Raw genomic sequence first — 72089 nt, forward strand, 5'->3', positions numbered from 1 at the left:
TATCCCAAAATTAAGTTGCATCATCCCAACCCGTGCAGACCTATGTTCGAAGAAGGGGTAAGACAATTTCTACTCAATGATAACATTGTTGTTGAGTTTTTTGTAATGATCTAAATACTCATGCTAGTGGAATGGTTTGTGGTTTGATGAACAATCTAAGTTTTTCGTTATTGTTAATAGTTAATACTTTGGAAGTACATGTTCTATTAAGGTGAATGTTGCTATTTTGGATAAGAGAAATGCTAGGGGTACCAAATTTTTTACCAAGAGATGGGTACCAAGATGATGTGGAACTTATTCATTGGAGATGATCAAAACAATTAATAAAAAGAAATGCTACGGGTACCAATGAATAAGCTCCACATTATCTTGGTACCCATCTCTTGGTAAAAGATTGGTACCTCTAGTATTTCTCTTTGGATAAACAATAAATGTATTATGTTGGTGGAATGGACAATATTTTGTGAATGTATTGGAATTATAGCACATATTTAGTATTGTTCTTGTGATGACAATTATGTGATGTATTTATGTTGATGACAAACATATACTGTTTATTGAGTATTTGTTTTAGGAAGCATGTGGTCCTGGAGTTATGTTTATTAGCTTATTGCCCAGGTGTTATGTTGATGACAATTATGTGATGTATTTATGTTGATGACAAATAGATACTAAACCAAATGCACGAAAAAAGTCATTCATTCAAATGCACATTCCACAAAATGGGAGTACCAAATTATATAATGATCCAAATTCACAAAAATGGGAGTCATAGATTCACTCCATCAAACATCCAAAAATGCCAATGCCGATGATACCATTACTAGGGCTGAGCATGGGGCGGAGGGGGGGGGGGGGGATGCCCCTTTTTTGGCATCGCCCCGCACCCCTGCAGGTTGCGAAAATCGCACCCGCAAACCACACAAAATGGAGAGAACCCATGCGGTGGGGGGTGATGCGGGGCGGGGGGTGAGGGTTGTGCGGGGATATGTGGGTTTAATACCTAGATCTAGAAATATGAAAAACCAAACCAAAGCTAGATTTTCTCAGGAGCCAAACAAGAAAATCAGATTCAAACAATACCGGATTCAAACAAAATCAGATTCAAACAAGAAAATCACATTCAAACAAGAAAATCACAAACAAATCACAAAAGCCAGATTCAAACAAATCACAAAAGAGAGATGAGAGACCATTGACCTAAGGATCGGCGACTCGGCGAGGTCTCTTGAAGCGAGCATCAACGATCTTCCCACCATTCCCAGTCTCCTCGTCAACCCTGATCTGGAGCTTCATGACATCCCCACAAAATTGGTGACTCGACGAGGCCTATCAACTTCCATAATTCCACTGGAGCAGACGCAGCACAACGGAAATCGTGAAGAAGAAGAAGAAGAGGCGAAGGGGTGCAGTGCTAGGGTTTAGAAAGAAAAGAAAGGAAAAAATGTGAAGGGTGCAGCACTGCTAGGGTTTTTTGTTTTTGTTTTTTTTTTTAATTGTACCGGGGGGGGGGGGGGGGTCCCCGGCGGTTTTTAAAAACCTCAACCTGCAACCCGCCTCGGCCCGCACGAGTAAATCGTTTTTGGACCCGTACCCGCAAAAAATCAACTAAAACCCGGGATTTTAGGGGCGGGCGGGGCGGAGCATGCGGGTTAGGGCGAGTTCTCGGGTATTTGATCAACCCTAACCATTACATAAATTGTCAATGCATGTGTTGTGCAAATATCTACCTAAATAAATAGGGAAATACTTGTACGTTTTACTCGCAAGTGCACAAGATCAAAACAATAGTATAGCAGGCAAATACGAGATCATTCCCACGATGATTGGTATAAATTGTATTTAAAGAGAAATTCCTAAAAGAGATATGTTGAATAAGACGGGATAAAATATTGAATTTAAAAAAGGTAAGAAGAAAATGTAGAGTTTCAATATCCATCGTTAATCATACTCAAATAAGATTCGCAATGTGCACAATACTACAATCTTAACATGATGCTTAATGTTTACCAGGCACAAGGAAATTGTATCTTCTCTTAAAGCTATTGATTTCCCTAAGCAACGAGTTAGGCATAGTATCCACTCTAACTCTTTTATTCCTTGAAGAATTTAGCATGGTATCTACTAAGTTGTTTTTCAAGAAAGCATAAATCTATGGAAATCGGTAAACACGCTCAAATTGGAACATGGTATCTATTCCAGTTGTCTTCATGTTGATTAATCCAAGAACTTGTGATGGGGTTATTTTGTTACTTTATTATGCCCAGGACTCGTTCATCCAAATTGACATAAATAACAAATCCATACCACATGCATATGATGGCCAAACATAAACATGCGACGAATTCAAGAAACTAGAATTAATCAAGTTAAGCATCAATATATAAATTGTAGCAAAACAAATTGAAAAACTTAAAGAGACATGATTAGGGCTTCAATCGAGCCCTAACTTAAGTATTAGTTACAACTAATATCGACTAAAATTATATACATACAGAAAATAAATAAAAGAAGAAAGAAAAACCAAAATTCTTCTTGAAGTAGCCTCAAATTCTTCCTCAAAGCTTGTGTGTCTTCTCTTCAAAGGTTAGAGGCCTATTTATAGAGATTAAAGAAGCTCTAGAAACCCTAGGAATCCTATAATATCGTAAATAGATCTCTTAGTCCAATAGAATAAGTACAAGTCTTTTCCTTTTCTAAAATTTCAGTCCAAGTAGGAAAAAGATTTCAAATTCGTACAGATTTGCGGTCCTTTATTGCGGGGTGATTTTGACATGGTAAATATATGAATTAAAAAAAAAAAAACCCATTTCTAACATATTTATTTCATTTTGTCTTAGATTTCGAAGGCCACAAATTTCATTGCAATCCAATACTTGAGAGAACAGTTATGATTAAAATACAAAGACATGCTCATTCTGGATTATTTCCAAAAATAACAGATTTTGCCAACTTCTCTTTTCTTAAATTCAAAATTGATTTGGAGTTGAATCCTTCTAAAAGTGAGTTTGCCGACTTCGTTATAATCTTGGAATTTGATGGATTTTCTTCCAAAACCTGTAAAATACAAGAAAACAAAAAAAACAATATAAAACATCATACTATAACAAAATTAAGAGCTTAACATATATAAATTAAAGGGCTTGAATGTGTAACATTCAACACTTATCAGCATGACCTTACACCCCATCAACAATACTCCCACCAAAGCAATAAATACAACTGACAAATACACCAACATTTGAGTAAGTTGCCTCTTCCATGCTCTAAGTTGTATTACCTTTTCCTTCAAGCACTTCAATTCATCACGCAATGGAGGTAGTAATTCCTTTCCATGGGGACATGTCTCTTTGTCAAACCAATGGAAAAAACGACATTGCCCGGCTTTCTAACAAAAAAAAGAAAAGAAAAATGGTTATACATACATTCACATAGGTTTTACTGATTTGGGTATATCATCAAACAGCTAGGGTACGGTTCACTTACCCTTTGTGCATCATACATGGCACACCCAAAGAAGTGCTTCCCAGGACGTGACGGTGATTGTAAACCCTAAACGATCAGATTGGGGAACTTTCATCAAGAAATCCTAACTGAAACTAAGGTGTAGATAACTTACCGATACTCAACCTTATTTGCATGGGTTTGATTAGAGAAGTCTTCAATTCCACCCGCTCCTTCTCCTTCTTCTAACTTTTTTTCTTTTCTAATCATCCTTCCCTAAGAGTTGACGTTCTTCAAGCCTCAGGTTCTTGCTTAAAGAAATTTCGCATGCGTTGGGGCTGATGTGTAAAGCCAACATTAAAAACGGCGTAGTTTTTAACTTGAGGTGTCGATGTCTACGTGGACAAACGGTGACTCACCCTAACAGAAGTTGTGAAAATGGATAGAAAAATTACGGAAGGGCTGATTTCAAATTTGCGAAAAAGTTAAGCAGCGAATGTTGATTTTCGAAAAGTAAGGTATCGATTTCAAATGACGCTCCGACTAAGGGATTTATTAGACATTTACCCTTAATTAGTAGTTGTACAATTAATATGTTTAGTAGTTGTGAGTTATATAATTGGGGTTAATTGTTTATGGGCAATTATTGTTAGTGGGCAGTTGTTTTAGGGGAAGTTAAGTGTTGGTGGGTCTCAACCGTAGATGTTGTCCTATGTTGTGGGTAGTGGGTAATTATTTCCAGCATTCTTGTGAGTAGTTATTTGAATCATTTGTATTTAAATTCAGCATCATCAATAGAATGCGTATCCCGAGTATTATCATTAGAAAACTCATGAGATTATAGCCGTGTGCTAGAGGGGGACTTGACCCTTTGAAGTGTCAAATTGTTACTTTTATTGTCATTTCACTATCAATCCCACCACCGAATATCCAGGCCCATAACAAGTGGTATCAGAGCACCAATCTTGCGAGATGGCAAAAGGTACATGATATTCTGAGTTAGTAGAAGCAATGGTTATGCTCAAAGAAGACAATGCCTTTGACAACCTTGTTAGTGCTCTCATCAATCTTAAACAGACATCAACAATCGATAAGTACCAATCACAGTTTGAGCTACTATTCGAGGTACTATTCATTGGAATCCTTAGAAGTTCGACTGAGGAGTTTTGGTTGTGTATGTTCATCGATGGTCTTAACGAGGAGGTAAGAATTATTGTTGCCATGTTGAAACCAACCTCACTAGGAGCAGCATTTGGGCTGGCCAGATTGCAAGAAGAGAAGATTATAAAAGAAACATTGAGTCCAATGCACAAAGAAATGTTAGAAGTGGAGAGCCAAGAAATTGATGAAGTGCAAGAAGAATAGCCCACACAAGTACAATGGACGATCCTTGCTGGAATGTCTTTTTCCAATTCTAATTCGTCATCATTAATAGTTGTTGTATCCAATACAATCATTGTTCCTAGCAATCAAGGAGATGATCCAACTATTGAAAATGACAAAAAGCTCAAGGATGAAGAGAAGCTTGTCCAACCAACCAGTGATTACAATGAAGTTGATGATGAGCAAGGATCGACTTCTCCAACACTTGCAAGGGCACGTATGGAATGGTTAATAGCTTGGGCTAGGCTGAATTTTGTTGGAATAGGTCTATTTACACTACACCTTGTGGGCAACGTGCTTTGAAGGGGTGGAGTTTGTTATAGGTCAAATCATGGTTAATGTATTTAATTAGTAGTTGTAGGATTAATATGTTTAGTAGTTGTAAGTTATGTAATTGGGGTTAATTGTTTATGGGCAATTATTGTAGTGGGCAGTTGTTTTAGGGGAAGTTAAGTGTTGGTGGGTCTCAACCGTAGATGTTGTCCTATGTTGTGGTTAGTGGGTAATTATTTCCTGCATTCTTGTGAGTAGTTATTTGAATCATTTGTATTTAAATTCAGCATCATCAATAGAATGGGTATCCCGAACATTATCATTAGAAAACTCATGAGGTTATAGCCATGTGCTAGAGGAGGACTTGGCCCCTTGAAGTGTCAAATTGTTACTTTTATTGTCATTTCACTATCAATCCTACCACCAAATATCCAGGCCCATAACAATTTTCTTTTTAAAAAAGAATTTACTATTCACATTCAATGATAAATTTGTACATTTTTTTTTTACGAAAATAGACAATAAATATATATAAAAAAAAATGAAACCAATAATTTCTCACATAGGACAGTATATGTTTGCCTACTCAACCTCATGGATTTGGATTACCTCATATTTTTAAAAATATGAGATTCTCATATTTTAAAATCTGAGCCCTCTATTACATCTAATGAACCACACAAGTGTACAAATTTATCATCAAATGTCAATAGTAAATTTACCCCACATAGACGTTTACACCTGTGTTAAAAAATCTTAATCAAAAAGTGGAATTAGATAAAAGTATTAGACTCGATAACCAATTTCCATATCTAATATTTGCTCAAGAAAAAATATTAGATTTCACACTTGCTCAAAAAAAAAAAAAGAAAAAAAAAAGAAGAAAAAAGAGTTATTAGAGTTCACAGTAAGGATGCACACAAGGAAATGGAAAATGTCCAGGTACTTTAGAAGTTCGTTACATTTAGATTTCAAAGTAAGGATGCACACAAGATTCATACAATATATATGAGAAATGCTGCATGTACTTCAACTTTTACAAATGGAGCCTTACTAATTGATGTGGAGTTTGTTCATTGGAAATGATCAAAACAATTAATAAAAATAAATGCTACGAATACTAATGAATAAGCTCCACATCATCTTAGTAAGGCTCTTTTTGTAAAAGTTTAAGTACATATAGCATTTCTATATATAGATAGAGAGAGAGAGAGAGAGAGAGAGAGAGATTATTAGAGTACAAAGGCAAGTTCCTCAATCATAATCGGTCTGTTCTCATCCTTCTCAATCGGCTCATAGGTAAGCCTTTCATGTTGTTCCCAACTCTCCATTCCTTCTAGTTGATGCATACTTATGGCAGCTGCACAAAATTCTTCAAAATCCAATTTTATGTATTGAATAGTATCAATATGCAACATGCATGAGTAGAGAATTAGCTGCCACTCTTAAATTTTCTATGTTCATTGCACACTCTTATAACTCTTTTGTGGCTAGCCAAAAATCTAGTCAAGTTGTAAGGAACATTTACAGAAACTTCATATAACTAAAACTAACTCAAATAATAGCATCTATAGAAACTTCATATAAGTAAAACAATATTGTATCTTAGTCAAGCATTTTGTCAAACATCTTACCTACGAATCAAGAACACAACCAGCTAGTGTAGCCACCATGGCAACTTCGTCACTTTCCTCACCCAACCATTCTCTCTCTTCATGTGCTGCTACAACCACCCAATTCCAGGCACTAGCTAGGAAACTACAAAGCTTAAGTGCATTGATCCAAGCCTAAAACTCTCACATCCCTTCTTCTATCTAACAAAAAATTAGGGGAACTATCTTTGGAAGCATATTACTTACAAGTCAGTAACTCACGGCAGTGAAATATAAAACCCTTTCTCCAAAATTTAGATTGGTGTACATGCTCACAAACGGCTAGCAATCTCTACTAAATTAAAAGTGTTCAACGCAGATAACGCTTGAAATGTTGTCACTTGAGCTAGTTCAGTTCCACACCTCTCCTCCCATGGCTAAATCTGTCATAAGAAACATATTCTCTCTCTCTCTCTCTCTCTCTCTCTCTCTCTCTCTCTCTCTCTCTCTCTCTGTGACATGGCATCCTCGATAACAAACGTATTTTTAGGGTTTGGTGGATAGGTTTAAAATTTGAAATAGGTGGCTTGAAAACGAAAAATTACTTTCATCGGTAACACACAAACAGCTGGCATTTGTGTAGTCCGTTAGATGTAATGGAGGACTCATATGAGAATTTTAGATTTTAAAATCCCAGCCCTTCGTTACATCTAACGACCACACGAATGTATAAATTTATCATTGAATGTCAATAGTGAATTTACCCCATCACAAATGTTCGCATCTGTGTTAGGAAATCTTAATAAAAAAATTGGAATTAGACAAAAGCATTAGACTCAATAGCCAATTTCCATATCTAATATTTGCTCAAGAAAAAAAAAAAAAAAAAAAAGAGTTCATAGTAAGGACGCACACAAAGAAATGGGTAATGTCCATTACTTTATAAATTTGTTACATTTAGATTTCACAATAAGGATGCACCAAAAGAAATAATAGAAAAAAAAAAAAAAAAAAAAAAAAAAAAAAAAAACTTAGATTTCATAGTTAGGATGCACGCAATATGCACACAAAAAAAATATTAGAGTAAAAAGGCAAGTTCCTCTATCATAATCAGTCTGTTCCCATCCTTCTCAAATAGCTCATAAGCAAGCTTGCATATTGTTCCTAACTCTCCATTCCTTCGAGTTGATGCACACTTACGACAGCCACACAAAATTCTTCAAAATCCAATTTTTTTGTATTGAATAGTATTAATATGCAACATGCATGAGTAGAGAATCAACTGCCACTCTTAAATTTTCTGTGTTCATTGCACACTCTTATAACCCATTTGTCGCCAACCAGAATCGAGTCAAGTTGTAAGGAACATTTAGAAAAACTTCATATAACTAAAATTAATTCAAATAATAGCATCTACAGAAACTTCATATAAGTAAACAATATTGTATCTCAATCAGGCATTTGTCAAACATCTTACCTACGAATCCAGAACACAACCAACCAATTCAGCCACCATAGCAACTTCGTCACTTTCTTTACCCAACCATTCCCTCTCTTCATGCACTGCAACAACAACCCAATTCTTGGCACCAGCCAGGAAACTACAAAGCATAAGTGCATCAATCCAAACCTTAAACTTTCACATCCCTTCTTCTATTTAACAAAAAATCATGGGAACTATCTTTGGAAGCATATTACTCACTTGTCAGTAACTCACGGCTGTGAAATATAAAACCCTTTCTACAAAATTTAGATTGTTGTACAAGCTCACAAACAGCCAGCAATCTTTGGTAAATTAAAATTGTTCAATGAATATAACACTTGAAATGTTGTCGGCTGAGCTGGTTCAATTCCACACTTCTCCTCCCATGGCTAAACCCGTCGTATGGAAAAAATTCTCTCCCTCTATCTCTCTCTCTCTCTCTCTCTCTCAAACGGTGTCCTCGGTAACAAACGTATTTTTAGCGTTTGGTGGCTAGGTTTAAAATTTGAAACAGCTAGCTTGAAAATAAATATTACTTTCATCGGTCACACGCAAACATCTGACATTTGTGTGGTCAGTTAGATGTAATGGAGGGATCAGATTTTAAAATCATTAGATTTTAAAATTAACTCATATTTATAAGGACATTTGTCTTTTTTGAGAATTTTTAAGAGTATTTTTGCCTTTTTATGGGACAAAATGGGTACATTGCAATTTTATTGTAATTTATGGGGACATAATTCAATTAAAAAATTTGGAAGACATTTCAATTTGCTTGATAATTCGAGAGAGTATTACATTCAAATTTGATTGTAATTGGTTTCAAATTTTTTATTCTCATCGCCTACCTTTTGGGTAGGCTATTCGGCTAGGGGAGGGAAAAGTGGTTTAGGTTTTCGTCATATTCCTATTTATTTGGGTAGTGGAGAGAACAAAGGAAGAGAGAGAAAGAGTGGTACGGCTATAGTGAGATAGAAGGCTAGGGTTTTGTCTCATTCTCATCTTTTACTTCTAGGGTTTAGATACAATGAGATATATTTTTAATATAGTGAAAATAAAATAAAAATGGTGGATAAAATTCCGTAAATGTAGCTTTTAGAATTTTTCATTTGTCATTTAATTATTCATTTACCAATATTTTGAGAAAAATTAATGTGAATTAAAATTTTGTTTTCTTTAAAAAATTAATCTCCATGACTACTAAAATTACGTAAATCTCCTTAAAGGAAAATTGGGATCGTTACAATAACCCTACAACACTGCAGCCCTAGCGTAACTACATCATCCCAATTAGTGGGGGGATTCAAAACATTACAAGGCTACATAGCATGCTTCCACACTTGGCTACTGAAAGCACAAAAGAAAAATAAATTATCATTGTCTTCAATTCCATAACGACAAAACACACACTTTACCTCACCCTTATATCTCCAAATTAAGAGCTTCCTGCCAGTAGTTAACGCATCCATCATCGCCACCCAAGACACAAATGGCTGTTTTGGGATGGAGAAAGAAAACCAAACTTGTTGAAAAAGTTTTTTGTACGGCTTGATTGGCATTGGATTATCCGCAAAATAATAAGAATGTCAAATGATCTCTGGGCTTGGTTGGAGACACTCTGATGTTGAAATTAGCATGTTTGTTTGGAGTGAAAATATAGCAATGGGTTAAGATTTTTTTAAGAGGAATTGAGTCCCCTTTACCTGATGCATTGTGTCCCCTTTATAGGGTTTTTGGTAGCTGAGTTCTTGTAAAACTCGTTATTCTAGGGAAGATCGAATATCAATAGAATATCTGAGTCCCTCATCTCTTGGGATTTGTATCCCAAATTAAAGGGGATTCTACAATTATTATCCATACAGTCTTTGTATTTGAGTGTGACTCTCTGTATGTATCGTATTAGTTTATGTATGAGTGTATTGTTTCCATAAAGAGAGTATTCTGATTCATCTGCTTCTAAAAACTGGATTATCTTCCATGTGATGTGATTGAATGGAACCCATGATGGGATTTATACCCAACAAATCCAAATCCCACCACTTCACCGGGTTGTGTCTAATACGGATTGCATTCCATGTATCTGAGCAAGAAAACTTACTAGATTTTGAAATACTAAGGAGTATCCTTTCCACCGAGAGAAACCAAACTCATTTGACTTTGAATCTCAACAGGCATATCAGATCGAGCAAGCCTCCACATCCACTGCCCATCCTTGATGATTGAAGAAAGCTGAGCATCAAGTTTGCTTTGAGCATCATAAATCACACGAGGCCCATATTTAGCATGAAGAACCCAATTCAGATGCCAATCATCAAACCAAAAGTGAATCTGAGAGCCATCTCCAACAAAAAACTTAATGAAATGCCGAGATTCAACTCTCAACTTCAACATCTTACGCCCACTCCACTTACAAACTTGGGGAATGCTTACTAGCCAAAACCTTCCCCCTTCAATAAAATTACCTCCACCCAAATGACCCAAAGAGACTCCAAATGTGCCGCATTATGGCTGCACGATTCCACTCCTCAAACTTCTTTATGCCCAACCCACTTTCTATTTTAGGTAAACAAAGGATACTTCACAAAACCTTGGCTCTAGATATCCCTTCATCCCTACCATTCAAAATGAATCTATTGAATTTTTTTTTTTTTCAATAGCTCTAATAATTTTCTTTGGTAAGATGAAAATACTACTCCAATAAACTTGCACACTGTAAAGAACTGAAGAAACAACTTGTAACCTCCCAGCAAAAGAGAGGTGCCGGGAAAGGCAAGAGTTAATCCTACCAGTTATCTTCTCCAATAATATCTCATAGTCAGTAGCACAAAGACTTCAAGAAATTAAAGGAACATCCAAGTATCGAACCGGAAGCTTGCCTTCCTTCATCCCCAAACAATCAACAATATGTGTCTTCAAGCAAGGAGGCACGCCAGAACAAAACAACGTACTTTTCTCAAGATTAGCCTTCAAACCAGAAAGACTTTCAAATTTAGAAAGAACCTGTTGAATAGCTACGTACAATCAACCTCATAGTTGCCTCTGATAAAAATTAAAAGATCATCAGCAAAACATAAGTGAGTCAGGCCAACTCGAGAACAACAATGATGATAAGCAAAATCCCCATGCCCTATGGCCATGTGATAGAAGACACAAAGGTGCTGCTTGAGAGGGTGGAACCGATGGCTATTAAACATGTTAACAAGTCTGGTAATAAGGTAGCTCATTCTTTGTCTCAAACGGCGATCTCCCAGATGGGAGATTTCATTTGGCTTGAGGCAATTCCTCAGTGTAATCATTCTTTTGTGCTTGCTCTACTACTATTTGATTTCAATGAAGGAAGATTTTATCAAAAAAAAAAAAAAAAAATCCCCTTTCCCTCTAACATTCTCAGCTAGCAAGCTAGACAAAACTTCCATGACCAACACAAATAGATATGGCGTTAAAGGATAACCCTATCAAAATCCTCTCATACACTTGTAAATCAGGTTGCAGAGAGAGGTTGGACAAAAATAACCCATTTTAGAAGGATTGGCCTTCTTTGGCACCAATGTGATAATATTGGCATTAGCTGACTTTAAAAGCCTCCAAGAAGAGAGAGAGAGAGAGAGAAAAACTCTTAATGGTAGCAAGCACATCATCCCCAACCATAAACCAAGACTTCTTAAAAAACTCTGAAAACCATCCGGCCCAGGCGTTTTATCATTCTTCATGGAAAAAACTGTAGCTTGGATCTCAGCCTTAGTAATTTCAACTTGCAACAAATAAGATTGAGCGCTAGTAATACGATTAGTTACAAAGATGAAAGACTCTGGAAGCTTTAGCCTCACGAAAGACCAAAGAGTCAGAACCAATAAGCTTTTTGTAGAAATCCATTGCAACAGCCAACATGCTTAATCTGAGCCTCATCTTCTACCTTCACACCATTTTCATCCTATAAATGGGCGATTAAGTCTTCTACCTTCACACCATTTTCATCCTATAAATGGGCGATTAAATTTTGTGAAGCACGAACTTTAATAACCTTATGAAATAAGTGGCCTATATTTGGCCCTTGTGGCCCATCTTAGCCTTTGTTTGTCTTTTTTGATGACCCAGACCCATAGTTGGCCCTATTTTCTAACCATTGTTAGCTCAATTATCGGCCGAAGTTGTTCGGCTTATTTTGTGGCCCATTTTCGACCTAATGTTGTTAAAGGCTCATCTTTGGTTACCGTTACCAGCTGTTACCATCTTCGACCACCGCTGCATGCCCCCACCAACTCTGATGCTTTTCCAGCCATCGTTTCCCGCCGCCAACATCTCCGGTCACTGTCACCGGCAGCCTTCATCTCCTTTCCGGGAAAAAAAAAAAAAAAAACACTCAAGATTCTACAATATTCCACCTTGAGTTTGAGGGGATGTTAGAAAATATGATTAGATTTGATTGTATTCAAAACTTATTGTAATTGATTTCAGATTTCATTGTAATCTCCTTTTTCGGTAAGATTTGATTTGATATTATATCTACCTTTCATACTTAGTTTTAGCTTTACATACCCCAATTCTCTTATAAATTTGTATTGTAAATTTTATCAATAATAAAAGCAAGATGTAGCCTTTCGAGCTCTTCCCTACTGATAGATGTTGGTGTTTAACAGAGCACTACCTCTAAATTCTTTGTTTTTATTTTCTTGATTCTCTTTAAATTTCTTTACCATTATGAATTTCTTTTGTAGTTCATATATATATATATATATATATATAAGATGGAAGCTTCCAGAAATGGGAACAAAGACAGCCCATTTAGTAAGATTGTGGCGTAAAATTTTTTGTTTACGTGGACTACTGATCACCTGTTTAGTTTATAGAGGGCTGATTGGTGCACAACATGAGTCTCACCCAATGTGTCTACAAACTTGCAATTGTGCTAGCATTTCCTTTTGTCTTTTTATGCATATTTTCACATGCAGGGCCAGTAGGAGTATTTCCTTTTTTCTTTTTTTTTTTCTTTTTTTTGCAGCGATTACATGCACACGACAAAAAGAAAATGAAATTAATTGGTTTTACATTCCAAGAATTCAAGTAAATTAAACCACATTCAGTATGTTGACAAAGTCTCTGAATGCCAACTTCAATCACAAGATTATACAGATGAAAAAAGAATAAGTGAAAACAAAACCCTCTTGGAGGAAGTTTCCATCCCTACATATATAGTATTATTTATTCCTCCCCACCCTAAGAAATAAATCAATAAATGAATATTTTGCTCTTTGTACAAGGTAAATTCAATTCCCTCCAGAGAAGCATATATATATATATATATATATATATATATATATATATATATATATATATATATATATATATATATATATATATATATATTGTCATCGAAAAATTACGGGATTTCTCTCTAGAAGTACTCAAAATCTATATAAGAATCATTAGAAAAATTGATGTTTTTGTCAGCTCCAATAATTTCCGCCATCTTCTTCTCTGCAGTGGTTGCCTCTTTGCTAGCATAGTGCGAAAAGTCTACAGGTTCAGGAATGTGGGGAGGCATTGCGCTTCTCACTAGTGCCCAGTTCACTCCCTCGAAAAATGGGTGTTGTTTTATTTCTGTAGCACCCCTTTTGTATGCAATCCGCTTATGTGGTTCCTTCACCAAAAGTCCTCTGATCAGATCACGAGCCACAAAGCTTATCTGTGGAGTCTCAGGAAATCTAAGTGGCTGGCCTACAACATTGAAGAGCGTGGCACGATTTCCTGACCCTTTGAAGGGAGTTGTTCCATGCAGCAGCTCATATAAGAAGATGCCGAATGTCCACCAGTCCACTGCACTGCCATGACCCTCTCCACGGACTATCTCAGGTGCTAGATATTCATGTGTTCCAACGAATGACATTGAGCGCACATTTGTCGGCTCTGCCATCAGTTCAGGAAGGGAGCCTCCAACAAAGAGGCCAAAATCTGACTTCGATTTACGATTCTTTTTACTTGGTAAAATGCGGGGAAGGAAATTCGATGGCTGCATGCAACCATGCACTGCAAGCTCATCATCTAAAAATCCCCCAGCAACACCACCGCCACCATTGCTTACATGGATAGAAGAGGACTTGACAAGTGTAGGACTGACAGAACAACGCAGGGATAAATCGAAATCCGAAAGCATGATATGACCCTCTTCTCTCACTAGCACATTCTCTGGCTTCAAATCCCTGTATACAATGCCTAGCATATGCAGATACTCAATTGCTAACAACACCTCTGATGCATAAAACCTGTTAAAACAACATCTGCTCAAGAAATCTAAAATAGCAGAGAACACCCTGATTTATATTAAAACGACAAGAGAAAAGGGATTGATGGACACTATAGCCAAGTGAGTTATCAATCCCCAAATTAAAGCATCTAGCGGTCATACTTTGTCAGTACCCAAACTTTATAAAATAAAGTAAACATTGATTTCCAATAATAGTCCCTCATGAGGTCTACTTCTTCATCTCTATCTGCTTAAGTTCACATAGTTGTCATAAATTGAGTTTTTAAATAATGCAACTGAACCAGACATGTAAGCTATCAAAATCAATTAGATTCCAAGTGTAACAAAGGTTCCTTCACATGTTCATTGGACAATCAGGGCTCCTTTGCATTCGATATTTGAATCATACATAGATAGCTTGGAAAATAGGAATGTATTTCAATTCGTGAAAGCCATTCTTTTAGCACAGACATGAAAAAAACAAAACCATTAACATTAAAATGAGGACATTAATAATGGAAGGGGATCTGACAAAGTTATAAACTGTTGTTGCCTCCTTTATTCAGGTTGGTGTAATACCATCAGAAAACTATAATCACAGCAGTAAGTACTAAACCAATTCAACAATATTGCTTGTGGAAAGATAAATTTGAATGATAATCAAAGAATATAGAGAAAATGATAAGGCACTTACCGTGCAGCATCCTCAGTAAAATACTTGTTAGGTTGTTTCTGCCGCAGTGAATGAAGATTACCTCCACTACAGAATTCCATGACCAAGCAGTAGAATTTATCAGTCTCAAAATGAGAATATAGAGTCGGCAAGAATGGGTGGTCTAAAAGTCCTAGTATCTCCCTTTCGGTCTGTGCTCGCAGAAGCTTGTTTCTACTGGCAAGAGAGGCCTTGTCCATGACTTTCATGGCAAAGTAGGCCTTAGTTCCTCTAAGTTGGACAAGATAGACACTCCCGATATCTCCATAGCCGATGCGCTTCAGAAGCCGAAAATGGCAAAGATTTAGAGGGGAACCTTTGGAAACCATGTTAATGGCATCCCACCGTACATCACCACCAGTATGCGGCTTAAGTGGTGCGCTGGAGCTCTCTAAACTGTCACTGTGAGAGCTATTTCCACTCCCTTGGCCATTGTTGGTGAAGGAACTGGTAGTCTTTGCACTGTTTGTCTTTGTGTTAGCTGGTGTTAGCCCTGCTGTTCCTGTTGTCATTCCTGATGAAGTTGTTGGGAATTCAGATTTTGGAGACGTCCTTGGGCTTAGGATTAGGCTATAGTTGCTAGTTGAATCAGAAACAATCTTGGCAAATGCGTCCAGTTTCTTGGGACCAGAGGGAGGGTCAATTGTCAAATTCGGCTTCCTTTTGGAGATTGGATCCATATGTCCTGGTTTATATGCTGAATTCTGAGATGAATCAACACAAACTTTTGCTGCTTGATGCAATTTTTCGAGTTCATACAGTGGACCAATGGCTGAATCAGCACCACTATTGGCAACATCATCCGTCTTTTTGGGTCGATATGGTGATTTTTCTGATGAAAAGTAGCTCATCTGCATAACAAATGAATCATTGTCCTATCATGATGAACACATCAAGCTTCACATGTTTAAACAATCAGTCCAGACTAGTTCGTGGTTTTCTTTTTCTTTTCAATCCTTAATTTGAAGAGTAATCCATGTCAAAGGAAAAATATCATACCTATTGTTAGATTTATTAATTCTAGAACGAGTCATACTGCAGGATTGAGAATAGATATGGAAAACTTACCTCAGCTAAGTCTGGCCTCTTGACAGGCTTTGATGACATTTATGGGGGCAAGACAACACCAGCGCTCAACAGGAAATCCTGATTGGTATGAGTATGGATTACTCCTCCCACAATGAAATGCTTAAAGATGACATGATGTGGTCTTCGGCACGTATTTGCGCTCATTAATCACTACAATATTCTCATATAAATCCAACAACATGTATTCATAAACATTATTCATTTATGACCTTAAACTCCTTGTATAAGATGTGAGACATGTATGGCATTTCATATTGAAGAAGAGGATAAACATTAACATGTCAAACAAATAAGTCCCTAGCTTCAAATGTTATACTATTGCCAAACATGTCGTATGCATGTCAGCATATAAGCATCCAAGACCAAGCCAAATCAAAATGGTTAACTACGCGGTTGGCACGTAATGTTTATGTGACAACACCTCATATATATATATATCATAAGGTCAAAGTTAGAATACGCAAGACCAAGCCTTGCCCACCTTTATCATTCGGTGAATCTCAATTCCTTTGGAGAAACCCCGAAACCTCATCGAGCCCTGCTGAGTTTGCTGACACAACATTCACGCAGCACTCATCTTCAGAGTTCAGACAACCCCACGGAGTCCCCCATTTATTTAGAGAGCGAGTGAAGGAAATATCAAAGCCGACAAGCACGAAAATTGCTTTAAAGAATTGTATAGAGGTTTCTTGGGGGTGGGGTCACGTGGGTTGGCCCCATTGAGGTACTCTGGGGATCCATCATGTGGACAACCTTTTCCTACCAACGCATCCATCTTTTCATGTTCCAAAATTGAAGATCCACGCATTCATGTAGCGACAAAATAAATGTAAAATTTACATGTTCTATTCAAAATGCAATTAGATTGGAAGATATACACAATTGAATATGCTTTCATGATTTTTGGGAATCCATATAACAATGTAAATATATATAACTGATATTGATAGAGGAGAAAAAAGAAAAGGGAAAGACCAATGCAAAAGCAAAACTAGCATAGACCCATGTGGAAACATAATGCAGGGAATACAGGACAAACCAGAAATTCAAAAATGGCAGCAATCACAGAAAAAGCTCAAATCTTTTTTTCTCTCCGTCTGTGTTCCTGAAAATTTATTGCATTTTCCTTGAATCCAGGAGCGAGGGAGATGATTTTCTTGGAATTTGGAACAGGGAAATGAGAGACAGAAATTGCAGAGAAAGAGAAAGGAAAGGTGGTTAGAAGAGAAATGGCATCTGGGTATGGAAAATGAGCTGGTTTCCTGATTGAACCACCACCCTTCATCAGGTGGAGTGACAATTCTTGCGAGAAATTTGTGGAACAAAAAAAAGAGGATCATAACAGAACTACAATTAGGAAATCTCATTATTATTATTATTATTATTATTAGAAACAAAGTAAAATAAGATCATGTGTGTGTCACGGAGCGAGAGGGAGAAAGAGCGCGCAAGAGAGAGGAGAAACGGTCATCGCTGTTAGGACGGATGGATGGGCGTTTAATCCTCTCTGTGAAAACTATAGTGGCTTAACTGACTCCCAATCCCCTGTGCCCACCGCTATTCTCCACCCTTTGCAATCCAGTGAGCTCGAATGCTCCCGTCCAATAGTTAACTGCCACGTCACGATTTTCCAACCATTATTCTTTGGGCTTATGCTTTGAATAACGAAAAATGATTCTTACAATTTTTTTTTAGTCACTTTTCTAAATCAAACATTGAACATGTATGACTCACAAAAATCCACATGTGAGTCTTACAAATCCAATATTTAATTTAAAAAAGTGATATACAAAAAATATACACATAAGATGTCTCTTGAATAACATAATAGACAGTTACCTCGAAAGGTTTGATGGCACTTGCTCATTTGTATCCATAGTTTTCTATGTTTCTAGGTGATTTAATGAAACATAAACTCTTCTAAATTTACATTGCAAACCAAATTGCAATGCTTATTTGGATTTTATACAAAGACTATGATTGACAGGACTTTATGGGTGTATTTATTAAATAGGGGCAGAGCCAATAGGTTCTGGAGATCTCTTTTGAATGTCTTAATTGGTAGCCCACCCTCAATCACTCATTTAAGGGTATAGCCATCAATGTAGTCTTGCATGATTATCTGGTTATATACATTGAGAATGGTTTATTCAAGACTATCAGCAACAAAGAAATCATGTAACGATTTCAAAATATGAAAACGTTTTGAGAACAACTGAATAAATTAACGTTAGGCATGACAAACTAAATTATAAGTTACACTTATATGTTTTAAACAATAATTAAATTTTGTTGAATTGTTTATTTATTTCATTAAGTATGTTCTTTAATATTTTTAATACATTTTGTTCACCTTAATTTTTTAATCTTGACCCATTTGAACCAAAATTCTGACACCGCCACTACATTTATAGGCAAGTAGTGTGTTAATAAACTTTGAAAATAGAGTAATGTTATTTTTCACTCCAATCTCACACCGGTTGATGTGACGTATTGTAAATGACCTTTTATGTCAGCCACTTTTTTTTTAAAAAAAAAAAAAAAGAAGAAGAGCGGAATGCCGCTTAAAATGCACTATGTTAATTGGTGTAAAATGTGTATGAAAAATAGCATTACTCTTAAAAATAAGCCAAATTTTCTGGCTCAATTTGAATATAATACACATTTTGCCTAAGTAATCAATTTTATTGTGTGACTAATGAGTGTGTATCCTTCATTCTCCTTTTTCTCCATTATTACAAAATAAAAAATAAAATAAAAATTGAAGAAATATTCGTGGACATTATAAAAATATTTTTGATTAACATGGGATATTAATATCTCTATCTTGCATTTGAAGGTAAATCTCCTAAAATTATAGTTAAATATATTAGCATTTAGTTTACTTTTTATTAATATTGTAAATCCAACAAATCTTTCTTTCATTCCTATATTACGGGGTGATTTTGGCATAGTAAACTTTTGAATTAGGAAAAACCTATTTCATAGATATTTATTTCCTTTTGTATTAGCTTTCCAATGCCACTAATTTCACTACAATCTGATACTTGAACTGAAAGTTATGGTTAAAATACAGAGACATGCTCCTTCTGGAATCTTTCCAAAAATAACAAATTGGGGTAATTACATTTTCCCTCTATGAACTACCAAAAAATGTGCGATGCCCCCATGAACTACCAACTCGACCAAAATAGAGCATTCAACTACCAAAGACAACTATTTTTCCCCCTTTCGTCAATTAGAGGGGTTAAAAGAAATAGTCAACGGGTCATGTGCCGTTTTACATGGGGCCATGTTGGAAGATGGTGGTAGTTCATGGGAAGAAAAGAAGAAGATGGTGGTAGTTCATGGGGGGAAAAGAGGAAGAAAATGAGGGTAAAACGGCGTGTGACGGTTACGTGACCCGTTGACCGTTTATTTTAACCCATTTGACTGACAAAATGGGGGAAAAAGGTTTTCTTTGGTAGTTGAATGCTCTATTTTGGTCGAGTTGATAGTTCATGGGGGCATCGCGCATTTTTTGGTAGTTCATGGGGGGAAAAGGTAATTACTCCTAACAAATTTTTGCCGACTTCTCTTTTCTGCAGCAAACAAATTCAAAATTGATTTGGAGTTTGATCTTTCCAAAAGTGAGTTTGCTGACTTCAATATTCTTGCAGACCTTGTTCTAAGCTTGGAATGTGATGAATTTTGAGTGATTTTCTTCCAAAACCTGCCAAATGCAAGAAAATACAAAAACAACACAAAACACCAAACTATAATAAAACTAAGAAATTAACATATGCGAATTAAAGGGCTTGAATGTATAACATTCAGTACTTATCATCAGTGTCTCGTAATGTAACAAGTGTGGAAGGGTACACTCTAGGGAGTATGTTTTCAGTGTGGCAAAGCTAGCCACTTTAGCAATGACACACGTCTGCCATAAGGAGTCAAGGGTCTCAAGCAAGTAACTATCAGCCTAGGCAGCCTGCTCAAGTAAGGGTGTATTCACTTGCATCGGGCAATGTTGAAGTGGATGTGAATGCCACCGACGTAGTCATGGGTATAGTTCCTTTTGTTCAGAAGTGTTGCTTGCGTCTTGTTGATTCGGGTGCTACCCATTCCTTTGTTTCATCCACTTTTGGGAAGTTATGCCATTTGAGCACTGAACCCTTAGAACAGAATATATGTGTGGCCACTCATGTTGGTGATGCAGTGACTTGTAGAAAATGTGTGGACAATTGTCATATCATCATAGAGGGGAAGACTCTACCAGCTAGGTTAGCGGTGTTTGGTATGCTGGGCTTTGATGTCATTCTGGGAATGAATTGGCTATCAAAGTATGGAGCGAACATAGATTGGCGTAAGAAGGAAGTAACATTCCGACTTCATAGCATAGAAGAGTTTGAATCCTGCAAGTCTTGTGTACAAGCTACACCACCACTTCTCTCTGGCGTTCAAGCAATAAAGAGTGTCAGAGAGGGTGTAAAAGTTTATTTGGCTTATGTTCAAGCCAAGTCTAAAGTCAAGTCAAAGTTGGAAGACATTCCGATAGTACACCACTATTTGGATGTTTTCGCAGAAGCCACGGGATTACCTTCAGATTGGGAAATTGAGTTCACTATTGATTTGGTACCGGGAACTCAACCTATTCAAAAGGCACCGTACCATATGGCCCTTACAGAGTTAAGAGAGCTGAAGGAGCAACTCCAAGTGTTGCTAGACCGAGGTTTCATCAGCCCAAGTGTGTCATCGTGGGGAACCCCTATGTTGTTTGTGAAGAAGAAAAACGGGTCTATGTGGCTATGCATAGATTATCGTGAGTTAAACCAGGTGACAATTAAGAACAAGTATCCCTTACCAAGAATTGACAACTTGTTTGATCAACTCAAGGGAGCTTCGGTATTCTTGAACATTGATCTTCTTTTGGGATACCATCAACTCAAGGAGCAAGAAGAAGACATTTCGAAGACAGCGATCCGAACACGGTATGGCCACTATGAATTTTTGGTGATGCCATTCGAATTGACTAATGCACCGTCGGTATTCATGGATTTGATGAACCGGGTATTCCACAAGTACCTGGACTCGTTTGAGGTTGTATTTATTGATGGCCTATTAGTTTACTCAGCTAATCCTATCGAACACAAAGAGCACTTGAAGACAGTGACGGAAGTGCTTAGAGAAAATAAGCTATTTGTTAAACTCAAGAAATGTGAGTTTTGGTTAGAAGAAGTGTCATTCTTGGTTCATGTTGTGAACAAAAATGGATTTGCAGTCGATCCAGCTAAAGTGAAAGTTGATGTTGAGTGAGAAAGACCAACCAACGTTCAGGAGATCCGAAGTTTCTTGGGTCGAGCAAGTTATTACTAGATATTCATTTTGTGTTCTTCGCATTATCAAGGCTATTAACAGCTCTCACAAGGAAGAATGTGCAATATGAATGGAGTGAAGAATGTGAGGCAAGCTTCCAAGAGTTAAAGCGAAGACTTGTGACTGCACCTATGCTTACACTCCCCATGGAATCTGTTCGGTATGTGGTTTATACAGATGCATCACGAAAAGGGTTGGGATGTGTGCTTATGAAGCAAGGCAAGGTTGTGGCCTATGCCTCAAGGCAACTAAATGATCATGAGAAGAACTATCCTACTCATTATTTGGAATTAGCTGCTGTTGTGTATGCTTTGAAGAATATCAATAATAAAATTACCACTCGTAATAGTACGAATCCTTGTAGGATATGGCTATATTGAAGGTGTCGAACCTCAAGGACTGCGTAAGTGTTGTTATCAAGCTTTTCGAGATTAAATATAACTTAATTTAAAAGATGTTTGATTTGATTTTTGTTTTCTAAAAGTAAATACATAAAAGCAAAAGACATGAATGTAAAAAGACTTGTGATGAGAGAAAGAATAGGGGATTGATTTCACCACTCACCGCATAACAATGGTCAATCATAAATTAACAAGAAAAATTTATACTATGCATGATATAGGGCTTGTCTCACTCGAGTAGTCAATAAATTACCTCTAAAGAATAAATATAATCCATCTTCGGTTGGCACAGATTGTCCACCTAACCATTAAGATGTAGTACTACTCGTCTTCCCTAGGTATAGATTAGCTACGTCTTTAATAGGATATACACAATCAAAGGAATAGTATAACCCATCTTCGTTTAGTACGAACTGTCTACCTAAATTACACTAAACTAGGGTGTAGTACAATCTGTCTTCCCTAGGTATGACCTATCTAACCCTCTTAATCATATGTCAATTAAAACCTTTGTATAACAATCATTCATATAATCACAGAAAATATGAAGGATTGAGTTTAATCAATATAAAAAACTTTCTAAGACAAGATAAGAAATTTATAATGATTGAATATAAACATTAAGATCAATTCTCACAGTTATACAACCATCATGCATATAGAAAATTGTAAATTAAAATACAATTAAACCACTGTTACTTGGAAAGGGCTACATCAACACCCTATTACAAATTTAGCCACTCATCGTGGTGCTGGGATAACCTTGTATCATGTTCTTCTCCTCTTCAACTTATCAAGCCTCCAAGAAGAATTTTCTATTTAAAGCTAAGCACACATTCTCTTAAAGCTTAGGGGTCTATTTATAGAGACTAGAAGAGGCTTAAAAGCCCTAGGAATCCAAGAAAAATTGAAACTTAGTCTCTTAGTCCAAGTAGGAGATTGAAAATTCAATCCAAGTAGGAAAATGATTCCAAATTCGTTCAGATTTGCAGTCTTTTATTGCAATGCAATTTTGGTATAGTAAATGTCTGAATTAGGAAAAAGTTATTTCTAACATATTTGTTTTATTTTTTATTATCTTTCCAATACCACCAATTTCATTGCAATCCAAGACTTGAGAAGAAATTTATGATCAAAATACTGAGACATGTGCAAAATTCAAATTTGAATCCAATTCGATTTTGACTCTTATTGGAGAAATTTCGATTTATTCATTTCCTTGATTTGATTAAACTTAACCACATCTTGTAGGTCTTCTATTATGATTGGTTAAGTTTAACCATATCTTCTAAGTCTTCTCGAAGTGTGCTTTAAGCCAAAAAACAATGTAATTAATTGCATCTTTATATAAAACCTGAAAACAATAAACAACACAAAATCAAACAAATAACAATGCTAAGGAACTAACATATGTAAGTTAAAGAGCTTGAATGCGTAACATTCAACGCTTATCAGAGGCACTACCTCTATCGTGATGAGTGTCAAATATTGTATATTTGGACAATTTAATTTGCATTTGTTAAACCTTTAGGCTTGTTATTTTCTGATGTTTTTGATTAGTTTTGGTATTTTAGTGTTTTGCAGGTCATTGAGATAAAATGACTGTATTTTTTTTTTGTGGAATTGTAAATAAGCTGGAGAGGGCATTTTCGTCTAAACATAAATATGGTCTTCATGTTTTCTATTTGGTGCGTTTGGTGCCCGTCAAGACCTAGGACAAATAAAGGTTCGACTGGACACAATTGTCGCTAAGGCTACGCACATGTACCATTGCCATATTTTGTAGCACAGTTTGCTTGCACTCGTTTTCTTGAGTGGGAGACGCTGCAACAAGTCAGATTTCTTCTTTCCAGACTTGGCAACACCAAGACATGAATTCTTTCAAGAAGAGGACCGCAGCAACCAAGACATGTTGGGAATTTTGATCTGAAAAGAAACTAAGAACAAGAACACAACAAGTTGAATTGAATGACTTAGTTTTATTAACAATAACTTTGGCTTAAATAGCCATTCAATACACAATCTTAACAGAAACGAGAAAGCAGCCCACTTAGCGGAAATAAAGCCAAGTGGTATCAGAAACTTGGAACAATTCAGATACAAGTAGATGTCCCTAAAGACTAGGACTTTCCCTAAAGACTAGGACATTATTCTAACAAACACTGCCGTAAACTCTTCATTCCCTCCCTTAAACTAAATGCTGTGAAGCAATTAGTTTATATCAGAAATATCACATACTCCTAGCAGCTTTCGAAGCTTCTGAAAAACATCAAGCTTCAATGGTTTGGTCATTATGTCCGCCACCTGATCCTGACTCCCACAATGAACTAATTCAATTGTTCCCTTCTTAGTAAGATTCCTTAAGAAATGAAACCTCACATCAATATGCTTGCTGCGACCATGCATAACTGGATTTTTAGACAGCTTGATGGATGAACTGTTGTCACACATCACAGTAGTACAACCTCCATCAGAATGTCCCACCTCCTTTAAAATTCTCTTCATCCAGACTCCTTGACAAGCACAGACTGCAGCTGCCACAAACTCAGCTTCTGTGGTTGATAAAGTCACAATAGGCTGCTTTTTTTAACACCATGAAACAGCACTTGAATTCATAAAAAAAAACGTAACCAGATGTACTCTTCCTGTCGTCCATATCTTCGGCATAGTCGCTATCCGTAAATGCCTACAACTCACCATCTCCTTCTTTCTTATAATGAATTCCATAGTTCACAGTCCCTTTTAAGTACCGAAGTGCTCTCTTAGCTGCCTGTAGATGAATCTCCATTGGTTTTGTCATATATCTACTTATGAGACAAGTAACAAACATCATGTCAGGTCTCGTGGCAGTGAGATACATTAAATTACCCACCAGCTGCTTGTAGTACGTCTCATCAACAAGGTCTCCATTTCCGTCTTTGCTCATTTTGAAACCTGGAACTATTGGACTGCCCACCGAATTACTTTCCATCATACCAAACCTTCTCAAAACCTCCAATGCATATTTCCTTTGACATAAATAATACCATCAGACTTTTGTAGCACCTCAATCCCAAGAAAAAACCCCATCTTCCCCAAGTCAGACATATCAATCTCTCTTAACGTAGAGCTTTTAAATTCAGACATCATAACTTCATCATTACCAGTAAAAATTAAATCATCAAAATAAACACTTACAATGACAATTTTTCCTTCTCTGCTTCTCTTTGTGAATAATGTCTACTCGCTATCGCACCTCCGAAAACCTTCACCAATGAAATGTGCTTCGAGTCGACTAAACCAAGCTCGTGGAGCTTGTTTTAATCCATACAGGGCTTTGTGTAACTTGTAAACTAGATGATCACTGCCCTTTTTTTCATATCCTCTTGGCTGCTCCACAAAAACATCTTCACTCAGCTCACCATGAAGAAAAGCCGATTTGACATCCAGTTGAAAAATCTTCCAATTCTTCTGTGCAACTAGAGCAATAATCATCCTTACTGTATCCATCCTTGCCACTGGTGCAAAAACTTTTGTATAGTCCACTCCATATTTCTGAGAGTACCCTTTAGCAACCAAACGAGCCTTGTACTTATCAATCTTTCCATGCTCATTGTATTTGGTTTTGTAAACCCACTTCACTCCTATTCTTTTGGCCCCAGCTGGCAGCTCAGTGAGTGTCCATGTTTGGTTCTTTTCGATGGATTTGATTTCACTGTTCATGGCCAATCTCCAATTTTCACTCTTCACAGCTTCCTCAAAATACAATGGATCAGTTGACACCACTAATGCCATATGAACTTCATCCTCAAATAGACCTTCACCACTAACATAATCACTCATCCACGTAGGAGGTTGCCTCTCACGAGATTGCCTTAACTCCCTCACTCTCTCTTCACCCTCACAGCACTAAAAAGACCTAGGACCTAGGTATTAGTATATATATTTTTTCACATCTTTGTAAAAAGGTAGAGCGAACTGGTACCGGGTGTGGAGGAGGAGCAGTTCATGCATCTTCTTTGTAAGTAATGCTATTTTTTTATGTTTTCAGTTCAGTTCAAGTTAAGTTTTTTATCTTTAGTCATGAGTGGCTAAATCTTTAACTAAGGTCGAAGATGAAACCTCGTCCTTGATAACGCATGTTCTTCTTCTTTTATTTATACAATCCCAATATTTATCAAAATATTGTTCAAGTCCAATATTCAATTAAGTGATTTATCTTTTGATTGAATGATTATTTATTAAAAGTTGGATATTCAACGTATTTCAACTGATGGATACATTAAATCATTTAATTTGAAAGAGGATATCCATTGTGATTTGTTTATCAGTGGATACAGTGGATGATTTGATTTTAATTGGATATTCATTGTGATTTGTTATTGAGTTTGATTTATTGAATGATTTAATATAATTTTTATGGAACTTTGAACAATAAATAAGGCTTATTTGTTTATCGGGTGTATGAATAAAATATAAGAATGTATTGTTTGATTTGGCGATATGAATTCTAAAACCTTAGTACTTTCTATCTATTGTTTTTAATTTAGTTTAATTTGTTTAGTTTATTATTTTGCATGATAAAATTTCTAGGGGATGCCTATGAGTAAAAAAAACATGAAAATATCAAGAACATCAACGACTTCTCTCTTTTTTCTAGGGAGAGAGGCTCTAACTTCTCTCCAAAAGTAGAGATTTCTCACCTCCTTGTGAGGCCTTTTAAAGGAGGAGGAATGTATTCTTTTCCTCTCCTCCTCCCCTCATTTTCCTCTTCCGTTTATGTTCTTGCTCCATTTTTGTTGTTTTTTGTTATGTTTTTTGCTATTTTTGGCCAGATCAAAAGCTCTAGCCTTCTCCATATATACCGAGTGTTGGGTTTGTAGATCCGGGTTCTCCAAAGCTAGATCTACACTCTTCTATCAATCCACCTCACGCGCCAGTCCACTGTGCTCCCCAACTTCCCAATGCCGCTCGTCTTGCTTTGTTCCCACCACCACGCTCCACCTTTTGTACCCTGGCCGCTGTTGCTGTTTGCTTGTTGTTTTGTTGTGTTTCTGTATTTTCTTTTGTATTTCTATTGGTTTCTGTTTTGGGTTTATGTTTTCCTGTATTTTCTTGGTCAAATCCAGTTGTGAAGACTTTTGATCCGATCTTTGTGTTAGTCATTCTCTCTTCTTTAGTCCCTAATTCGGACTTAGACAATGCATTTGCTGCTTCAGATTCCTTCTGGCGGCTTTTGATGTTTCTATGTTGGAGTTCAAATAAGTTCGCCTTAATCTCTGCTTCTTTTGCTTATTTAATCAATTTGTGATGTCTTTTGAGAGGACCGGGTCACTTTTTTGACTCATTTTCTACCATTTGTATGTATTTTTGTCTTATTTTATTTCGTTTTGGGTCTGTTGTTAGGGAACCACTTCTTTTTTCGGTTTTAAGATCATCCACTCTCTCTTCTTTTTGGATCAGGAGTGAGAATTAGGCTTGGCAATTTTTGACACGACCCGCGAACCCAGCACGGTCACAACACGAAAAAAATCAGGTTTGAGTTTGGGTTTAATATTATCGGGTTCAGGTCATAATTGGGTCAACCCGATTATGACCCGTTTATAATCGTGTCTGGTGCGGGTTGACCCGCCAGACACGATTTATATTAAAAAAAAAAAAAAAAAAAAAAAAAAAATTTCGAGATCCCTAGCCACGACCCACGCAATCACGCACAAGTTCATTTCACTGTCTTCACAAGTTCACAACGCAAACTTTCAAACTCAAACTCAACTCTCAAGTACTCAACTTTTCACTTTCAACGTCTCAGACGTTCACGGGTCACCCGTCGACTGCCGTTCACGCAACTAGCCACGAGTCGTCGAGCCCAGGCCCAACGACGCCTCACACGCACACAGCCAGTCAGCCACGACGCCTCACGGTCTGATCACAACTCTCACCTAGCTTCAGTCTGACGACTTTGGCCCTTCACAGCTTCATAGTTCAGTGACTATGGTCCAAAGACTCCAAATCGTGTGATTTTTTAAGCTCACACACAGCCAAAGTTTCTGGATTTTTGGGTAAGTTCATGTTGTGGGTTTGCATCAAACTGCCTTTTAGTCTGTTGGGTGTTTTGTAAATCCCTCTTGTGGGTTTCATACTATTTTTGGCACTTGGACGGCTAAAAAATTAAACAGGAAAAATATTTGCTTTCAGAGAAGGTGGTAGAACAGTGGGTGCAGGGGTTATCTCAAAGTAATTGGCTGAAATGTTGGTAAACTCCTTGTTCAAAGCCTCAAACAACATTCAAAATTTCAAAAAATCCTTTTAAAAAAATCGGGTCGTGTCGGGTTGACGGGTTACCCGATTATAATCGTGTTTATCGGGTCGTGTTCGGGTTACGCAATTATTAATCAGATCGTGTTCGGGTCACGGGTTCCAACCCGATTAACAATTGGGTCGGGTTCGTGTTGAACCCGTTTCGTAATCGGGTCGGTCGGGTTGGCACGAACCCGACTTGGAAACCCGAATTGCCAAGCCTAGTGAGAATCCTTTATAAATCTTTTTTCCATATTCAATTAGAATATATATATATATATATATATTCAACAATAGCAAAGAAAGAGAAAAATAAAAAAGAAATGTAAAATCAAATGTAAATCCCAAAGGTGGAATCTTGCTCGGGGAGGGTCAAATCATCCTCATTCCTTGTCAAAACGTCGAATGCTTAATTAAAATTAAACATAAATTATCGATAAAATCAAGATTTAGTTCCACACCAAGCCTTTATATCATCTTAAATTATAATTTTGTTGAACGCTAAGCAATTAATTAATATTGCAAGGGGGAGATAACTACAAAGAACGAAGAGAAATAGGCAGGGGCCGACTTTGAGACTCGAAAGCCTGAGCCCTGAAGGATAATCGTGTACGTATTATCCTAAAGGCGGAGAAAATGGACAACCTTCCACAACAATCACAACCATCAGCAGCAGAAGATGTAGTGGCCGTACACCCCGGAATAGAAGGAATATCGTACCTGTTGGGGACGTGGAAAGGCCAAGGAGAGGGTGGCTTTCCCACCATCAATTCCTTCTCTTACGGCGAAGAACTCTGTTTCTCCCACCATTCCAGCAGGCCCGTCATAGCTTACACCCAGAACACTTGGAAGCTCGCCTCCGGGGAGCCTATGCACGCCGAGAGTGGATACTGGCGCCCCAGACCCGATGGTTCCATCGAAGTTGTCATTGCTCAAAGCACTGGTCTTGTTGAAGTCCTGGTACCTTTCTCACTCACTGCCACTCATTTATCACATTTTATGCCTGCCCATCTATTCTTTTCAAGCTACTAATTAACGTCACGCCAAGCCAGTGAAGATTGTTCGAACAATAATAAACATGCCAAAAAACTAAAATACAAACAAAGAACAATTTCAGAAATTTGGAATACTGGCATACTGCAGAACCCATCTCCTTGCTATTGTTGAAATAGAAGTATTGGGAAATAATACCAGCATCTGGGTGTTCCCCTCCTTGCTCCTTTTTAAAGGCAGCAGTTATAATATTAATTAAATTCATTAAATGATTAAATGATTAAATTCACTCTTTTCTGTAATCTTAAGCTTTTGAAACAAGCGATGATTTAACTGTTAATGGGATAACCCAATTTAACTTATGACAGAGGAGGTGACATTTGAATCCAAGATAAACTTGGGGGGAGTTATCAGGAGATAACTCTCTAACAAACCCAATGATCAATCAACAACTTTTGTGTCTATCATTCTTGGTAGTGTGTGCCGCCTGTTTTAGCAAACCAAAACCCTCAATCAATGGAAGTCCAATAAAAGAATATATATATATATATATATATATATATATTCTAATAGAAGGATCAAAGTGGAGCAGTAATTACTTCCCTTCATTCTTGATGCTAGATTCTGTGAATCAAAAAAGCTAGCTATCTATCTAGTCCTTATATATTTGGAATAAGCAAATGGCATGACAAGGATGTTTCTGATAAGCCAGTACATTTGTGACACAGATTTTCTGGATGCCCACTATTGTTGAGTTTGAAATTATGCTCAATTTTAAGCATCCGCCATTTCGTAGTATGTAATTTGTCTTTCCATGAATTGCTTATAAATGTAGTATTTGGGTTGTGAACACTTTACATGGCCAATAGGATGATAATGAATAGCCCCATCTAGTTCTGAGGCCTTTGTAAGGGATGGTTAAAGATTTACAATGATCTGCCAGGCCATGTATATACCACTGTGTTAAGGCTTTTGCTTTGAAAAGCAAATGGCAGTGCATGCTTTGTAAGGCTTACTTAAATTTATGTGGAGTGTAACAGGTGTCCCTCTTCTAAAGCTTTACATTGCATTATATTGTGCTTGATCAACACTAATATTACTAATGTCAGATGAGAGGTTTGTTGCTAATCATTGATAAGGAGACAAAAGTAGCCTTTGCTGACCACTTTTAGTGTTTCGTTTAAGCCTACTTGATCTTGAATTCTAAATTATCATTAATGACAAATTCAAGTTTATGTAAAAGTTCACATGTATTATTCTTGGGGAAACTGCATTTACCTGCCTCAAATAATCACCCTATTTACAATGTCCCGCCAAACTGCCTCCCCCAAACTACCTTGTCCCCCTCCCCCAAACTACCTTGCCCTTTCACTTAGCCCCCACCGTTAGAATTTTCTTTTAACTTGGACGGCAAAACATCATGTGACCCACACATGACGTAAAATGTCTATTATACTCCATATGAGATGTGTGAAAAAACAATTATGCCCTTAGATTAAAAAGAAGAAGAAGAAGAAGAAGTTCCTTACCCTAAACCATGACCTGGCCGTGGGTGGGTCTCTTTTCATGAAGACCCACGGCTGTCAACTTCCATGGGGACCCACAACTCCTCCCATGGCGACCCACGGCTGGCCACGGGTCTCCATACAATTTCCCCATTATTCTTTGATGAATGTGTACACATATCAAATGATAATTCTGCCATTCTTTATATTGTTTTGATATTGAAAGCTTCTATATTGTATTGTTTCTCACAACTAGCTTTTAGATGTTGATTTTGTAGTTAATAGTATTACGTTCTAATTGCTTTTCTTTTCCCATTTATTTTTATCTTCTTATATATGTGTGTATGTGTGAGAGGTATATATGCCTATATACCTGTGTATGCTTTATTTCTTGTTTGTTTGTGGATGAATGTGGTAATGATTCGGTTTATGCTCAAATGCCTTGTAATCCCCATAAGACTCGGTTGGGATTAGATTGTGAAAGATGGTGAAAAGAATTGGAAGGGAAAAGGGCTGAAATGCAAATTGGCTTTTGGAGCTACCGTGTACAATATTTGGAAGCACCGGAATAGCCTTAAATTTTGTAATAATGTGAAATCTGAAGAAGAAATTCTGAAAACTATTTTTTGGGAGATTGGTTCAAGAATCATGGGAAGGGGGAACAGAAAATTCAGTTATGACTTAGTGAATGTCAAGCTTTGTGGAAATTGGGGCATCCCGTTGAGTGTGTTGGCAAAGAATGGATAACAGAGTTTCTATTTCTGTGTTTCCTGTTTTTGTTGATTGTTTGGGAATTCCCTCTATGATGGGGTTGGGCTATGTGCGTGTAGCAGGTAGTTTGGTTTGTATGGTGGTGTATTTTGTTTTCTAGGATCCAGTTTGGTGTTATGAACCTGCTGGAGTGAGTTGTATTCATTGTGTTTTTGTATGAAAAGCTTTATTCATTCAAAATAAAAATTAATGTGGTAATGATATGATCTCCATTCCAGAAAGGGACATATAATGCAGAAAAGAAGGTCATAAAGCTTCAAAGCACAATTGTGGGAAATGCCTCCAAGGTAATTTATGCTAATCCTTGTAGTCTTCTATGATGCAGCATTTTTTTTTTTGGATTTCGAGTAAAAATATCCTACTATTTTATTTTCTTTAATGAGTTCTCTCGAGAACTAATTAACACTTATATGACAACTCTGTTTTGCCATTGTGAAGATGGCGCTCTGGTGCAGAGAAATTTAAGCTCTTCCTCTTGACCTGGAGATAGAAAATAACTCCAAAATATGCATTTGATTTGATTTTTGAATAGTAATATACTCAAGGTTGCTTGCATCCACCACCTATGACCTCTAGTGCGTTTTAGGTTTGAATAGTAAAGGTGATTGTATCCGCCAACCCTTGACGGGTGGACAATGACTCAAAACCGCCCTCCGTTAAGGGCGGATATGGAGGCAAAGATGAGTAAATCACTGCTCGTATAGGGTGGTGTACAGCCCTACAAGTCATGGCATTCTGTGGAAACCATCACGACTGAAAATCAGTTTAAGAGTTTTTTTGAAAGTCGTTCTAAATGGTCCTTTTCTGGTTATTAGGGATGCGTACTTGGCTTTTATGTGTGCTTAAGGTGACGGCCTCGTCAATAACTCCTTCCATTGATGGTGTTGCTGGCCTTATTGGAACCTAGGAAATATTTCCCTTTGTCCTCACGATTCATCTGCACATTTGGACAATTGGGGTTTATGGGATACAGAAGGATGACCTATTTGTTTTAGCAGTACAACAGTGTTATTTTCTTAGTAAATAACTAGAGTGGACGTTTAGAACTGGTAGTTCCTGTTACTGTTAAGTTTTGTGCACTTGCATCCTAGGGTTTTGCCTGTAAGATTACTTTTGCATACTAATCTCTCTACTTTTGCTCCCAAAAGATGTGAGCTTGTGTTTGCAATAACTTTTCCCATTCAAAATCTTAGGACTTGGAAATGGTTTATCATTTTTGTGATCAACTTTTGGTAACCATATTAGCCACCCACTTCCATTCTTTCTTAGTTATAGTCTACCCTCACACATCCTTTTTTATATTCCGCACAGGCAATCAGACTATTTCAACTTAATCGATATTGTATCTCTATTGGGTGAAAATTTTAGCATTTTTTGTATCCCGTGCTTGTTTCAGCATCAGTGATACATAAAGTTATGGGATGGTTTCTTATTCCATAACAATTATAGATAGAAGTCTGGTTAGTGTCAATTTTTTACAAAATGTATATATATAGCAGTGGTGATGACAACTGTCACTAAGATGACCATTGTAAGTGGATGGCTTAAAAATGTGCAAAGAAAACTTTAGATGGGACTGGTAAGTGAAGTGACTTTCTTTGAGATTAAAGGCCTATTTGGGCTGAGGAAATGCGAGCATATGTACGTATTTGGTAAGCAGGATTTGAAATCCTTTTTTTTTACCAGGTGACATTCCGGGTTATGTTGAAGGTCATTTTAAGACTCATATAAAGCTAGTGACCATATTTTCTTAATTTCTTAGTGAGTAAAGTTTCCGCACTTTTGGAAATAGAGAACTGTAAAATCGCATATCTTTTACATTATAAAATTGTATAAGGCATGTATGTCTTTGTGTGTGTCATATGATTAATCTACATCCTTCTAAAACAAAATATTTTCTGACTAGAAATTGCTGATGGTTGTTAATTCATACTCTTAATGAAGTTTTGATGCTTTGGTAAGAAAACTCCTTTTTCCCTCTATAAAAATGTGCTGAGTAATCAATGTTGTCTTTCGTCTTGTTCTGCTCAGGTGAAGGAGATAACCCGGGATTTTCAGTTTATTGGTGGAGATCTATCTTATGTGGTTCAGATGGCTACAAATTCTACTAGTCTTCAACCGCATTTGAGAGCCTCACTCAAGAAACTATGAATCAGATTCAGTTACACCTTTCTTAAACTGCCACTGATGGATTAATAATGTTTTTCCTGATCAAAAGATATTGACATCCAGGTTGGTTGGTATTTTGTGTAGGAACTTTTAGCTTGCATGAAGTCTTTGTCAGAATATGATTTGGAAATTCACTATGTAAATTTACATCAATAGTTTATAAGTTCTCTTTTTTCTACCAGGCTATTGTCCAAGAGTTATTTCATGTATTTTTGAATATTGTTGTTCCTCTGTCAGTGTATGTGTGTCCTTGTATGACTTGATGAAAGCACATGAAGAAGACAATATTAGTCGGTGTGTTGAATTTGCCCTCAAGTATAGCCCATTAGATTCATTGACATTTGGAGTTGTGATTGAACATGAATTTACCATGGGATTTGTTATGAAACTTAAACTCTTTTCTTTATTGTTCTTTCTAAGTCCTCAGTATTTGCAGTGTTGGATATTTCTTTTGTCAAGACAAATAAAATTGAGATTCGAAGTCCTGATGATGTCAGCAGCTGCTTCCTCTCTGGTTCTGGCCAATAAGCAGTCTGTTATCTCTACTTGTTGGGTAAACTCAAGTGTTCTTTGTTCGATATTGTCATTAGAAAATCTTGAAAGGATTGCTGTATGTTTTAGCTCTGAAGCTTCGAAAAAGTGTGGGTGAAGCTTCGAAAAGGTTTGGATTTATTAAGCATCAAAGGAGGATAAAGTTTCCTAGTACCTATAACAGTGTCATTGTGACATCCTCAAAGTTAGTCCCACATTGAAAAGATGAATTACCGACATTGAGTAGATAGATTATAAAAGTGTTTATAGGTGCTAAGTCTTACATTGATTGATACCAATTGCAACATAAAGGTCGGATAAATTTTATTACACAATGCTTGTTCTCAGGGTAACAGGTTGTATTATAACTATTTAGCCAAAGATAATAAGAAAACACAGCTTACAACTTTAACATTTGAAGCACATCCCTACAAAATTGGAAACATTAACTAGTCTTTATGCGAATCTCATTCTTCTTTCTTTTATTGTGAATACATGCTAATAATTCTTATTGCAATTGTTGTAGCAAGTTTCCACATAAGCTTCTACTTTCTCTGCATCTGTCAAATATAAAACACTGTGATAATAGAAAGAAACTTGTAGATATGTGAATTTAGTAGTTTTATATATCATAAATACTGGGAGTAGGATTTTTTTTTTTTTTTTTTTTGGTTTATATTTACCTGAGCCGAAATTGGTGGGCATTGACTGTGAACATCCAAAGGTACAGTTATAAAGGACATCTGGAAGAGATATTCTGCATTTTAGCATACAAAGATCAAAGCAGAGTAGGTATTGCCGACGATTCTTCCTCTTCTTAAAGAAACACTTAACAGCACATATTCCGGCACATCGACGGTCGGATTCATGTGATGGCGGCGGTGGTGGTAGTGAAGGGGGAGGATCATCAGCTTGTACCACAACAAGCTCAAGCATGATTAGCACCATCATCATCATCACTATAATTCTTCTCATCTTAATTCCTTATATCACTCCAAACTCTCTCCCTCTATTGAAACTGTAATGATTTGGAAGTTGAGTAGAACATCATGATTTATAGACTCGGAACACTTTGTCATGAATGAGTGGGCATAAATGAGCTTTCAAGTTTTGGCCATCTATAGAAATTCCATTAATCTACTACACAACTAAATGAGTAAATATCCAATGAAGATGTTGGCGGAATTGTATGAAATAGTAATTATCATCTGTGAGATTCAAAAGCACATTAATTAAAAGAACCTTGGCTTAAATTATCTAATTAAGTTATACTTAATTCTTTGACATAAAAGCAAATTTAGTTGAGCTGTCACCAAAGTTTCTAGAGAAAATTGAGTTGGAGTTGTTTTATGATACATAATAATTTAGGGATGTAAATAAACCGGTCTATTCAACAACCCGCTCGGTTTAGCCCGATCCGAACTCGAGCTCGATATTGTAGAAACTCGCTCGATTAGTAAGTGATACATACCCGATTCGCTCGACAAAACTCGATAGGGGCTCGCGAGCTCAACTCGTTTAAAGCTCGACCGGATAGCTCACCCGGCTCGTTAGTCCGACTTTTTAGTTTGTTCATATCTCTTATATATTACTAAAAATGAGTTATATAAATTTAAGCATGTATATTAGTAATTGAGTAATATATGTTATATATGTTACTTAATATTTATATGTGTGTATTGGTTAACATACTAACTAGTTAGTTCATAGACTAACATATTATTTAGTTTATTAACATATACTAAGTAAATGACTAAATGTAATTAACTATATGTTACTTGATATTTTTTTGTATTATATATATATATATATATATATATATATATATATATATATATATAGTAGTTAACTATAGTCTATAAGTCATTTTTTGATAAAACACACACACACACACACACACTAAATAAGCATATAGTATACTAGCTAAGTAAATATTGTATTACATATTAATTATAATACTTTGATAATAGTATTTAGTATGTTAAACTAACATATTAATTATTAATAGTTAGCATGGAGGTTGTTCACAAATTCGGGCTTAAACTCCGCTTTGATCACACATTGAAAAATTTAATAGCCTACCTCAAGCTCTAGTTGAGCCGAGCTTGTCGAGTAACTCGGCTCAGCTCGGTTCGAATGTCATTCTCAACGAGCTCAAACTCGCTCGAGTTTTAAACGAGCTGAGCTTGAACACGTATTTTATAGCTCCGCTCGAATTCAAACTTGACTATTTAAGCTCAACTCGTAAACGAGCCAATCTTGAAATCTTAAAACTCGATTCAGCTCAGTTCGATTACATCCCTGTAACATATATAAGGGTTAAATTTCGAAAATTTCTACTTGTCTATCAAGTGTCTATAAAAAAAAAAAAAGGTGGTTTTTAAAATTACCATTGGGCGTGTGATTGATCAAATGATGATTTTAAAAGCCACCTCATTTTTTAACGTACACTTGATGAACACTTAATGTACATCTAGAATTACTCTTAAATTTCACATTGGTTTATTACTAAATGATACTTGTATAAGTGATTCTATGTCACTTGAATGATTCTTAAACATGTAACGAGATAGATTGTTAGGTTCTAATGGAACCTAGCCTATAGATTCTAAGGGAACCTAGACCTTTCAAATACAGGGTTTGTGATTAAAATTATGCTTACTTTTAATAAATCACTCTCACACTTACAAATAAGAAAATTACAAAAACATAGAATAAGAGATGAACCCATAGTACAAATAAACTACTCAGAGATAATTCATATGAAACCAAAGATAACTAAAATAGCACTAACTCTACGATTTGGAGATAAAACAAAGATAACTACTACAATATTGACTCCAAAATAGATAACTATTGCATGCTATATCCCTTATAATTTATTATAATAACATTCTAACTCCACTTGTAACTTAATTAGTCTTTTTGGAGTAATAGCGTAGAATGGCTAATTTATTAATTGTAACTTAATTATAATTTATTATAATTGAGGTACTCGGGCCTGAGTCTTTGCTTGTTCTGCTATGCTACACAAGAGAGCAGAGAACATATGTTCTTTCTTTGTAGCTTTAGTTGGAGGATCTAGAAAGCAATTATGGGGGATTGTTCTTTTGATGATGTGTCGACTAGTTGGGACGAGGTTGAAAATTGGGGTCCTAAAGTGCATCGGGGGAAAAGTTTGAAGACCAGTTTGGGTAGGCTTTACTTTGCTGCAGTAGTGTATCACCTATGGAAGCAACACAATGCTCTCTTGCATAAAAGCTCGTAGGTGTGTTTGTGTTTCTGTTGTTCAGCGGGTAAGGTTTTGCCTTGAGGTTTGGTGTTCCAGTTATTCTGGAGTGTTGTAACAATGATGGTGTTGGTAGCGTAGAATGACTAATGCTTTCACTGGGTCGTTACAAATAGTATGAGAGTAACCTGGTAACACCATGTAGCGCTAACGCGCTGCATGACATGGACCCTGATGAGAACGTCAAATACCAGAAAGGTAGTTTCACGTTGAAAATATAGATGTTGATGATGGGGCCCTAGACTAAACGTCCCAATGCCTTCAAGGCATAACATTCTCCGGCCAGTCAGGCCTTAAAGATATATCCACATTGGATGCTAAAGATGTATACAAACCCACAAAAGGACGAATACAAAGAAGAAAGAAGAAACAACCCTAAAATGGTTTCAACAGGGTTTTCAAGTAAGAAGGAATTTTATTTTATTTTATTTTAAGTTGTCTTCACATCAAGCTAGCCCTCTTAAATTTTGATTTCCTCTAAATTTATTGTTTTTGAAAATCCAAGAGAATACCATCCAATATTTTATTAACTGGCCCAACCTTTTTACCACTCAATATGGACTACTTTGGGACCTAACATCATATTTCGAGATGAGAAATGTTATTTTCCATTCTTCAAGCATACTCAGATTACGTGACATATTTAATTCACCCTTAAATTAATTTTATGCCCCGTTTGTTTCGGCGTAAAATGATTTCTGGAAAATGGTTTCGGTATTTTTCGGTGTTTGGTAGGGGCGAAAATAATGGTCAATCGGAAAATGATTTCCGTTTGACAAAAAATGCTTAATAAATTTTGGAAAATGATTTACGCTTTTTAAAAGCGTAAATCATTTTCCGTAAATGGTAGATGCAGTCGATTTTTTTTTAAACAACGCAGTCGACCTTTACGTTCAAGTAGTTGACTATTGCCGAATTTCGACAAGTCAGATTCCGACTCCGGTCGGTGTCGGAATTTGACAAATTAAGCCGGAATCCGGGGGCGTCCGTCAGATGTCGCCGGATTCCGGGGATATCATGCCGGATTCCGGCTATCTCGCCGGATACCGGCCCGGATCCGGCCAGAAAGTCGGAGATCCGGCCATCTGGCCGGAATCCTGGACGGATCCGGCCGTCTGGCTGGGATACTGGCCGGAGAGGCCGGATCCGGCTGTTCTGGCCGAATCTCCGGCCAGTTGGCCGGAAACTGGCCAGGACGGCCGGTTTCCGGCCGTTTTGTGCCGGATTCCGGCAAATTTCCCCGGAATACGGCGGAAATGGCCGGATTCCGGCAACTTTGCCGGAATTTGTATATGGCAAATTTTAAAAAATATTTTAATATTATTTTTTATTAATATTTTTTATTTTGTGAATAAAATTTAATTTTTTTAAATTAATATGATTAAATTAAAATATAAAAAATATTTGTAATTTTCCGTACGCGCCAAACACCGAAAAATGATTTCGACGGAAAATATTTTTCTGAAAAATGACTTCCCCGAAATTATTTTACGACGGAAACCATTTTACGCCGAAACAAACGGGGCATTAATTGAAAAAAAAAAATTAGGTTAAATTGAGCATGCTATGTTATTTGAGTATAATAACCACAATTGCGCACTTGATTTGGAAAATGGGCAAAATAGTTGAATAGTTTTTTTTTTTTTTTTAATAAGGAGAGAGATACAGGAGATTGATGATCATTCTCACTCTTAATCTGAAAGGAAGGAGTGGATGACCCTATAAACGAAAAATTGGGTAAACTCCCAACAATAGATCCAAAACAAACTAAAATAGTGTGAAAATAATTACAAAGGGTGTGAAATGGGTGAAACAAGTGACCCGTCCTCTCAAGGAGCCGCACGAGGTGGGTACATAAGCAAAATGGGTACAGATTAAAGCGAACTTATCCGAACCTCTACTTAGAAACTACAACACCACAGTTTTTTCTAATTATGTTTGGAAACTGAATCACATGCAAATAATATTTCACAACAGTTCAAATATAGAGAAAATATAGATTTGCTAATGGTATGCATGTGCTAAGAAATGGCGTACATTCTACTACTTCAAGTTAGGAGTGAATCTATGAGGAGTAATGCTACTTACTATTTACACTTATTTTATATGTGTTGATGTAATATGTTTTAAATGACTTTTCATATTAAATATTTAAAAATAAAAAAAATAAAAATTTCACTCAAAACAAATCACGTCAACTAGTATAAAACAAATATGATAAATGAGTATGAATAAAATATCATCTTCTCTTCTTCAAGTTTGTATATATTATTATTATCATTATTATTATTATTATTGACATACAGCTCACTCATAAGATTCGCATGCATATATATATATATATATATATATATATATATAGGTTTAAAATATGTACTTTCTCTATCCACATTTCTAGGTGTATTCCACTGATAACTGATTAATATTCAACCAACACATTTTTCAAAGAAATGTTATCTTTTGAATGTTTTTAGTACATATTGAACAAGGGTTATATATATATATATATATATATATATATATATAGATCGTATTTCTTGGACCGTCATTTTCTTTTTCAACGGTTGTAATTGCCAACTATCAGTATAAATAAAATATTCTTATAGTAATCAACTTATGCAAGTTAATGAGCAGAGACAGAGAAGACATCGGGGACCTGAAGAAGTGGCATAATATACGTTGAAAGGCACCAAAGTACCAGCCATCAGGTCATCAAGAGTTAGCAGAATATAAGCCGACATAAATTAGAAAAAACAAAATTAAAAGAAAATTGAAAATTTAAGCTAACTTTTCGAAAAACTTCACTTATAATCCTTGATCTTTCATCATTTTAAAAAAAGATACCCGAACTTTAAAAAGTATCAATCTTTCAATTTTTTTTTTCAATTTCAACCATCCGTTAGAATTTTTCGTTAAATCCTACTAAAATTTTCAAAGTACTTCTGTGTTTACTTTTTAATAAAAAATTATAAAAAATTTCAAAGATTCAGGCATAAATATTTTTGCAAATTCTGTTAAATTTTACCAACACCTAAATCTTAGCAACTTTTTTTTTTTCCTAAAAGAAATTAAGGTTATTTTATGAATTTTGAAAAGATCTAACGGTAAATTCTAACGGGTGGTTAAAATTGAAATATGAATACCCTAAATTGATAATTTTTAAAGTTTAATATGGGCAAAATATTAAAAACACATATCAAAGCTCTGACTAATGAATGCAATGTTTGAATTTTTGCACGGTCTCAAACATGATCATATATATATATATATATAATTGCAACTTTATCATATGTTGAAGTCGAGCACGTGATGCAGATCGAAACGAGTAAAATAACACAACCTTTGATTGTGTGAGATTTTCTGTTTTTCGGTAAATAGACTGAAAGAGCATTTTGATAAAGGAATATTGGAAGAGGTCCATTAATTATCCATATATATATATATATATATATACATAGCTGTTTCAGATTCCTAATTAACTTTGAAAATGACGTTAAACTCGATCTCTTCTTTCTCTCTTGAAAATTGAATGAGCGGTGATTATACAAATACTACTTTTTTTTCTTTAATTTCTTGATTGCATTCACATCCTGTTTGATTGCTTCATACCAAAAATTCATAAAGAGAGTTTAAAATTGAATATGAACCGTTGAAAAAATTATTATATATGTGTTGTAATTTTTTTTTACAGTTCGTAATTAGCCAAATTCGGTATGCAATTGACCATTAATATATTACCTAAGATTGCGCTTAAACCATTGAGATTTTCTTCATGAAAAAAGTTTGAATGATCTTTTTAGAAAAAACTTTATTTTCAAGCTTCTCTTAAAACGGAATTTGTACTTTTTTTAGAGCCGGCTTAGGATTGCGTTAAGGAGCTTCAAAAGTGCTTTTAGTATATAAAAAGTTAGGCCAAGTAAAAATGAATCTGTCTGGTAAAAAACTTAAAAAATGAGACTTTTGTTCTTTCTAACTTTTTCTATAATTAAAAACACTATTTTTTAACACAATTTTGAACAAACTTTTAGAATAAAAAAGTATAAGAAAAAAAATACTCTTTAAATTTTTTTTATTTTTTTTCACTAAACCGACTCGATCATTTTTTCTTGACTCAGTTTATTATATACTAAAAACACTTTTTAAACTTCTTAATATCAATTCTAAACAAGTAATTCTACAATTCATTTAGAAAAACACAAGAAATACTTGTAACCTAACCTTGCTCATTCCAAATATGGTCTTGTACATAGTTAAAAGGCTTAAAGAAGCATCTCAAGGTTGTGATTTTACCCACCATGTGAAATCGCTGACTAATTCCCTAAAGTCATTTCACCATCAATTTCCAAGAAAATAAACTCACTATGTGAAAATAACTGCCTAATTCCGTAAAGTCATTTCACCATCAATTTCAAGAAAGAAACACCATGATTGTCAGTTCTCTATACCCCTATCATTCTATTCATAAAAATAAATAATAATAATAATAATATTAAATCTCTCTACTAAAGTTAATAGCCCATTACATTCCAAGAAAAAAACCCTAGGATTATCGTCACTTTGCTATCTATATATGCTAAGCCAGTCTCATTCCAACTAAGGGTGCATTTGAAAATTGTGATTTTGTACGTAAAATGTGTAATTTTAAATTAAATTACCGGAAATAAATAGATTGTGAATGATATTTTTAAAAAATTTACGATTTGAAAACATAAGAACTTATTTTTTTAAAACGCAGGTAAGGGATTTCTTTTAAAAAAAATTTATAATTGATATTTTTTAAATCGCGCTTTTTGAAATCACAAACAAACTTTTAGGCCTTGTTTGGCAAACAACACAAAAATTTCCCACTTTATTTTTACATTTTCCATTAGCAATCAACATCAAAACATTCCAACTTCTTTTACTTTTTATATCATATCAATAATTTTTTATTAATATTTAAATAAAAAAATTCACTATAATATAAATTTTTTTTACTTTTCAATGCAAATTCTTTTTACTTTATATCACATTTACCACTTTTTATTAACTCTAAAATTAACAATTCACGGCACTTTGCCAAACAAGACATAAGTTAGCGGCGTCTTTGTTTCCAAAGAAAATCCTTATAATGAGGGATACGCGGAAAACTTTTTGCTCCTTCACGCATTCTTACAACTACTGGGTAAGACGCGATTATTATTATTATTTTATTTATATAAGAAGAAAAAAAATGGATAAGATGGAACACGGCGGAACCGACATCAATAGATTTTAATCTGGGCCCTCCATGATTCGACACGCGCTTTAATTTGTTGAATCCGGGGAATCATGGTTCCACTCCGAAACGTGGACAGCCTGTTATATGAAAGTCCAGCATCATTAAGGACCAAGGTAGTCCACTTTCTTTCATTTTTTTGAACGAAGCAACATGTGCTACATCTAAGGCTGAAACAAAGCCATAAAGGCATTATAGAGACAAACGTGAAGTATAAAGAAACCTCAATATCCTAAGCCAGAAAACAAATTTGACTTAAAAGCAGTTGCCTAAACAACACACAAAATTACAAGGACACCATTTTTGAGCCACTCTCTACAAATATAGTCCAATAAAATCGTGCATTACATAGACACTGTGACAACAAAGATACAAGAGAATATACAACCAACAAAAAACCATCACTGCCAGCATCAAAGAAGGAGACCACTGCCTACTGAGGAGGCGCGTGCATAACACGTGCCAACCCCTGAGACTCCCCAAACAGCACAAAACCGCTGCCAACTACCAACCACCACTCGCTATGGCCCGAGAAAAATGGCGTGATCCACACGTGCCTAACCATAGAAAATGAACCCCCACTCGTGCAGACCACGCGCCGGCAAGATCGTACAGCAAGACCACTAGCTTGAGACGGCTGGACCGGTTGACGACAGTGAACACAATTGGGAAGCGCGTATCATAATAGTCCCAGTAGAATATAACAGATCTAACCCACAAAGAAACACAACTGTTGAGCACGACTAGAAATCCACCGGAGACACGACGAAGAGTGGCCGATCCTCCAAAACCAACGCTGTATGAAGGCCTTTCAGTCAAAAAAAGAGAAAACAAGAAAAGAAAACACAAACTCCTCAACCCATAAGGGTTAGGAGAACAAAACCTCCACCGGAACAAGTCCGGGAGGAACAAAACTCCTGCCCTAACGGCAAGGAGCAACCTGACCTCCAATGGAACTAGCCATGGAGGAAACAAAAAATTCCTAGGGACTAGGAGAACCAAAGACCGGGAGGAGGGAGGAGCCTCCCACTTTCATTGTTGAGTCCAGATTGTTTATATTGTCTGACAAATAAATTTGTACTTGATCCTTGAGCACCTTAATTTAAATAATTCACCAATTCAACAAGATATATATATATATATATATATATCTTGTTGAATTGGTGTATATATATATATAAATTAATAATAATAATTCACCAACTCAATTCAATTTGTGCAATTTGTGCAATTTGTGCAATTCATGTTTTTTAATACGAGCCTAATTCTCTAAAGTGTCACAATCTCTTATATTCAAAATTAATGTTGTTTTTTTTTTTTCGTCAGGGTTCTCACCATGCAGTGCCTTGCAGTTTAGGGCTGTACAAACGGGGTGGTGATAACCGCTAACTGCACAACCATATAACTGCTTTTGAAGACGAATATAAATAACCGCTAACTACCTATGGCGGAGCGGTTAGTGATTTTAGGAGTAGGGGTCGGCGGTTAATAACCGCTAACCACTTACCCTTATATATAAATTATAAAAAAAATTATATTATATAGGTAAAATAAAAAAATAAATAACTTCGATACAAAAAGTGATGTATTTAATTTTATTGACAAAAAGAAAAATCTTACATCCGCTCTAAAATTTTTATTCTCTTTGATAACAAGCAAAGATTATACTTGGGATCACAATTTATTATCAATATCTTAAAATCTGCAAAAAGTTCATATCACTACCTTTGAGGCTTTAAATCTAAGATTCCGGTGCCTTATTTAATTTTCTCCAAAGTCTTACAGTTCATCTTTAAGGTAACAAATAAAGAGGGTTTGAAAGAAATCTCATCGACCAAATGAGGTATTTGAATTGGTAAACTTGTTATGCAACTTCTACCATTTTCTTTTTTCTAGTTCATTTATGTATATGAGTATATAATTCTTTACACTTTTCTTAGTATGTATTGTTTAATTTAACAGTACTTTTGTCAATGGATACAACATGAATTCTATCGATTACTTATTTGATAAACCCTTAATTTTTAATAAAAATTCAAAAAAGCCCAAAAACCGGCCCAAAAGTCCATATATAAAAAGTGATTATTAACCACCGGTTGTAGGATTTAATAACTACTAACCGCTAACCGCTTAAGCAGAGTGGTTGCGGTTGTTAAAATTCAATTACTGCCTTAGGTAGTTATCGTTAGCAATTATTGGTCGTAACCGCTTGTACAGCTAGCAGTACTTTAGCACTACATGGTATTATTAGATTACTTTGATACTATTTGTTACGAATTCAAAAAAAAAAAAAAAACGCTAATCACATTAGCAAATATATTGCAGAGTGGTAGTTGGAGGGGGGGAAGTATATATCACAACATTCGTCAGTAGTTAGCGCTCGCCTTACAGTATCTTAGTACCACATGGTATTACTAAATTACTTTGATATCACTTGTAATGACTTTAAAAAAAGAAAAAAGAAAAAAGAAAACACTAGCCACATCTGTAAATATATAACGGAGTGGTAGTTAAAGGGGAAAGTATCACAGTAGACAACTTTCGTCATTAGTTATGTTGGTAACATAGCCACTCTCCAACAGGATCAGATCTTTTCTAGTTCAAGGAATTGATTCCTTAAAAAAGATGGGCAAAATTGTTATTTTACTTTCTTTAGAACTATTCTTTTTACCGAAACGGTTCATCTCCGGTTCATTTGAAGAGGAGAGTATCCAATTTCCTCTCCAACCAGCTAATATTGAAAGATGATGAAAAATAACAGCTACTTATCAAATTACTAGGATATTAGTTCAATAAAATAAACTCGAGAGGATCCAATTCCATCTCTAACCAGCTAATATTGGAAGATGATAAAAAAGGACTGTAACTCACTAGGCTATCAGTTCAATAATTTTCTAATTTATTTATAATTGAACTGTCTTACCTCTAAACAAACCAGTCCTAAATCCTCAAAAGATAACAGTTTTCAAAAGATCTAGGGTGTGAATCCTTAAATCAAGCCAATTAATGGACGTTGGTGAGTCCATTGAATGTAACATGTGTTATGTACACTCAACTACTACCAATAGAAATTAATAAGCATCCACCAATTTAACTAACTTACTAAATTGAAGAATAGATTGTTGTGAGACATAAATTCATATTATTGGAACTGAGAAGAATATTGACAAATATAGGTGTTTGTTTTTGTTAGGTAGAGTATCGAACCAGAGAATATAGCCAAATAGAAAGGCATAAAAGAGAGAGATTTGTAGAAATGGAGAGACATACAACATACACAAAATTGACATCATGGTGAAACCAAAATCGACATTACCATATATGTCTCACTATTTGTCCTCAATAACCTTTTACGAACCAACGAAAACCACCGCCGAATCCCCAAGTGTAGCGGTTGATGACCGTCTTCTTCGTCCAGAAGCATACGGGTTGTCGTGAAAATAGATGCGACGGTAAATATATCGATCGTTCGAGAGCGCAACAACGATGGGTTAGGCGTGAAAATAAACCTTCAATTTGACAATACGTTATGTGTGATTTGTTTCCGGCGACGTGGTAGGGCGGATGTGAAACTCCGAGACCAAATAGGCAAATAGAGAATTGATTTGACGGAATTTATTGATAGGATAATGTTTATTTGGAGTAATCGGATCGGTTGACTTTTTAAAATTATCAAAATTTTAGACTAGAAAATTATTTGTTAACGACAGAAACCCAAGATACTAATTTCTTATTTTTCTCATACGAGTATTTTAATTGGCGGTGCATCAGATTATTGCAATGCACAAAAGACCTCAGCAACTTCAGCAGTACTTGACTGGAGAATGGATACCACCAAGGAAAAAACACAAAGGGACGCACCTTTAATGTATATACTACAATCAGTAGACTTTTGACATTCATAAGACGACAAGAACGACAGCTAAGCTATAGGCAACTCAATATTTTGAATTGCTTACAAAAGCAGTTATGCAGTTAGCGATTATTAGCGAGTATGCAGTTAGCGATTATTAGCGAGTAGTCGTTATTAGGCAGTTAAATCAGTGGCCGACCCAGTCTTGTAAATATGTTGGGGGGGGGGGGGGGGGGGGAGAAATTGAAAGAAAACAAATTTGGGGGTAAAACTAAAAAAATAAACAAAATTAAGGGTAAAATTTATTATTTTTTTTTTTTGGGGAAAATTTTGTGGTGGCCCCCCCCCCCCCCCCCCCCCCCCCCCCCCCCATATAGGTCTGCCTTTGCAGTTAATAACTGTCCACTTGTACATCCTTAAAAGAGTAATACTATTATTTACACTCATTTATCACACCAATTGACTTGGCGTGTTTTAAGTAGGTTTTTTATTTTATTATTATTATTTTTTTAAAGTCAGTGATATGAAAAAAATCACGTAATTCTACTTGTACATCCAGTGTTAAAAACAAAGGAGGTGGCTTTTGAAATCACCATTGGACGTGTGCTTGATCAAATAATGATTTTAAAAGCCACCTTATTTTTTGATGGACACTTAATGTATATGTAGAATTACTCGAAAAAATCACTTAAACCACACAAAGTAATTCTATTAGTATATTAAGTGTCCATTAAAAAATGATGTGGCTTTTAAGATCACCATTTGATCAAAATTATTATTTGATCAAATGGTAATTTTAAAAGTCATATCATTTTAAGATGGACACTTGATGGATACTTAATATACTAATAGAATTACTCAACCACACAATATGAGCGTAAAAATCACTTAAGCCACCCCTAGGGACTGGGAGAGCCGCGCGGCCACCCTCGGCCCTAGGCAGCCACCCCCAAACCCCTTTCTTTTTTTTTTTTTTTTTTTTTTAAATAAAATAAAATTTAAGTTTTTAAATTAATAATTAAATAAAATAATAATATTTTAAAATGATGTGGTGAAAATGTTGATGTGGCACTAACGGTGGTTGCAAAAATGGAAGGAAAAATCACGGAATGACCTGTTTCAAATTCGCGAAAAAGTTAAGCATCGAATACTGACTTTCAAAAAGTGAGGAATCAAATTCAAATGACGCTCTTACTTTAAAAAAAAAATAATAATAATAATAATAATAATTGGCGCTCTGAGTCAGAAATTTACTAGACATTTATCGTATTAGTTAAAAAGTTTTTTTTTCGTTAATTTTGAATAAATGCATTATTCCAACTCTAATCAACATGGATGTGAGGATGAGATTGAGAGAGATCACACTGGTGGACAATGCTTAAAGGTAGGAGCCAGTATAAAAAAGCAACCAAGAAAATAAAATATATATATACGTAGGGCGGCGAACAAGAAATCAAGAATGATGGTTGCCTTTATTATTCTTTTTTAAATAGAAACTATTGAGCAAATTACAGCAATTAAAGGAGTCGACAATATCAGTTAAGAATCTTAGAATCCCTTATTTTACGTCAATAATAAAATTCATTTTAATTATAATACCTATTTAAAGTATTTTTACACTGTCTCCTTATGCCAACCATTGCCTAGTATAGCAACAGATTAACAGCACAACAACAAATATATATATATATATATATATATATATATATATATATATATATATATATATATATATATATAGCCCCACAATAAACTCCACAATAAAGGCGCCTCTCTTTCTCGCTCTCTCGATATTTGTGTAGGAGGATTGAGGAGCTCCCCCTCCGTTTCTCCTTTGTGTCACAGAAATTATTTTACAAGCAGCTTACGATCATGGAGTCGAAGCCAATCTCGCTACTCGTCATCTTCTCGCTTTCCGTTTGTGTCCATTTTCATGGCTTCTTGGCTTTTGCTCACACGATGAGGCTGGAGTTGATACACCGGCACAATCCTCAGCTCATCGGACAAGTGCCATGGCAGGAGCAAACGCTGCTGGAGCGCATTAACGAACTCGCCCGAAACGACATCGTTCGTCACCGCATCATCTCACACAAACGCGGCCTGAACACGAGGAGAAAGGACTTGGAAGCTGCGTCCATAGAAATGCCAATGCACTCGGGTGCGGATTTCGGGACGGGTCAGTACTTCGTGCAGGTCAAAGTTGGGAAGCCGGCGCAGCAGTTTCTGTTGATCGCCGACACCGCGAGCGAGCTGACGTGGGTGAATTGCCGGTACGGCTGTGGAAACAATTGTAGCACCCACAAAGGGAGACTGCTCGACCGGCGGAGGGTGTTTCACGCGGATCGGTCTTCTTCCTTCCGAGCTGTGCCGTGTTCGTCGGAGATGTGCAAGGTTGGGCTCGCGGATCTCTTCCGCAGTCCTACATGCCCCTCCCCATCAGCCCACTGCGCCTATGAGTTCAGGTTGGTAGCTAGCCTCTGTATTCTTCTTCTTTGCTTGCTGCTTAATTAATCAAAAACGAATTAATTTGGGGCAAAATTGTTATGATTTGCGTCAAAATTGTTATTAGTTGCATTAATGGCTTAATTAATTAGACAAATCAAGGGACAAAAGTGTTGGAAGAAGAAGAAAAACCCAACCAAAAACTGTTCATGAGGTACACACAAACGTTGAATTCATTCGTAAATTAAAAGCCAGCCTTAAATATTGGTTGGAACTCGTCTTTATTGAAGTTATCAGGTGAGTTTAGTTGTCTTTTTTTTAATGCACACTACCGGTACGTACTACCTATACTCTACGAGGACCGATACATGCAAAACAAAAGTGTACACAATATTTGCACAACAAGACAAATGAGTAGGATTCATGCATGGGTCTTAATAACTCATTTAAATTTATCTAACCAAATAAATTTTGAACAAATGAGTTGTATATAAACCCGTACAAATAATTGCGGGAAATCCTTATCTGGATTAACTGGGGAGTCATGGTCTTTGAAAGCATCACTGTCACCATCGTGGTCACGGGCTCTTTTGTTATGGGTAAACATAATTGATTGAGCCACCACATATAAAGTTGATAAATCTAGGTTTGCACATGATATACTGGTGAAGCAAGCGCTTGTAAATACCTCAGTATCCAAACATAAGATTTAAATTGCAGTTATTGTTAGTAGGTAAGTTGGTCGTTCACATGACCCACATCTTTGAACCCTTTGTTCAGGATCTGTCAGTCATGGCTGCAATTAATGCCTCTTAATTTTTTGCATATCCTTTTTATCAATTAATTAATTAATTATAATTTGTTTTGCTCATCTTTTATTTTAGTTACATCGACGGGTCGGCTGCCTTGGGCTTCTTTGCCAATGACACCATAACAGTAAACCTAACCAATGGAAGAAAGATGACACTTGACAACGTGCTGATTGGGTGCACCGAGTCTACAAAGGGCGAGGGCTTCAAGGGAGCCAATGGTGTATTGGGTTTAGGCTACGCCAACTACACTTTTGCAACCACAGCGGCTCACAAGTTTGGTGGCAAGTTTTCATATTGCCTTGTCGATCACTTGAGTCCCAAGAATGTCTCAAATTATCTTGTTTTTGGTGGCAATAGAAATGGTCATGATCATCAGCATTCGTTCGTGGGAAATATGCAATATACCAAGCTCATTCTTGGGGTTATTTCCCCATTCTATGCTGTAAACATATCGGGCATCTCCATTGGCGGTAAGATGTTGAGCATACCATCTGAAGTGTGGGATTTGAAGGTTGGCGGTGGGACAATCATTGATTCAGGCACAAGCCTAACGCTTCTCGTGGATCCGGCTTACAATCCCGTCATGATGGCATTGAAACTGGCCGTATCGCCTTATGACAGATTGGTCTCCGACGATGGACCGTTCGAGTATTGCTTCAATTCAACAAGATATAACGAGTCATTGGTGCCGAAATTTGTGTTTCACTTTGCTGATGGAGCTCGATTTGAGCCACCGGTGAAGAGCTACATTATCGACGTAGCTCCTCAGAAGAAGTGTCTCGGATTCGTGCCGGCAAGTTGGCCGGGTAACTCTATCATTGGCAATATAATGCAACAAAATCATTTGTGGGAATTTGACTTGGGGTCTCGTAAAGTGGGTTTTGCTCCATCTAGCTGCGCCTAGTCCTCGTCAAGTTTAATTTTTCTTTTCTCATACTTGTGTATGATATATGTGTTGTATCTCAAATTCATTGCTATTATATATGTAATTTCTTGAGCTTTAGCATTAATCATAGCCAAATTAACCAAGCATCACCTGATCAACTGCTTTATATATACGTTTCTATTTTGTCCTTTTTCTTTTGTAAGTATGATAACTTGATTCAGCAATGCAATCACGCAGCTTAGAGGACCAAGATAATTAAACATGGTTGATCAGGAAGCACAAAAAAAATCATTATCCCAACTACTCAAGTCGATATTTAAAGAAACCAATTGGTTGGTATAATTGCCAATTGGGCGAAGGGTTCATTGTCGGTAAATAAGTGCAATTTGTGACGGATTGACATCTCTGGCAATTAGCTGCGTAGTACATTGTTAAAGAGCTCACGCAACCTTTCAGAATTAGACTATAACTTTCAAATATGAAGAGTAATAGAACCACCAGAATCTTTTCTTGTAGAATGATAATTGCTTCCCAAATTATTAACGATCTGAATCCATGTATCTTTCTCTCACCGGGCTAGTGTGAACTAACATGGAGTAAAGTATAAAACTTTGTTCCTTGTGCGGCTGTACGTGCCTGCTGTCTAAAGGAGATTCTCCAATCACCATCTTTCCATTAATCATTATGACGTCCAGGAAATCAACACCTTCTAACTTAACTGAAAAATAATTCACACCCAAAATGCTAATACAAGAAAAACAAAGAAAGAAAATAGATATATGAGAATATATAAAAGGGAGCGGCTGGGAGAGACGAACGGTAATTCGTTCAAGTTCAATTGAGTTATAGTTTGATTTAGTCCCATCATGACATCGATTAGTAAGACTTTAGATGAATAATAATAATAAAAATTGAGAATTTTCATTTCGAGATCTGAGTTGAACTTTCACCCTAATACATGTCCAACTCGTTAGACATTTTTTTAAAGTTATTGAATCACCACCGGTGGGTGGAATAACACCGAAATACGATAACATGCCTTGAATTCAATACACTTTTTGTCGAATATCAGGTGGGATTAGCTCGAGTGAAAGATGAAATTAAAAAACTTTGCTTGGACGATTAAATGTGTATTGCTGAAACTAGACGGTTTCTGACGTGCACGCCTACTGTTTCCTTGAAACAAATAAACAAATAAAACAAGCTTCATTTTCGCACCTGACAACTCAATCCAATGACGACAAATCAATCGAATGGATTGAATTGTTATTTTCCCACTAGATCGAGAAATATCCTTTAATACGACAAACTATCAATACATTACTATTAACAATCATCATCCAAACAGTGTTTGACCATTTCACTTTCAATCTTAAGATTAAAAAAAAGTTGATTATAATTTCAGATTAGATTAGTATCTTTTAAGCTCATCCTTACATAACGTCATGGCCGGCTCGGTGGTAAGCCACTGCAACACTTTGTAAGTCCTCTTCATTTATTTATTTATTTATTTTTTTAAAACAAAAATTACAAGTAGGCCCATATAACAGTCTCTTTAGCAAATGTTAAATTTAATATTTATCAGATTTTCTCTCCAGATCCAAAGAGTTAAAAAGATAATGTCATAATTTTTTTAATAATATTTTTTTGCAAACAGTGCCAAAGTAGAGAAAAACAGTATTTTTTCTAGTAGCAAGATTTGGCTTTTGGTTTGAAGATTGAATATGTGGTAAGCCTATATATGCTTCTATATCGCGCTACCACTGTCTCTTTCTTACTATTCCACGTGACCAAATTACCACCTAAGAACATACAATACCTTGTAGTAGATCTATCTGAAGGAGAACCTCACGGTAGTTATTGTGAATGATTAAAAAATAATATTTATTTAAAGTAGAGAAACATTTAAAGGAGTAATTAGTTAAAAAAACCCTTAAAGTAGATTTTCAAATTTAGAGAAATTATGAAGAAACCATTTAAGAGCATTCACGAAGAGCTCATTATGAATGTTCTAAGATCTTCTAATTTGCAAAAGGTTCCATACTGTCATTTAAAAGGTCAACTGGAAGGTCGAAAAAAAAGAGAAAGAGAAAGCAGGCAAAAGTTGGTTTAAGCAGTGATTATTACCCTATGAAGACTTAGTTTCGCTATGGCTTCGGATTTTTGCTTCTTGGTTATGTAACTCTTGCCCCAATTTTAGTACACAATTAATGAAATATTAGTTATAATCGACTATCTTACAAGAAAGATAAAATTGATCAGTCATATTACCTATTGTCAAACCTTGTAAATAATTTTTTTTTTAAGAATTTAACATTTCAAAAAGCTAGAAGAAATATTTTTTTTAATAAAATTTTATATTTATTATATTAATATTTTAAAATTAAAGATCATATTTTAACTTTTTCCCAGCTGAAACCTCAATTTTAATTAAGCCGCCTAAGGCTCAACTAGCCGGCGGTGCAAAATGGTAATTTTGGGGGTGGGGGGAGGGTCCTTGAGAGCAACATATATATATAAAAGAAAAAAGAACAAAAATAAAACAATATATATATATATATATATATATATATATATATATATATATATATATATATATATTCTTTTTTTTTAGAGCAATGTATTGAACGTGGCATCAATCATACAAACGGAGAGTGATCCTTACACTCATTGTGCACAACACGGCCACAACAACAAAGCATAATGGAGTGGGGCTCACACATGGACCCCACTCCATTGTGCCTTGTTGTTGTGGTCTTGTTGTGCATTGGGAGTGTTTTGATCATTTCCCATAAAAATAACCGCTTTTTCTCTCTCTCTCTCTATATATATATATATAATACATTAATCTCATTAAAAACGATTAATGTTAAAATTTCTTCATATGTCATTTTTGTGTCTTTTTAATTTTTTTTTTTTATGAAATTTTTGTAAGGAAAAGAAAAAAAGTTATGTTTTTAAATGAATTTTATTTTTTATTTAAATAGTAATAAAAAGTTATTGATTTGATATAGAAAGTATGAATGTCTTAAATTGAACACTCGCTTTTCAATCCAGATATTGCTAACCTTACAATTACAAAGATCAATAATTGAGAATTTAACTAAAACTTATCTTCTAATTAGCTGACATAATGAACTTTTAACTTAAAATAAAATACAGTGAACTTATTGGTTTTTTGGGTGGTGCATGAGTAGGGAAACAAATACAACTGGGCTGACCCTTGGGTCGACCCATGTAAGTTGAAACTTGGGATTGTCTTGATGGATGGACAAGATGACCCTCAGCTCGAGTTCCGATCGGACCGGATGTTAACAAACTAGCCAGTGTTATTAAACCCGGACTGGCCCGATGTTCTAATGAGTAGGCCGGGCTGGTTTGTAATTAGATTTAGAAGTTTGGTTTCAAACTTGGACATTCTTATTTCTCGAAAAATCCAAGAGCCAGAAATTGAAACCAAGCTTGTTTGGTAAAATAACCACCGAGCCATTTAACCGATTAATAGCCATATTTCCAAAACTATGTGTAGCATAAAGTAAATCATGATGCAAACACATGCTTATTCAATATCAATTTCAAATTTTTAAAGAGTTTTTAAAATATGATTTTTGAGTTATAAGGAGAAAAAGTACTCATTTCTTTATAAATTATTGTATGGTATTGTAGTAGATGCAAAGAATATATATCTATATTTTGATGGTACAGAAGATGATTTGCACATCTAATCCCGAATCACGAATGTCTACAAAGACATGGAAAGTAAGATCAAAAGCTTGACAGGGTTGTCGACAGGGAATATGTCTGATACTTAAGTTAGTATGGTCCGTTTGGGTGTTGAATCTGAATATTATTCGAATTCATTGCATGAATTACGAGGTTTGACTTTGTGAAATAAAATTTGAAATTTTTTTAAAAAATTGAATAAAATATAATTTATTTTTTAAAAAAGTAAAATATTATTCGAAACAAACACACCTGGGTTTCTAGCAAAGGAATACTTGGCAGTACAGTGTTGAATGTGCGTACCTAGAGTGGTTCGTGGAAGAGAGAAGCTTTTGGTAAGTTCACTCTCTCCAATCTCTTATAATTTCATGTCTATTTAATGTTCAATTATTAATTTAATTGTTGTTTTAGTTTAATTATGAGTTTAATTCTATAAATTATGATTGCCAAATGATGGGGGAAAACAAAATCAAGAAACGTACTACCCCTAATGGCCGAATTATGTAAGAAATTTTTTGCCAAATGATGGAAAAAAAAAATTAAAAATCACGAAAAGCCGTAATGATGGAAAATTTAAAATCAAGAGTGTTATGATGGCCAAATTTATGTGCAAATATCGTCCAATTATTTTCTTGAGATTTCGGTTTACAAGAAGTTGTTATTTTGAATCATCTTATGCTTGTTATAACGTGGTTATAATAAACTTATGATAATGGTAAAAAAATGCTAGAACAAGTGAAAAAGTTGGTTATTTTGAAAGTGACTGAATATGTATATCTTATTTAAGAATTTAAAAAATAAGATTTTTGCAAGAAATTAATTAAAAGAATTAATTAAGGAAATTATCAAGAGTGGGTTTATACTGAGCATGACCGAATTTGTGTAATTTTAGGCTTGCTAAGAAAGTACGTAATGGATCTTGTAACGCACCTTTCAACAAGAAAAGAAGCTGAATTTAGATTCTTCTTCAACTTATTTTGATAAATTGTTAGGTTATGAGGGAACCTATACCTTAGATTCGGAGGGAACTTGGACCTTTTAAATTCTAAGGGAAACTAGACATTTTCAAACATAAGATTTGGAATTAATTTCACATGCTCTTTTATTATCACATTCAACTCTTCAAATAAAGAAAACTAACGACTTGGAGAAGATCACTTGTAGATTGGTGATATCGTCCTCTACGAGAACTACAAAGCTTTGTAGATAAGTTCTCTAGATACTAAGCTGGATATTGATCCATAGAAACCTTCTCCTACTCTATTTAAATAACAACATCAATTGAAAGACAACTACTAGACATCATAGTGCTTCATCTAATTACTGACCAATAACAATTGAAAGACTACTACTCCCCTGCATGCAAACCTGACTTCTAACGGGTTGTTTTGAAATGGTATAACTCCAAAGATGTAGCTAAAGAGCTTAAGAGAGCAAGGTAAGTAAACCTATGATTCTCCTTTAAAATTATTTTTTGGGAAATGTGATTTTGCAATTTTTATGAATTCTTACAAGCTTATTTTGTTTTAGTTGGAAGAAGTGGCTCATTTTCTCTCAAGTATAGCGAGTAAAATACCAAAATTCTAGTATAATAGTCAGTTGGTGGAGCGAAGCGACGCCAAATTTTGCTTTTATGTAAAAAAGTGAGTTTCATCTTACAGTTATTATTGATATTCTTAATTGTGCAGGCTAAATTTTGGTTTCTTACAGTTATTTATGCAATATTGTTCATGCAAAGTTAAATTTTAATTCTTATAGTTATTTCCTGCAATGTAAAGATATTTCTTGTAAAAAAACGTTTCCTTACAAAGTTATTTATGTTTAAAGGAAATTTAGGTTACTATTTTTAAGGCATATTTTAAAGAATACTTGCATGTTTTACCTGGGTTTAATTACTTACTAAGCCATGGAGTTACCCTTCCTTACTCTTGTAAATTTATTTTACATACTAGCTAGAATAAGAGATAGCTGCAGAGTCCAAATGTCTGATTCGAAGACCTAACTAGCTGTTAGGCCTGATTGTCCTTAGAAACATATACTAATTAATTTGTTTAGTTCCCTTTGTTATGTATAACAATTGGCTGCATCCGCTATTTACTTTGAACTACTGTTAAGCACTAGGTAATAATTAATGAAGTATTTTAAGTATATGTTTTAGACATGTCCTCGATTTGTATGAGACGAGGATGGAGGATGTTGTTTTGACAGGATCACCAACGCCCAAGCTCAGCCTGCTAGAAACAAGGAAGGATCGAGGATGTTGTTCTTTTGACAATTAAGTTCAACTGATACGAGGCCTTATTGAGGCTGAAATTGGCTGATCGGCCTAGAGGAATTGCTAGTAGCTAGCAACAAATTGCACCGAAGAACAGAAGGTAAGGTGCACATCCTTTAAAATTTCTAGAGAAGCTAAAAGATGGTGGGGAGCAAAGAAAGCCATGTTAATCCAAGAGCTAGGAACGGAAGCAGCAATCACTTGGGAACGATTTAAGAAAGAATTCTATCAACAATACTTCTTTGGAGTTATACATGGCCAAGAGAGAATTCTCCCCATTGTCGCGTGCCTAGACCCACTTGAACTCCTATGCTCTCGTTTCCTTCCTCTCCAAGTATTCTCAAGTCTATAAATAGAGGTGCCATAAAGAAGCAAAAGAACACAATTCACTTTTAACAAGAGAGTAATACATGGCCAAGAGAGAATTTTCTCTGAGTTTTGCTTCTAAGTTTTTCTCTAGTTCTTGACTAAAACTGTGTGAGACCACACTCACAGTCATCAAAGAGAATATCTATGAAATGAATCTGTTCTTAAAGACCTTCTAGTACTTGAAGAACAAGAGATGAGCTTCAAATCCTATTATGGATATGGGATTAATGTTCATCAACCATTACTCAGTCCTACACCCAAAAGCTTAGGAGAGACCGAATCACCGAGTAAGTAGCACAAACTTTGTCTTGAAAAGCAAAGTATTCATGTTTCTCTTGAAGTTAAAAACTTCGTGGGATCGTTTATTCCACTACGAACTTTGATATGAATTTTGTTTCATATGCACAAGAGGATTTGCAACAAGTATTATCAAAGCCATGTTCTAGAAATCTGGTTTAGATTGCTTTTGCGTGATTGTTAGCATTGCTTGTTCTTGTGTTGGATTTTTCCACAGGCTTCGAGGATTTTCATTGATCGTTCTAAAACCAAAAGCATGTTGATTAACTTCTAAGCGTCTGATCTGGAACGTTTCAAGTCAATAGGAGCACGTTTGGTATTTTAATTGTGATTTACCATACCAAAAGTGTTGCTGTATTTTTATAGCAAGGGCTCCTATAATTACAAATTTTTAGGATGCTTTAGACAAGTCCTAAAATTTATTTTTTTATTTATTTTTTTTGCGTGGAAAAATCATGGTTGACGCAATGGTTTGAGAGGATTCACGTTTTGACGAATATCAAAAGAGTTATAATCCAATCTTCATTCATCGATAGATCTGGAATTTTCTGAATTCCAACAGCAATTGTTTTATTTCTTTTTTTAGCATGACTTGTGAGTGCTTAAAAATTGAAGTAACAATTGATTTCGCAAGTAGAAAGGTTTGTTTATGCATTGGAAAAGTCGAAACAGTGTTTGTAATGGATGTGTTTTAGAAAGGTTTTTTTACGCATTGGAAAACAATTTATTTCATTATGTTTTCTAATGCATACCAAGTCTGGAATTTTAAATTTCTGGTACATGCTTAAACTTGTAAGATTTCTTTTGATGCATAATCAAGGAAATAAATTTCTTTGATTATGAAATATGCTATATGTGGTATATAACGTGTTTGTGATCAAAATAAAATAAAGTTATAAGTTGTTTGAATGTTTAGAAGAAGTGTGAATTTTATTCAAGTTCTTGAGGATTAAAACACATGGGCATGAAACCGTGCGTGCTAGAACATGAGTTTTACTTATGATCAAGCAAAGAAACGAGCCACGGGTCCAACCCGTGACTAAGGCATCGGTTTTATGTGATGGCTGGCCGGCACTCTAGGAGTGCAATACCTAAGGCTCTTTAACCTAGGGGGTAGCAAGCCATGGATTATTTAGAATTTTCTCAAATCCTAACCTTAATCCATAAACACTAAAAGTACGGATCGAAAAATCCTTAACCTAATATTTTAGGATCTCTTTTTCCTAAGAATATTTTGGGTTGTGGTAATTTCTCAAGGGATTGGTATTAAATTTTTTACAAGGATCAAACATGAGGAATTTCAACTTAGTTGAAATGTGATGTTAGAATCCACAGTTTAGGAAATTTATGAATAAAGAAGTGGTTTAGGAGTTGGAACTCCATAAACCTAGAGATGATTCCAGTGGGAATGGGTGACCTAACTAGGTTAGGGTTACCATGTCTATTCTGGATGAAAGGTTTCCATTTATGAAAAGGTTTTGTGGTTGGTATTTTTTCTTGTTAAGGAAAGTAATTAGATTAATTATTCTATTGAATTAGAATGCTTATTACCTAATAAGATAAGGAACCTAACGAAGTTGGGATCGCTTATATGATTGGGAAGGTAATTCTGTTAGTATTTTATATTGGCAACATTCTAGTTGACAAAAACACTTTACGTAACGATTACTTTTTAACAGTATTTCGGTTCTATTTAGAGTCTTCAAGTAATATGGACAGTGTCTCATTTCATACCTTGTGTCTGATGACAAGTTTCTAGAAGACGTCTATGAAGATTCCATGCAATTTCCAAGTCAGAACAACCGGTTCCTGTGCAACCGTCCGGATGCCCCACAGTGTCTAGAAGCTTCAGCGTTGCAGCTGTCCAGACGACTGAGCTACATCGTCCGAACGCTAGGTCAAGTTACTCCGAGTTCGACACTGAGTTGGATTTCAGATGACACTATTTGGGAAGGTTCTGCCAGACGTCTGGACGACATGGCAACACGTCTGGATGCTACCTAGTGTTTCAGAATATTCCGGGTCTCCTTTACAGATGTGGAAAGGAGTGACAGCATTGACTGTCCGAACGCTCAATCAAGCCATCCAGACGTGGTCCTGTTTTGGGAAGAATTGCGCTATTCAGGAAAGGCGGTCGTAGAAGACCGCCTGGATGCAGCTAAGTGACCGTCCAGACGTTACTCGCCAGAGTCCAAATTTGAACAGTATTAGGTTTTCTGTAAGCCTATAAATAGGTGGCTCTAGGCTTGTAACTTCTAAGAATTCAGTATAGAATTCCATAGTGCTTAGAGAGGGTGTTTAGGGAGAATTGAAGATCCGCTAGCTCTCTAGCCGTTGCCAGTGTGTGTTCAATTGTTCGTGTGAAGTCTATCTTAGGGGTCGATCCTAAGGTAAATGATTCCATTGAAGACCCCTTCAAGTAGGAGACTTGGTTGGGAAGCGTTCACGATGGGTTTCGTGTTAGAGTCATAGGGACGATTGCTGCATCGGGGTATGTGAGTGTTAATTTCTATGTACTAACTTTGTCTTCTGAATAGTAGATATTTTGGATTTGGCTGCCCCTGAGTGGTTTTTCTCTTCACAGAGTTTCCACTTCGTCAACAAAATATTTGTCTCTTTTAAATTTCACAATTTAAATATTTTGTTGCACATTATCACACACTTGGTAAATTAGAAGTCAATTTTATTTCTCAAATTCAATTAACAAAGGCAAGTTACAATTGTAAAGTGATTACAATTTTATTTTTATTTAATTTTTTTTTTTCTATTCAAACATGAGAAAGGGGAAGGGGATGTAAAGTGATTACAATTGTTTTTAAACAAAACTTGTAAGTTCAAATTATCAAGTGGGAGAGAAAATCAATATTGCTGATTCTTGCAACCTCCATCACAGGTCTATAGTAATGATGAAGTATGAGCACCTCACCTTGGCCATGGGCCTTACTCCCTTCGGAGGGTGTCATTACTTTGCGGAGTATAAGATTAGACTTCCTTAAGGGATATAGGATATGTGGTTATGTATTAATCGTGACCACGCTTCCGTGAAATCACTTGACAATCACGTCAAATATACTTGATGGTGTACACTTGACTAACTTAAGATATTAACCTCCCTTTGGAGCTTTGTTATCTTAAAGTTAGAGACTGAAGCTAAAACAAAAAAATGTTAATATCTACGGGATGTTAATAATGAGAAAGAAGTCTCTCCTAAATCAAGGTATTTGAAAATAAAATATGACTTCTAAATTACCAAGTGTGTGTTTGTATGCAACAAAATATCTTAAATGTGGAAAATAAAAAAGACAAGATATTTATTGACAAAGTGGAAACTCTGTGAAGAGAAAAACCACTCTAGGGTAGCCAAACCCAGAATATCAACTATTCAGAAGACAAAGCTAGTACATAGAAATTAACACTCACATACCCTGATGCAGCGATCGTCCCTATGACTCTGACACGAAACCATCGTGAACGCTTCCCAACCAAGTTTTCTACTTGAAAGGGTCTTCAATGGAATCATTTACCTTAGGGCTGATCCCTAAGATAGACTTCACACGAACAATTGAGCACACACTGGCAACGACTAGAGAGCTAGCGGATCCTCAATTCTCCATAAACACCCTCTCTAAGCACTATGGAATTCTATACTGAATTCTTACAAATTACAAGCCTAGATGCCTCTATTTATAGGCTTACAGAAAACCTAATTTTGCTCAAAATCAGACTCTGGCAAGTAGCGTCTGGACGGTAACTTAGTTGCATCCAGATGTTCTTCTGTGACCGCCTTTCTAGAATAGCGCAATTCTTCCCAAAACAGGATTGCGTCCTGACAGCTTGGTCCAGCGTCCGGATGATCTATGTTGTCACTCCTTTCCTCAATCGTAAAGGAGACCCGAAATATTCTGGAACACTGGGTAGCGTTCGGATGTGTTGCCACGTCGTCTAAACTTTTGGTAGAACCTTCCCAAATAGTGTCGTCAGAAATCCAACTTCGTGTCGAACTTGGAGTAACTTGACCTAGCGTCCAGACAGTGTAGCCCGGTCGTCTGGACAGTTGCAACGATGAAGCTTCTAGACACTGCGGGGCGTCCGGACGACTTGAAAGGCTCGTCTAGATGGTTGCACAGGAATCGGCTGTTCTAACTTGGAATTTGTATGGAATCTTCATGGACATCTTCTAGAAACTTGCAACAAGGCACATGGCTTGAAATAAGACACAGTCCATATTACTTGAAGTCTCCTGAATCATCTGGCCAATAGAGGGTAGGACTGGATCCATCAGATCTACGCGGAGAAGATTCCGCTCCGATAGAACTTGTTGCTTTTCCATGCAGAGACGTCTGTCAGCTACAGATTCTTCAACTCTTTGCCTGACTCTGGGTAGAGAGTTGTTTGAAGACATTTTTTTTTGAACTAAAATAAAAAGATATTCTAAGAAAAATCATGGAAACATTAAATCCAGTTAGTTCAAAAAAAATTTAGGCATTATGAGGGCTTTAAAATGGACTATCCCAAAAATTCCAAACAGCGTAAATATCCAAAATATAGTCCACAACACAGACAAAAACAATATCTCAACCCAACACAGAAATTATGAGCAATAAAATGCAATTTAACTCACATAAACCCAAAAATAAATAGTCCATAAAAAATCCACTATTTTTAGCATAAAAACTAAAAAGGAACGTAAAAAAGGGTAGAGAAACATACCTGGGATGGAGAGAAATCACAAAAAGAAAAGTGCATGTGAGAAAAGCATGTGAAAAGCTTAAAGAAAAATGCACAAACGAAAAAAAAGAAGAGAGAAAGTGAAGAGTGTCGTGCAGCGCAGGGGGGAATGCGATATAACTCTGTAGGGTTCCCTGTCCGGACGGATCACTAATTTCGTCCAAACGCAACGTGCCACGTAAGAGACTGGCACTTTTGTGCGCATCTGGACCTAATACTGGAATGTCCGGACGAAACAGCCGCACTGTCCGGACATACAGAACAACCTGTCTGGATGCTTCACACAGAAAAGTTGAAATCAAAGGGAAAAAGAGCAGAAAAAGTTTTCTCCCTAAAAAATTTTCAGAACACGCATGTATAAAAAATTGATAACGCAGTTCAACAGTGAAAATAATTTATTGACTTCTAATTTAAACAAAGTGTGTGTTTGTGTGCAAACAAATATCTTAAATGCGGAATATAAATGAGACAAGATATTTGTTACGAAGTGGAACCTCTATGAAGAGAAAAAAACACTCAGGGGCAACCAAACCCAGAAAATTTACTATCCAAAAACAAAGCTAGTTACAAGACACTCGTACTCACATAACCCTATGCAGTAGTCATACCTTTAACTCAAACGTGTAGCCCAACACGAACGCTTCCCAACCAAATCTTCCACCTGAAGGGGTTTTTGATGGATTCCTTTACCTTTAGGCCGACCCCTAAGATAGACTTCACACGAATAATTGAGCACACACTGGCAACGACTTGAGAGCTAGCAGATCTTCGAATCTCCCTAAACACCCTCTCAAAGCACTATAGAATTCACCACCGAATTCTGTACAAAACACAGACCTAGAGCCCCCTATTTATAGGCTTCAAGAGACCTCAAAAACTGCTGAAAATCAGACTCTGTTTGTCGAGCGTCCGGATGGAAGTTAGCCTCGTCTGGACTGTTTTTTGCGATATCCTTTCAAAAGCCGCGTAATTCAATCTTTATCAGGTTTGCGTTCGGACAGCTTGACCGAGCGTCCGGATGATCTTCACTGAAATCCTTTCCACGTTCGAACGGAAATCTGGAGTTATCTGAATTACTGGATATCGTCCGGATGTGTTGCCTTGTCGTCTGGACGGATTGCAGAAACTTCCCAAACAGTGTCGACTTCTGAGAACAGACTCCTTGTTGAATACTGATTGACCGAGCATCCGGACGGTGTTGCTCTAACGTTCGGACGTCTTCAATGTTTATCTATAAGACACTGCAGGGCGTCCAGACGCCTTCAAAGGCCCGTCTAGACGGTTGCACAGGAACCGACTGATTTGTCTTGGTTTTTGAAATGGACACTTCATGGGTATCTTCTAGAAGCTTGTGAATTAATGTCTCTACGTATGAAGATTCAAATTTAAAAACCGACTGTCAAATATCTGAAGATTTGGAAAAACCGACTGTCCTGCAACCATTACATAAAGTGTTTTTGTTTTAACTAAAATGTAGCCAGTAAAAATACTAACAAATAGCATTTTAACACTGATGCTAAAATATAACAGAGAGTTAAGTAATTAGCTAGCAAAAATTTCTTGCAGAAGAATTTTTTAATCAGTATACTTAACTCATGCAATACTTGTGTGCGCGAAGACTTTCTCCGTAAGGTATGATCTTCGCTGATATGATTTAAAGCAATTAAATTTTGTTAAGAGAGAATTTTTACAGTCAGATCAGTCAAAAGTCAAACCTTATCATACTAGTACCTAGTCACCCTAAGAGAGAAGAGAGTTGGCGTGAGAGAAAGAAATTCGAAAAATGAGCTGAAAAACTCATTCAGTCAATTTCTATAGTGGCCTATCTAGACACGTAAATGCCTTGTCCGGACATGCGCACAAGGATTCACAGACTCGACTATTCTATAAGGCCCCCGTCCAGACACATTTTGGCCCATCCAGACATGATTTACAGAAAGTCACTACCGACTTTCTACCAAGCCCATCCAAACACACCATTTAGTTCGTCCGAACACACTTCACAGAAACTCTCCTTTGAGTATTTTCGAAGTATTTTCTCCCTATTTTACGTACTTAAGCCCTAAATTAGCTTAATTCGTATTTTGAACACTTAATTAATGTCTTGGACATTACAAGAATCATGTCATAGTTCAATTTCATATGTTCTATTCTAGGATACTAACTCCTTCCAAGCAGGGTTGACACTGTCCTGAGGGACCTGTAATACAATACAGGTGCCCTGCATATTGTACACTACCGTCCATCACTAGAATCCCGACTGAGTCCGACTCGAGTGGCCCACGCCACTAGTGAATTCCATCTATAATCACAAAAACTATTGGATCCAAGGCTAACTATATAAATAAACATTTGACCATAAAGAAACCTTATAATAGTAAGCCCATGTCCGTTATTCCGCACGTACCGGTATACCATGTCATACGATGCAATTTAATATCCAACACCTTTTACATGCATGCTTTTCGTAACTCATCATTTTTCATTGTTTCAACATTAATCACAGATTTTTGTAAAATAGAGTTTACAGTTAACAAAATATATTTCATGTGAGTTGTAAACAATGCATATTTTGGTACACAAAATAATTATGCTATGCGAAAAAAGTAATAACAAGTATCCATGTGATTTTTATTCACCTTAATCGTGATTTTCCATTGGGAAAATCCCTTGACAGTCCACAATATCCAAATCTGTGAAAGGGTCTATCATCAGTCTTACTCTAAGCTAAAATTCTCTAAAAACTATTTTGAGGGAAAAATGATCATTCTGCATGTTCATCGAACGTTCGATACTAGTGTCGAACCATTGGCATCAAACGTTTGGTATTCACGTCGAATGATTGACATCGAACATTCGCTACTTTCATCAAACGTTCCGTTAGTCTGGAAGAATCCCCATTCCTAAAAATGTCCCAGCTTAACCCATCCTAACATGATCCAAGGTGTGATTTCACTTCTTAATATGATTCTAAGCCCAAATATAGCCTCCATACATATACATGTTCATCCATAAACATCTAATCTCTAACCCATCATTAATCTTTCCATAAAGCAACATCAAACTCATAGTATCCAACTTGTAAGCTTAGATCTACTAACCCAAGAACAAATCTACCATAATACATCTCTAAAGCACATGGATCTACAATAATCTCTCTAGACATTAGGTTAATCATGCAAGACTATCAAGATAACACATACAAAATCATAAATATAGACTACCCATACATTAATTAACATCAAACCTCTAAGATTTAACCTAGAAACCAAACCTATTAACTAAACACAAACACATATCACCCAAATCTCGAAATAGCAAATCTATGAACCAATAATAAGTAGAAACTCCAAGAAAATCAAAGAGAAAAGTGTTAGGATCTTAGCCTTGAAGCTTTCTCTAAGTCCTCATGTTCCAAGCACACTTCCTTCTCTTAATTTTTTTTCTAAAAAATCACTCATTCCCTTCCATTTCTCTATTCTCTCTCTATTTTCCCCTCTATAAAGGCTGCAGGGTTGTTCTTGGGGTTTGGGGACACACATAATGGAACCCTAACCCCAAAACACCCTTTTTATAGCTCAAAAATCTCATATCTGCATGTCTGATACAGGGTCAAACGTTTGGAGTTGACTTTTCTGAAGTTTGACTGCTTCGTGCAATGTTTTGTAAAACAGACATAACTTTTGCAACAAGTCTCAGAATTCTATGTGCAACCCCATTCTAGAAAGCTATTTTGGAGACGCACGTCATGGTAACCAATTTAAGGTTTTTTAGTGTATTCTTGGGATGCTAAAATCTAATGTTTCCCCTCTTAAGACAATGTTTTCAATGCTTTCTTGCCCTTTAGGAATCCTACCTTAATCTTTGCACCATAAGTGATCCCATAATCATTATCTTAATAATTTTCCTTTAGTTACCATGTATTTCCAAGAGGGTTGATGTGGCATAATAAAAGTTCTTAGACTCTCATCGAACTTTCAAGAGTTCCTCTCGAACTTCTAGTGTACTTTAGTCGAACATTCGTCCTTTATATCGAACGTTCAATGTACTGTTTGGACATACACCTGCACCCCTGTCCTGTACTTTCCCGACATATGGTCGAACGTTCGGTGGTCCCTGGTCAAACGATCGGTGTACTGTCTGACATACACACCAAATGCGTGGGCACACCTCTACACCTTTGACATACAGTCGATTGTAGCATATGACAATTGATTGAATGTTCAGGCATCCAACATCGAACGTTCAAATGTAGGGTTACAAGCGAACGTTTGGACTTCCAATATCGAACGTTTGGCGTAAGGGTTTGACTCGAACGTTCGGCCAAGAACAAAAGTCAACATTTTTATTTCCAACAATCCCCAAAGAACCTTATCAAACTCAGTAGCTATTCCAAAGCTCAATTACCCCTATATAATATTTTGGGGTATTACACTTTTGGTCGCAAGAGTAAGAGTAACTTATCCTAATTGATTTGATAATTGAAAATCAATAACTATTCTTGTAATAGCATGTTGTATGGATCTTTGATTAGTCAAATAAAAACTCCCTGATGCCTATAAATCTCTCCCTAATAAAATTAAAACTTAAAACACTTCCCTTATACATAAATTCAGTACAAAAATTCCACTCATTTGTTTCCATAAATATTCACATATATCTTTAAATATCTCCAAGATTATTATTTTGCTCCTAAAATATTACAATTTTTGTCTTAATCTTAAAATTAGAACCTCTTTATTGGGGGATTTAAAATTCTGGGTATTACATACAGTGAACGAAGATACATAATTCATAATGAATCTTCTATTTATATTTTGTAATTCCTAGGGTAATCGATCATGTAACTTTCTTCAAGTTTTAACAAATATTTTCAAAATAAATGGGTTGAAACTTGTCATATAAGCATTTATCACCTCTATCAAGTCAACATTTTTTTTATCTTACTATTTATTATATTTTAAAATAAATAATAACCAATTTGAAAAAATCTCAACCATTGAATTTGAAAACATTGGTTAAGATTTGAGAAAATCTGAAAGGTAGCATAACATAAGAAATCTTGAGGATCTTGATGGGCATTGATTCAATTCAGATAGAGAGATAGAGAGAGATAGAGTAGTTAGGAACTCTTTACATGATCAAAAGGTGGAACTCAAGGATTCTGTGCATGAATGGCATTTGAGGGGGTTTTCACATGCTCAACATAGCATTCTAATAAACAACTCACATAACGGGCACTTCTATGATGAACAACTCTAATTTTTAATTTTGGGTGGCAATTGGTTTGGATGCAGTCTTTAATGATAAGAAACACTTTTTCGTCTCCATGAACCACAGAATTTCCTAAACAGTGTTTAAAAGCACTATCAATACAAATTTCATATTCAAGGTCAGGAAATCTCCATGGGCCTTTAATACTTGCACATTGTTCTTCAATTCCATTTGTAAGGCACCACTTTATTACTCCATCACCAAGTTCGGAGTACTAAGGAGGCAGGATGGGAGGTGGAGACAAAGACAATGAGGTAGGGGCACGATTGTTGGCTCGCACACTTAGGAGAATAAGGATAAGCAATTCCATCATTACCAACATAATTTTTCTAAAACATATCACAACCATCATTTTTCTGATTCTTTAGAAACTTTCTTATTTAAGTTTAACTCAAAACGATAACTTATTTTGAAACAATTACATTTATATTCAAGTGAAGTGACTTTTGGTTAGACCAAAAGTTTTAAAAGATATGAATTGACTTATTCTTAAAATAATTTTATTCAGAAAAGTGTTGCTTAATAGTTTGTATTTTCAGAAGTATGACCTTTCTACATTGAAGTGACTTTTGGTTAGAACAAAATATTCAAGACAATATTTATGTTAAAGTGTGACTTTTAACAAAACCAAAGGTTAATTGTAATGAGTTCAATTATTTTCAATAAACTAGTGAAGGGGATGATAAGATAATTTGATATATTATATTAATCCATCCATTTTCAAAAGATTTTGTAATTTTAACTCAAAAGGCATATGGCAAACAAGTCATATAAGAATATATAAAATTTCAATTATATGAAAAAGTACTTTATGTTAAAGATACAACTCAAAAGGCAATGTTTATAGAAAAGAAAAAATTTAGAAGATAATGTAGTTTTGCGAACAATGAAGTGACATTTGAAGCAAATAGAATAGATCAACCTGATCATAGTAAGATACATAATTTTGGTTGGGAAAAAAATGTATTGATTCAATCCTTAAGCAACACAAAAAGCTATGTTGCATAACATTACCTTAAAGAAAGTTTTATTCAAATGGAGATTTGTTATAAAATAGTAACTTTTGATTGAGTTAACTCTTAGTTAGAAAATGAAATGTGTCCCCCCTAGTTAGGTCTATAAGCTTCCAAATGAGTGATTCCCAAAAGAATTCATCAATACTTGGACGGGTCTGTTGAAATGCCCTTATATTTAATTAATTAAAATATTAACCTGAAAAACTACTAGCAATACTTTCCAAATTAATTAACTTGTAATTAACTGGGAAAACTACCCTATAACACCTATCAGAGTGAATAAAATAGAGGAATGCGGAAAATAATGATCTGAGCTACAATTAATACATCAAAAACATCTTTTAAACAATTGTAACCCAAAATCAATAAAAGATAACGATACCTAATAACTATCACAAAATACATCACAGAAGTTTAGAAAATATTGAAATACAATAAAATTGCTTATGAGCTCTCACTCCACAACCCAAATCCTGGTGAAGACTTCTTGTAATGCCTCGAGAATTTAATTAACAAGTAATTAACTTCACAGTTCGCCTCTTAGTCCCATTCCCAAAGGAATAAGACTCAAGAATCTCTATCCCTCAAAAAGAGAATACTAAGATGCGGAAACATAAGATATTTCTATTAACACATTAATTATTACCACCAGAGCATCTACTAAAAATCATCACATTAACTGAAATCATACGAAACAAATCATTGATATAAAAGATCTAAACTAAACCTTAATATACAATCATGCCTCAATAAGTCGGCAACGTCACCCAAAAGTATTAATTACCATGAGTGGCCTTCAAAATCCTGCAATCAGTCCTCAAGCATTAACTGGATTGATATCACTATGCCAAACGGGTGAATGAGCCTCAAGGTTTATCTCAAATCCTACATCTAAAGGTAGTCAAACTATAAAACAACACATGTTTTATAGATGGAAAAGATACAAGCATAAGTCCATGACTTATTTAGTAATAATATACATAGTATACAAGTTATCATGCAGTAAACTCAATTGTTTAACAAATTGAATAGCTAGGGAACTTCTTACTATGGTTTGTCTAGAACTGTTGCCCATTTTGACTTCTTCGACAGACAGGATGCTTGTGCATGGATCATTTCCTTTTTTTTCCTAGCAACATCCACATCTTAGAGTCCTCTCTCCGCAATAGCAGCCACATTCACCAATCTGGTGAAATCCCTTATTTGTAAACAAACAACCCTGCCCTTGATTCGTGGGTTGAGACCTTCGAACCCATCTGATTTTGTCTCCTCATCAGCAACTAGGCATAGAGAAAACCTTGACAATTCCATAAAGCTGGTAGCATATTGCTCCACAGTCAGGTTACCTTGAACCAGATTTTAAAATTCTCTGGCTTGTACTTGTTGTTGGGCCCTAGGAAGGGATTGAACAGCCCTTGTATTTTAACTCCCTGAAACGACAGCGAAAAAGGATTTGTTGCCACCGACAGATCAAAAGAACGCAAAACGTCCAATTTTGACAAGCGGCGGAGAGGCCCTTTGCTTGACTTGGGCTTGAAAGAGGTGGGCAGCCAAAGGCATGAATCACTCATTTCGAGTTAATCCCTTGGTCGAGGGCTTTGTTATCGAAAAGGTAGTGGTAGTGGGTTCCGTACAATTTGGGATATGAGCGCATTGGCTATTTCTGACGCTTCAATCACCATTTCGACACCATTCGTGGGTGTCCACTTGCTTAACAACACCCTTAGGCAGAATAAAGAGAGAAGACCAGCAAGAAAACGGATGCATGTTGCTAATGAGCAACGGCTTTCGCACTAGCGCGCTTGGTCGTTGCTTGTTTGAATAGAAAAAAGAATAAAATTTACTAAACAAGCAACAACTTTCTAAAGCTCAATCCGTTGCTTGCTGGACCGGGAATCAATATTTACATAGTTCGCAAAAATCATTAGTTGAGGTTCGATTCCTTAGTGATTTTCTTAAAGGGAGTCCAAGAAATCGCAACATCTTCTCCCAACTACAGGGTTGAACGTTCTTTCCTTGATACCATCTTCATGCTTCCCCGGTCAGCTTGTAGATGGCATAGAGGACTCTTTGATCATTGGTGCAACCAATCACCTCAAACAACCTCTGAATATCAGTAGTCCAGGATTCTATTGCAAAATACCCCAATTACCATTGAAGGTTTCATAGTGGTGTTTGCATAAATCTTCTGCCTATTTGCTCCTCTTGGTTCATTAGGCGTGGGATCTGGGCCATGGTTTTGGTGAAGTACTCGGCAACTTCTGCAGCATCCGGATACCCTCTTCCATTTGGAGGAGGTGGTGGTGGTAGCAAATTTTCCAAACCACAATTTAGTTCTGTGTCCACGTCGTCTAGATGGTATCATCACTAACATTGCAATCATCACTTATCCAAAATTATCACAATTATCAATATCCAAATAAAGGTTGGTAGGTCCAAAGCCATCGGGCCAGATGCAAAGCTTAAATTTCCTTTGCATCCATCCTTCACTCATACTCCTCCTACCAGTCATGATATTGAAACCAATTATAATCAATCTTAATTCTTATAAAGCTTTTATAAAGTCTTTTATAAGATTTACCAAGCATTGAATTCCTATAGCTCTCGTGTTATTCCTTAGACTCTAACCTAATACGGCTAACTCTCACAGTCCTCAGAGCCAACTGCTTTGATACCATACTATCACACCCCAACTTTTTAAAGCAAAGTTGTAAGTGAAAATATCTCATTTTCCAAGTAACGCTACTATTATTACCTTATAAAAACAAAGTGAAAATATCTCATCATGACTTACACATAAAATATACTAGAGCTTTTATTTCATAATATAAAGTCTTTACAACTTAAACCTTACTGTTTATACGTAATCACTCAAATATAGAACATGTGACATTTATTTATAAGTGCCGAATGTTGCACATTCAAACCCCTTAACTCGCATATGTTAATCCCTTAGTTTCATTATAATATAAGTTTTTGTGTTGATTTCGTGTTTTTTAGTATTTTCAGGCTCTTTCATATGCAAGGAATTCCATTGATCTCGACTTTAAAACACATCTTAGTGAGTTGGTGAAGGAAAAGAGCTCTAGCACACTAAAGGGCTCGAGCACATTATGGCGAACACATTAGACAGTAATAGCCGAGACAAATAAGGATAGAAATATGGCCTCCTAATTTGAGTAGTCAATTTTTGAGCGTACAAAGTCCACTAGGGTTTTTGTTTTACCCTAAAAAAAGGGGTGGTGCTTTACATAGAAAATTAGAGAATACATTCTTAGCGGAAGAGAGAGATGGCAAAAAAGATGTATTTGGCTGAAAATAATTCGAGCATCTGCATGAGTAGCTAACTTCTTCATATGATGTTGATGTAGCCTTATCCAAGTAACAATGATTTAATAGTGTTTTATCTTCAGAGTTTCTACATATGTATTATGGTTATATAACTTAGAAAATTGCATCCTCTTGTAGTTGGTTTTAATGTTTATATTCAATTATGATGAAATCTTTATCTTATCTTTGAAAGCTTTTTATCTTAATTGAACTCAAATTTTTCTTATTTTATGTGATTATAAGTAGGATGGTTATGCAATGGTTTTCTTTGTCATGCAATCAATAGGGTTTGATAGGCTATGCCTAGAGAATATGAATCA

The 72089-nt window shown here is 35.8% G+C and overlaps 3 protein-coding genes and 1 long non-coding RNA gene across 6 annotated transcripts; 2 read left to right on the forward strand and 2 right to left on the reverse strand.

Annotated features, from left to right (window-relative positions):
- Positions 1–3258: 3258 nt before the first annotated feature.
- On the reverse strand, positions 3259–3898 carry LOC133865709 (uncharacterized). The gene is made up of 3 exons (XR_009899793.1): positions 3631–3898; positions 3487–3552; positions 3259–3388 (listed from the first exon to the last, which is right to left on the reverse strand). It is a non-coding gene; the product is annotated as an uncharacterized LOC133865709 (long non-coding RNA).
- Positions 3899–13521: 9623 nt separating this feature from the next.
- Positions 13522–17553, reverse strand: LOC133867350 (serine/threonine-protein kinase RHS3). 3 transcript variants are annotated; one of them, XM_062304088.1, is made up of 4 exons: positions 17257–17553; positions 16197–16274; positions 15111–15979; positions 13522–14435 (listed from the first exon to the last, which is right to left on the reverse strand). In XM_062304088.1, exons 2-4 carry the CDS (start codon positions 16233–16235, stop codon positions 13568–13570), a joined length of 1776 nt encoding a protein of 591 aa, XP_062160072.1. In that variant the 5' UTR covers positions 16236–16274; positions 17257–17553; the 3' UTR covers positions 13522–13567. The 3 variants fall into 3 exon arrangements, with proteins under 3 accessions (XP_062160072.1, XP_062160071.1, XP_062160070.1); XM_062304087.1 differs by lacking the exon at positions 17257–17553 and adding an exon at positions 16699–16748; XM_062304086.1 differs by lacking the exon at positions 17257–17553 and having other exon boundaries at positions 16197–16483.
- An 11332-nt stretch (positions 17554–28885) lies between these two features.
- On the forward strand, positions 28886–33669 carry LOC133866175 (peroxynitrite isomerase Rv2717c). The gene is made up of 3 exons (XM_062302723.1): positions 28886–29209; positions 31737–31805; positions 33550–33669. The coding sequence occupies exons 1-3, from the start codon at positions 28886–28888 to the stop codon at positions 33667–33669; spliced, it is 513 nt and encodes a 170-aa protein (XP_062158707.1).
- A 14696-nt stretch (positions 33670–48365) lies between these two features.
- LOC133867386 (aspartic proteinase NANA, chloroplast) lies at positions 48366–50881 on the forward strand. Its single transcript, XM_062304125.1, has 2 exons — positions 48366–49079; positions 49944–50881. The coding sequence occupies exons 1-2, from the start codon at positions 48490–48492 to the stop codon at positions 50773–50775; spliced, it is 1422 nt and encodes a 473-aa protein (XP_062160109.1). The 5' UTR covers positions 48366–48489; the 3' UTR covers positions 50776–50881.
- The last annotated feature ends 21208 nt before the right edge of the window (positions 50882–72089 follow it).

Source organism: Alnus glutinosa, chromosome 4 (assembly GCF_958979055.1).
Source record: "Alnus glutinosa chromosome 4, dhAlnGlut1.1, whole genome shotgun sequence".
NCBI classification, from domain to species: Eukaryota; Viridiplantae; Streptophyta; class Magnoliopsida; order Fagales; family Betulaceae; genus Alnus; species Alnus glutinosa.

Excerpts from the sequence above, each read along its gene's own strand:
- LOC133867350 (XM_062304088.1), bottom strand. The coding sequence starts at position 16,235 with ATGTCATCAAAGCCTGTCAAGAGGCCAGACTTAGCTGAG. Across the intron at positions 15,980-16,196 it reads AGAGGCCAGACTTAGCTGAG|ATGAGCTACTTTTCATCAGA; the intron begins GTAAGTTTTCCA and ends TTTGTTATGCAG. Across the intron at positions 14,436-15,110 it reads TTTACTGAGGATGCTGCACG|GTTTTATGCATCAGAGGTGT; the intron begins GTAAGTGCCTTA and ends TTGTTTTAACAG.
- LOC133866175 (XM_062302723.1), top strand. The coding sequence starts at position 28,886 with ATGGACAACCTTCCACAACAATCACAACCATCAGCAGCAGAAGATGTA. Across the intron at positions 29,210-31,736 it reads CTGGTCTTGTTGAAGTCCTG|AAAGGGACATATAATGCAGA; the intron begins GTACCTTTCTCA and ends TCTCCATTCCAG. Across the intron at positions 31,806-33,549 it reads TTGTGGGAAATGCCTCCAAG|GTGAAGGAGATAACCCGGGA; the intron begins GTAATTTATGCT and ends TGTTCTGCTCAG.
- LOC133867386 (XM_062304125.1), top strand. The coding sequence starts at position 48,490 with ATGGAGTCGAAGCCAATCTCGCTACTCGTCATCTTCTCGCTTTCCGTT. Across the intron at positions 49,080-49,943 it reads CACTGCGCCTATGAGTTCAG|TTACATCGACGGGTCGGCTG; the intron begins GTTGGTAGCTAG and ends CTTTTATTTTAG.